This window comes from Lactuca serriola, chromosome 1 (genome assembly GCF_051521515.1).
Source record: "Lactuca serriola cultivar US96UC23 chromosome 1, Lser_US96UC23_V15, whole genome shotgun sequence".
NCBI lineage: Eukaryota > Viridiplantae > Streptophyta > Magnoliopsida > Asterales > Asteraceae > Lactuca > Lactuca serriola.
The window spans coordinates 105,648,387-105,720,475 of NC_136408.1; the positions used below are offsets into that span (position 1 = coordinate 105,648,387).

Below are 72,089 nucleotides of genomic sequence, written 5' to 3' on the forward strand. Positions count from 1 at the left end.
AAAACAATTAATTTGGGCATGTTTAAGGGTGTTTACGGCCTTGACCATTGTCTGGGCCATAAACTCCTTTCATTAAATCATTTTAGAGTGTTTCAATGGTTTAAACTCAAGAGGATAAGTCCCTAAATTATGTATGAAGCCCTAGGATGAGTTTGGAGTGCATTTGGGACCTTAATACAAGATTTTGAGGTGTTTACGGCCTAAGCTTGTGCTTGGGCCGTAAACTCTCCTTTGTCCTCTAAATCCATGAGTTTTTGTGTTAAAACACTCCTAGGCTATTACCTCAATTTATTTCCTAGCCATTGGGGACAAGTTTGGGTCGTTTTGGCCTTGTTTTAGGTGTTTACGGCCTAAGAAAAAGCTTAGGCCGTAAACTCCTTTTCCATTGCTTCTAAGTCCGTATTTTGGTCCATAAACATGAATCAATATGTTTAGAATAGGCTAGGGTAAGCGGACTTACAATATGGAAGCGTTTGGTTGCGGATTCGGGGCGAAAACGGGTCTAGAGAGAGAGTATAAAGAGAGAGTGTAAAAAGTCTCCAAAGGACTCCACTCACCCTTATATAGGTTTCACAGTCGGGGCTCAGTGGAATTTTACCCGATACTGCCGTTAAACGGGGCTTTTGGTCGCACCCGATTTAGTGGTCGTAATAATAAAACTTGACATTTTCCCCAAATAAATGGAAATGTGTGTCCTATGTTTTTATTTCCTTTTATCACGACTTAACGGCATGCTAAAGGTAATCAAATGGAATGTTTATTAAATTGACGCCCTCTAATTAACGGAACTTTTATACAGTGGAATATTCCGTTAACGGTAACGGGGAAATGTAACGGGACAACTTGGGTTGTCACATCGGTGAACCTTAGATTATCCTTGACAGTTGTTTAACAACTTTAGTCATATCCAAATCTAGTCCTTTTTCCCTCTTAATGCCTTAGGCATTTGGAAAATTAGAACATGTGAATATTATAGCATATGCAATCGATCGTATACCCGAAGCATATGGGATACGATTCATAATGTCTTACATAAAGACATGATACTAGACCAGTCTCTTCTACGTTTGGATTTTATTTTATTATAAACTGAAATTTAATATATTTTTACTTCCGAGCTTGTGAGAAGTATTAGATATTGCTGGGAATTTTACACAGATCTTAATGCAACTTTTTTGAATTTAATTAAGAGCTTTTTTAATACGTCGGTAAAAAATTAGGGTTAATTGAAGAGCTTGTTTGATAAAATACTTAGGTAAAAAAGAATGTACTAGAGCTTATTAGTTGTTCTTACTACTAGCGTAGATAGAACACATTCTAAATAATCTGATACAGGTTGATTACATGCTTAGGAAAGTCGCAGAAGAACTAAATTATTTTTTTTTATTAATGATTTCATTTATTTTATTTCAATTCTATTTTTAGTTTAATTAATAATCAAAACCCCCATTTTATATACTTTATTTATGATTAGTATGTTCCTTACTGTGACAACCCTATATTTTCCAAAAGCATTGTAACACTCGAAAGTCAAATACAACGAAATTAACCTCGAAAATAAAATGTTCAAGTATCTAAGTTGGGATGCCTCAAATATTAGATATCATGCCAAGGTTTCCAAAAACATAAAGAACGCTCAAAACCGGGGTATATTGTAGAAAGTATAACCACTCGTATATTTACGACACGACGTTAAAACATTATTTGACGTAAAAAGTAAAATCTCAATAAAATACATTTTAGCCTTAAGTATCTAAACAAAAGTCGTAGATCTCGTTGAAAGGTGAGCGTGCATAAAAAGATCGCCCAAATTGGACCTCGTATGAAGAAGTTACGAATTTTCAAAGTTTCGTAACAGTAGTAGAGGGCTAAAAACTCGGATTGAAGATCGAGTGTTAATTAGCTATCGCCACCTAAACGGAAGTTGAAGATCTCCTCAGTAGTAATAAAACGATAAAAAGACAAACGAAAACCGACGTCGAATAAAGAACCTATGAATTTTTAACGAACTTTAGGAGGCCCGGCCTATTAAAAATATATCATTAAAAATAAAGTCAAAACTAGCCGAGGGAGTCTAAATGAAAGTTGTAGAGCATAATCTCACCTATGCGTGGATATAAAGAACACGAAAAACGGAGCTCGTACGCGAAAGTTACGGAATTTAGAAGAGGACAGGCCGGATTACGCCCCGCGTTTTCTGGGAGTACGCCCCGCGTACTAGACCCAGAGTCGAGTCCCATCGACCCGCCCCCTCTACGCTTAGCTAGCCAGGAGCCGTAAGCCATGACGCCATATTACGCCCAGCGTAACGAGGTACGCGCCGCGTACGTGAGTACGCCCCGCGTACTCACTCTTCCAGCACTTTAAATAGATGTCATGAGCTTCGAGTTTTGGCACACTTTCACAATTCCTCAGCCATTCTCCCAGCTCCAGAGACCATTCCCTCACCTTGATTTCCGCACTCGAGCCCCTGACGAAAGATCTACGCTGCAGAGATTCCCGAGAACCCGAAGACGCAACTTTCCGCGGTCGAAGCTCTGCTCAACTCTAGCCTCTCTCTTCAAACTTAACAAGTGAATTCATACCCCTACTTTTCAATTCTTTTCACGTTTTAGGGGGGGAATACAAGTACATTACAAATCAAAGTATCATTTTATAAACATAATTATAATATCGTTCTTATAGGGTTATGATACAAAAATAACTTTATGTTTAAAGGGCTATTATATCACCAAGTTGTTATTACAAAATGGGAACATACTTTTTGAGAAACTATAATGAGTATAGTATTCCAGTTATTCATACATTTACATATACATCTCGACAAATGAAATACTTTCAAAAGAAGTAAAGTCTTTATTATCGTAAATCTGTTTATACCAAGTAATGTGAGACATTTAAACTTCAACGTACTCGTATGTATGCATTTCAAGTCCTGTATTATATACCATAATCTCTTGGAGAGAGAGCGTGATACTTGTGTATAGATCTATACGGGATTGACAACCCCGCACCTAAACTATTAGGTATAGTTAGACCGGCAGGTCTGGGGTGACAAATGTCATAACACTACAACACCTGAAGAATGTTGTTACAGGCCGTCAGTGTCAATAGTATGGTTATAAAACTCACATTAAAGTATAAAAACAAGTTTGATTTACGAGATTCATATATGCATTCCAGTTTTCCATTTTATTGTTAACACAAATTTTGTCATTTTTATTCAAGTATGGAAAACACTAACGCACTCCAACACGGGAAACTTTTCAAATCATTTATAGAAAATATTGGATTTTCTGAAAACCTCGTTCATCGATTTACCATCAAAAAGGACATACTTTTCAATGCAAAACACTTATGAACTCACCAACTTAATTGTTGACACTTTTTCGAAACCACTTGTATTTCTCAGGGAATCAGTAATACAGGTAACCACCAGCTTTTGGAGAAGGGAACACTAAGGATGTTTTATTATTGAACATTTATCATCTTATTGTAATATTCTTTTGCTAATATGTATAACGCAACAACATACGTTTTCATTATATATATGATGGGTGTGTTACTTTCTTTACAATATTCAATGGTTGTGATACTACGTGAAGTCATCCACCCCCGAATGTTTCCGCCATTCTGGTTTGGGGGTGTGACAGATTGGTATCAGAGCATTGTTTATAGTGAACTAAGTATATCGAACCACATACGATATACAAACTATAAATGCAAAGGGGACCAAAAACCCTCTGACGAAACATTTTCATGAACAAAATACTTTCTTTTAAAGATATACATTTTTACAAGCATGCATTAATCTCGTATCATAACAAGTTTTACTAAAAAGTATTAAGGCAAGTTACGACATTACGATTGAGCCTCGGGGTATGTAATCAGGTCGAGAATAAATATAGCATGATCAACTATATTTATCCTGGATTTGACCAACGTACGTCGAGGAATGGTCGTAGTCGACAACAAGCCAAGAACTTACCAAATACAAATTATTTTAGTTTCGCCAACTTGAAATATTATAGGAGTATTATTAAAAAAAGTTGTACAATAAAAATTATAGTTAAAAATAGTAAGTCGTTAAATAGAATTTTTTTTTTCTTATAAAGTTCTCATACATCTATCCTAGTACAGACAAATGGCCGGATTCCATTTACCAGGAGATCCCTACTACCCAAACCAAGGCAACGGCGGTTGGATAGAAGAAGACCCGGAGGAAGACCCAGAGGAAATCGAAGAAGAGGTCGAGGAAGAACCCGAAGGGGTTATCGAGGAAGAATTCGAAGTCGAAGTCGGAGAGGAATTCGAAGTCGACGAAGAGATCGACGAGATTTCTAGCGGGACAGACTCCGAGCCGGAAGTGATCGACCCTCCCATCCCTCATCCTCCCGTAATCAGACCATATCAACCGGGACCCATCCCCATCTGGGGAAGCCACCTCTACTACTGGAGCCGCCAGCAAGGTGTACGCCCTCCTTTCGGCATGTGCCGAGATTTTTACAATGTCAGTGGGGGAGGCTCAGCTGATCGAGCACTTCCTGTCGTCGTGAATGCTATAGCTAACCAGAACTACTAGGCGGACCAACAAGCAGCCAGAGTTCGCGAGATCAATGCTGCTACCCAAGGTAACGCTGCTGACATCCGCCGTTTGGAAGGACTACATGAGAATACCCAAATCTACACGGGAACACTTCAGAACCAAATGATAACGGCTCTGGCAGAAATAAGAGAGATGAAGGAACAACAAGCAGATCTCGAGAGGCGACTGATGGGAGTCAAACGGTCGGATGCCGAATCTAGCTCCAAACGCCGCAAGTAGAACTTGTTCGAGCCCCAACAATTTTGTTATAGATTAGGATTTCGGATAAAAGTTTTTCCCTTACTTCCCTTATTTTCCCTGTTGTATCTGTAATCGGAGACCTCTAGGAGGATCAAATTTTCCAAACAAAACAAGTAATGTAACACACCTCAGGTGTGACCTATATGTATGAATATGAAGTATTTCTTATTTTATACCTCTCAAAAATTATGAGTTTTAAATTTCTATGCCTACCTTGAAACCATAAACTAAAGTCAAAACAAATTACAAGATACAACTAACACACGATTGTCAAAACATTAGAAACTTATAGTATTCATTCTTATTTTTCTCTACCAGAACATGCCTCCTCGTAGATCAACACGCAGAAACTCAACTTCAACACCACCTCCACCACCTCCTCCAATTATGGACACCATTATGTTCCAGACTGCTGTAACCGCTGCTGTAACAGCAGCAATGGCACAAATGAGCAACAACGGATCGGGGGGAGGAACAAACAGTTTTACAAATGGCCAAGGTCAAAGCCGTTCAGGGGTATGCACTTACAAAGACTTCACCAACGGAAAACCTATTCCCTTTTACGGGACTGGGGGAGTATTGGCTCTATCTCAATGGATAGAGAAAACGGAAGCTGTATTCGAAATCTGTGCATGTCCTGAAGAAAGCAAAGTAAAGTTTGCCACTTTTACTTTCTCTGAACGCGCCCTGACATGGTGGAACGGCCACGTCCAAACACTAACCCTGGTGGTGGCGAACTCCATGGGTTGGGAAAACCTGAAAAGAATGCTCCTTCGAGAATACTGCCCAAGAGGCGAGATTCAGAAGCTTGAACAGGAACTGTGGAACCTCTCGATGGTAGGTTCAGACATAGCAGGTTACACCAACAGGTTCAGTGACTTAATAACACTTTGCCCAGGAATGTTAACCCTGGAAAGCCAAAAGGTCGAGAGATACATCTGGGGACTATCACCCCAACTTCGAGGAAGTGTATTAGCTTCCAAACCCTTGACCTTCGCCAGCGCCAAGGAACTAGCGCAATCTCTTGTTGATCATGGTGTCTGTCAAGGAGTCGCGGCTATTATGGCTGAACCAACCAAAGGGAACAGCAACAATGAGATCAATGCCAACAACAACAACAACAAGAAATTTTGGAACAAAAGGAAGGGGCAAACTTCGCAAGAACCTTCAAAGAAGCAACTGGTTGCGGTTTATGCTGCTACTACCCCCACCACAACTCCTGCTACCTCTGCACCAACAAAACCATATGCGGGGAATCTGCCCAAGTGCAGCAAGTGCAACTACCATCACCACGGTATTTGTCGCGAGATGCACTGCAAGAACTGTGACAGGAAAGGGCACACAGCCCGTTTCTGTAAAGCACCGGCACGACCAATCACTCAAGTTTCTGGCACTGGAGTAAGCCGGGCGTGTTATGGGTGCGGAGAGACTGGACACTTCAGGAGGGATTGTCCCAAGGAAAGGAATATTGGCGGTGTGGGGAGAGTGCTGGCAGTAGGACAGAATGAAGCAATAGCGGACCCCACGGTGGTTACGGGTACGTTCCTACTCAACAACACTTATGCATGCATACTTTTTGACTGCGGTGCGGAGAGAAGTTTTGTGAGTCATAGATTCAAACACCTACTTAATCAAAAACCCCAACCACTCAATAAAATATTCACTGTAGAAATGGCAAACGGTAAAACAGAACACGCAAACGATTTGTACGTAGGGTGCACACTAAATTTAAACGGGCGCTTGTTTTGAGTCGATCTTATGCCCATTTCCATAAGAAGTTTCGATGTCATCATCGGTATGGACTGGTTGAGCCTTCACCATGCCGATATCCTTTGCCACGAAAGGGTTGTTCGCCTAAATCTGCCAAACGGCGAAACTCTTGTCATTTATGGCGACAAACCTAGTTCAAGTTTACAAATCATTTCCTGTATTAAAGCACAAAAGTATCTTCGTAAGGAATATCATGCCTTTCTAGCCCACGTAGTAAACAAGAAAAGAGAATCGAAAGACATTAAAGACATTCCGGAAGTCTGCAACTTCCCAGATATTTTCCCAGAAGATCTTCCAGGAATCCCACCGGAACGTCAAGTCGAGTTCAGAATCGACTTAATCCCCGGAGCTACCCCTGTAGCAAAGTCACCTTACCGTTTAGCCCCAGCCGAGATGCAGGAACTATCCAGTCAATTAAACGAGCTGCTGAGCAAGGGATTCATCAGACCGAGCTTCTCACCATGGGGAGCGCCAGTCCTATTCGTGAAAAAGAAGGACGGATCCTTTCGCATGTGCATCGATTATCGGGAACTAAACAAACTCACGATCAAGAACCGATATCCCTTACCGCGCATAGACGATCTATTCGACCAACTACAGGGAGCAAGCTACTTCTCAAAGATCGATCTAAGGTCTGGTTATCACCAACTGCGAGTACTGGAAGGAGACATCCCCAAAACGGCTTTCCAAACACGTTATGGTCACTACGAATTTGTGGTAATGCCCTTCGGATTGACGAATGCTCCAACAGTGTTCATGGACTTGATGAACCGAGTATGTCGTCCCTTCCTGGATAAGTTCGTGATCGTGTTCATAGATGATATACTCATCTATTCAAGAAGCCAGGAAGAACACAGCCAACATCTCCGCCAAGTACTGGAAACATTAAGGGCAGAGAAACATTACGCAAAATTTTCCAAATGTGAATTTTGGATTCGGGAAGTGGATTTCCTAGGACATGTTGTAAGCAAATAAGGAATACACGTGGACCCTTCCAAGATAAAGGCAATAGATTGTTGGACTACTCCAAGAACCCCTACAGAAATCCAGCAATTTTTGGGACTCGCCGGGTATTACCGAAGATTCATACCGAACTTTTCAAAGATTGCCAAGCCACTTACCACCCTAACCCAGAAAAATGTGACCTTCGACCGGGGAGAAAAACAAGACAGCGCATTTCAGACACTAAAGCGAGCCTTATGTAGTGCGCCCATCCTAACCCTGCCAGAGGGAACGGAGGACTTCGTGGTCTATTGTGATGCATCAAACCAAGGACTTAGGTGTGTCTTAATGCAAAGAGGGAAGGTCATCGCCTACGCCTCAAGGCAACTAAAGACGCACGAAGTGAACTACACAACGCACGATCTTGAGCTAGGAGCAGTCGTCTTCGCTCTGAAGATATGGAGACACTATCTCTATGGCACAAAATGTACCATCTTCACTGATCATAAAAGCCTCCAACATATCCTCAATCAGAAGGAACTCAACATGAGACAGAGACGATGGGTAGAACTACTAAGTGACTACGAGTGCGAAATTCGATATCACCCTGGAAAAGCTAATGTAGTGGCTGATGCACTCAGTCGGAAGGAGTACTCAGGTCGCCGAGTAAAATCCCTAACTATGACGATCCATTCACACCTGTTCACGCAAATCAAGGAAGCCCAAATAGAAGCCTTGAAATCCGAAAATGTGACAGGAGAAGCCCTAAGGGGAATGGATAAGAACCTTGAGACCAAGAGCAACGGAATTCATTATTTCATGGATCGAATTTGGATACCGAAGTTTGGTGGATTCAGAGAAATCGTTATGGACGAAGCCCATAAAACACGATACTCCATACATCCCGGCTCCGATAAGATGTATCTCGACCTCAAGAAGTTGTACTGGTGGCAAAACATGAAAGCCGAAATTGCTACCTACGTGAGCAAATGCCTGACATGTGCCAAAGTCAAGGTGGAATACCAGAAGCCTTCGGGTTTATTACAACAACCAGAAATACCCGAATGGAAGTGGGAGCAGATAACCATGGATTTCATAACAAAATTACCCAAAACAACAAGCGGACTCGACACCATTTGGGTAATTGTCGACAGGTTAACTAAGTCAGCGCATTTCCTACCGATCAAAGAGACGGATAAATTGGAGAAGTTAACAAGGACATACCTCAGAGAAATTGTACGACTGCATGGTGTGCCCATATCCATTATCTCGGACCGAGATAGTAGATTCACCTCAAGGTTCTGGCAGTCGCTACAAAAAGCTTTGGGGACAAGACTAGACATGAGTACCGCTTATCACCCACAAACCGACGGCCAGAGCGAGAGAACAATACAAACCCTAGAAGACATGCTGAGAGCTTGCATAATCGATTTTGGCAAAGCATGGGACACACATCTACCCTTGGTCGAGTTCTCGTACAACAATAGCTACCACACCAGTATCAAAGTTGCCCCGTTCGAAGCCCTCTATGGCCGCAAATGCAGGTCACCTTTGTGCTGGGCCGAAGTAGGGGACACTCAACTAGCAAAAGGGCAAGCAACTGACAACACGCTCACTGGGCCAGAAATCATAAGGGAGACTACGGAGAAGATTGTTCAAATCCGAGAATGTCTAAAAGCATCAAGGGATAGACAAAAGAGTTACGCAGATAAGAGACGAAAACCCTTGGAATTCCAGGTTGGAGACCGTGTCCTACTAAAGGCCTCGCCTTGGAAAGGATTAATATGCTTCGGAAAACATGGGAAACTGAACCCTAGATACATCAGACCATTCGAGATCCTTGTCAGGATCGGTCCAGTGGCTTACAAACTTAGACTACCTCAGGAGCTCCATAACGTACACCCTACCTTTCACATATCGAACCTAAAGAAGTGCTTATCCGACGAGACCCTTGTCGTCCCTCTAGACGAAATTGCAATAAATGAAAATCTCCAATTTGTGGAGGAACCAGTAGAGATCATGGATCGGGAAATCAAAAGGACTAAACAAAGCCGCATACCCATTGTAAAGGTCCGCTGGAACGCCAAGCGAGGACCTGAATACACCTGGGAACGCGAAGATCAGATGAAACAAAAGTACCCGCATCTTTTTCCTAAAACTGTAAACTCTATCTTAGATTAAATTTCGGGACGAAATTCCCTTAACAGGGGGATGATGTGACAACCCTATATTTTCCAAAAGCATTGTAACACTCGAAAGTCAAATACAACGAAATTAACCTCGAAAATAAAATGTTCAAGTATCTAAGTTGGGATGCCTCAAATATTAGATATCATGCCAAGGTTTCCAAAAACATAAAGAACGCTCAAAACCGGGGTATATTGTAGAAAGTATAACCACTCGTATATTTACGACACGACGTTAAAACATTATTTGACGTAAAAAGTAAAATCTCAATAAAATACATTTTAGCCTTAAGTATCTAAACAAAAGTCGTAGATCTCGTTGAAAGGTGAGCGTGCATAAAAAGATCGCCCAAATTGGACCTCGTATGAAGAAGTTACGAATTTTCAAAGTTTCGTAACAGTAGTAGAGGGCTAAAAACTCGGATTGAAGATCGAGTGTTAATTAGCTATCGCCACCCAAACGGAAGTTGAAGATCTCCTCAGTAGTAATAAAAAGATAAAAAGACAAACGAAAACCGACGTCGAATAAAGAACCTATGAATTTTTAACGAACTTTAGGAGGCCCGGCCTATTAAAAATATATCATTAAAAATAAAGTCAAAACTAGCCGACGGAGTCTAAATGAAAGTTGTAGAGCATAATCTCACCTACGCGTGGATATAAAGAACACGAAAAACGGAGCTCGTACGCGAAAGTTACGGAATTTAGAAGAGGACAGGCCGGATTACGCCCCGCGTTCTCTGGGAGTACGCCCCGTGTACTAGACCCAGAGTCGAGTCCCATCGGCCCGCCCCCTCTACGCTTAGCTAGCCAGGAGCCGTAAGCCATGACGCCATATTACGCCCAGCGTAACGAGGTACGCGCCGCGTACGTGAGTACGCCCTGCATACTCCAAAATTACGCCCCGCGTACTCACTCTTCCAGCACTATAAATAGATGGCATGAGCTTCGAGTTTTGGCACACTTTCACAATTCCTCAGCCATTCTCCCAGCTCCGGAGACCATTCCCTCACCTTGATTTCCGCACTCGAGCCCCCGACGAAGGATCTACGCTGCAGAGATTCCCGAGAACCCGAAGACGCAACTTTCCGCGGTCGAAGCTCTGCTCAACTCGAGCCTCTCTCTTCAAACTTAACGAGTGAATTCATACCCCTACTTTTCAATTCTTTTCACGTTTTAGGGGGGGGGGAATACAAGTACATTACAAATCAAAGTATCATTTTATAAACATAATTATAATATCGTTCTTATAGGGTTTTGATACAAAAATAACTTTATGTTTAAAGGGCTATTATATCACCAAGTTGTTATTACCAAATGGGAACATACTTTTTGAGAAACTATAATGGGTATAGTATTCCAGTTATTCATACATTTACATATACACCTCGACAAATGAAATACTTTCAAAAGAAGTAAAGTCTTTATTATCGTAAATCTGTTTATACCAAGTAATGTGAGACATTTAAACTTCAACGTACTCGTATGTCTGCATTTCAAGTCCTGTATTATATACCATAATCTCTTGGAGAGAGAGCGTGATACTTGTGTATAGATCTATACGGGATTGACAACCCCGCACCTAAACTATTAGCTATAGTTAGACCGGCAAGTCTGGGGTGACAAATGTCATAACACTACAACACCTGAAGAATGTTGTTACAGGCCGTCAGTGTCAATAGTATGGTTATAAAACTCACATTAAAGTATAAAAACAAGTTTGATTTACGAGATTCATATATGCATTTTAGTTTTCCATTTTATTGTTAACACAAATTTTGTCATTTTTATTCAAGTATGGAAAACACTAACGCACTCCAACACGGGAAACTTTTCAAATCATTTATAGAAAATATTGGATTTTCTGAAAACCTCGTTCATCGATTTACCATCAAAAAGGACATACTTTTCAATGCAAAACACTTATGAACTCACCAACTTAATTGTTGACACTTTTTCGAAACCACTTGTATTTCTCAGGGAATCAGTAATACAGGTAACCACCAGCTTTTGGAGAAGGGAACACTAAGGATGTTTTATTATTGAACATTTATCATCTTATTGTAATATTCTTTTGCTAATATGTATAACGCAACAACATACGTTTTCATTATATATATGATGGTTGTGTTACTTTCTTTATAATATTCAATGGTTGTGATACTATGTGAAGTCATCCACCCCCGAATGTTTCCACCATTCTGGTTTGGGGGTGTGACACTTACGTAAAGAGGCATTGGCCATTATGTTGTGTCACTGAGGATTCGACCATGCTTCCTTGTGTTATCCTTTAGTGCATTCGAGCAGTGAAATTTTATTTGCTTAAATTGTGCGTGACAGCGGTTTAACAATCACAACATAAAATAAACAATTATGGGTTATCAACAACCCTGGAGACTATCATCAGTCTTAATGAGCTAACAGCACACCCTATGTGTCATCAACAACCCTGGGGACTATCAGTAGTCCCGGTGGGCTAATAGCACACCCTGGAGTTATCGGCAACTCAGTAACACATACAAAAATAATCAACAAATAAGACCCAATTGGTCAACATACACACACTATGACATATGTAATATAGTGAGAAGACTCACCTCGCAAGTAACAGCTAGACACAATAGCACTCAAACAGTGAAGTACAGTACTACGAGACACCTAAACAACAGTATCGAAGTGACCTCTCAGTCTACACCCTAAAAACCTTTAAGTTGACCAAAAGTAAACAATGGTGAAAAAGTCAACGGTCAAAGTCAACAGCCAACATCAATGGTCAAAGTTAACCACAGCTGACACCCACATTGTGTCCCCCCTATTAGCTACATCATGGCAACCACACAACAAAAAAATCATAAAGACTGGTCAACACCACATCGTGGTGACCAACCTACCACATCGTGGAAACTGCTTAGGACAACTAAATGCATTAAGCTCTTAATCCATCAAGTTATTCATTCATATTTTCCAGAAGACCTTCTTACACCTAATGCATCATAAAAATCATTGCTTTATAGAAATGCATTTCCAATGCATGTCTTCAGCTCAAGCTATTGTTAAAATGGTGAAAATGAGACCAAAACCTCATGCATGGGATCAAAACTCTACCGAAGTGCGACCTCGCTTTCAGTGTATTCCTTACTTTGACTTTTGGTATTTAGAATCTCATACTGTAAATATCAGTCCAGCCAGTGGCGGACACACAGGAATTTATGGATTAGTGGCACCAATTTTTTTTCACTGAACATATACTAGTAATTTTTAGGGGTGAGCATGGTAAAATAAACAAAAATTAAGGAGGGATAATTGAACCTAAAACCTCATGAATAAATAGCCAACAACTTAACCAACAGATCATAAATCTATTTATGCTTATAAGTCACATGATACACACACACACACACACACACACACACATATATATATATATATATATATATATATATATATGTTAAATTTTTTTGGAAAAATAAATCAAGAAAAATGTATCTTCTATGTTTCAAACCTAAGAAATTGGGTTTAAATAGCCATGCTAACCAACTCAACAACTTGATGCTTTTGTTATTAATTTGCAAAACAAATTTATATTACTCGTTGCACCTTAATACATACATACACACACACACACACACACACACACACACATATATATATATATATATATATATATATATATATATATATATATATATATATATAGGGGAGAGTTCAATTGAGAAAAAAAGGTTGAAAATGGGGGAATCATTCTCAGCCACTCATTTATTTTTGCCGCAAAAACCTCCGTCATACCAGCGGAAATGGGAAATGAATAGACATGTGTTTTTCAACAAAACATATTTTCTTAAACTATGTCAATCATTACCTTAATATATACAAAAACATAGTTTTATTAGTTTTTTTTTTAATTTTTAGAAGCTATTTTTATCAAAAAAATGCTTTTAAATATACCAAAATTCATGATTTTTTATTCTCTACAAATAGACATTCATATTGATATAGTTTTAAGATAAAATAAAAAAAAATTTATATTTTCAGCTATCGTTATTCATAAGTGAATAAAAATGTATCAAGATTTATTACAGTACATTTGTTATTCACTTATGAATAAAAAGTATGAGTCTTTTTTTACAATTTAAGTATCATTCATATATGAATATAGCATATAATAAACATAGTATATTCATATTTAAATATTGGACGATGTATTCACTTGTGAATATTAACATAGTATATTCACTTGTGAATATTAGATGGTATATTCACTTATGAATATTAAATGATATTTCATATGTGAATATTACATAGTATTACATGGTATATATATCACATGTTAATATTACATAGTATATTCACTTGTAAATATTAGATGATATATTCACTTATGAATATGAATATTACAAGGTATATTCACTTGTGAATATATTCACTTATGAATATTAGTGATGGGTTTTGTACAAACAATCCTATGTGTGCATGCAACACTAGAATTGGATCTATGTTTTCACTATTAGATACACAACATTATGAATACATAAAGAAACCCTAATATGCCCTAGTATTTTCGAAATACACATAGAAGGTTAGATCACATACCTCTTGTTGTTATATTGCAATAACAACTCAAATATTCAAACCCTAAGTCTTGAAAGCAAGTACCATAAGTGTAGTACCTCTAATGGCTCACAAACACCAAGAGCAAATGGAGAGGTAATAGAGAGAGGGAAGAGGTGTGAAATTCGTCCCTAGGAACCCTAGACAAGGCATGGACAAGGCATGGACGAATTTCATTAGCCAAGGGGTCTTTATATAGGTGTAGGGTTAGGGTTTCAGTCCTTATCCTTATCTAGTTGCTTGCTCACCAAGTAACAATAAGATAAGCCTTGAAAACCCTTATCCTTTATCCTTTGGACGATTTCAAGGATCCTTATCTCCTTGAATTCGTTCAACCCACATATAGGATAACCATTACCATATTTGGTAACTATCACATAATTACAATTCAGCCCCTCTAGTTTAATTAATTACACTTGATCACAAAATTAATTCTTAATTAATTATTGACCGATATTAATTAAACAAATATGATTTCTCCTTTAATATATTATTCTTATAACATATTAATAAATCATAATAACCTCTCTCTCTCGATTATTTCTCCAGTCAAGTTGCTTTGGTGAAGGCAACCCAAAAGGACCATGCACAATCGGGTCAAGTACTTGACAAATATGGTTACTGGCTTAGACACTAATCCAACAGTCTCCCACTTGGATAAGTCTAGTAACCACAAATGCAAGTACAAATCGATTAGCAATTGTAGCTCTCAAAGACGTTGTCGAACTCTGATCTTATCAGGGGCCTGTCCTTTAGATAAGGGATCATATATTCCTCCATTCTAGATATCGTATAGACGTGAGACATGGATTGAAATCATTCTCTCAGTCTATGTGTTGTTTCCCGATTTCCGATTTACGACGACTGACTAATTGAACAAATCAAATTAGCCCTAGCCCGGTCGAGCATTTACGTTTGTCATCACTAAACCATCGAGGGGCCCACATATATCGCTTTTATCCCACTTTGGGTAAAAGGAACGGATAAACTTCGACTCAATGTTTGCTTGCACTCACTCACCAAATCACACACAACAATAAGTTTTATAACACCAAGTTACTGGTGCGTTTACATATTATCAATGTGCAACCGATTCACAAGATATAACTCACACATCTCGGTTTCAAGAATACAAGATATTATCGTCTCACCAATTGCTCGTGATAAAATCCATGAAGCGATCCAAGTGAGCGTGGGTTTAATCCAATGCTCAAAATCATATTCATAAGCACTCATGAATGTTGCAGCAAACCTTTGCTATGCCTAATACACTTTAGACAATCTACAAACCAATTCATGACAGTCTTCATTCATACCTACTTCCAACATATGAACGACTGTGGACCATTCGAATAATTCGATTATTATGAAATAATTAATTATTCAGGAAGTCAAAACATGCAAAGTGAAACACAAGAATAATACTAATCCTATATGGTCCCAAACCTTTCAGTATAAATAAAACACCTTTTATTTATCACCATATCGATTACTCATTATCCATTGTTTAATGTTTAAGATAATCAACTTTATAACTCGAATCATAACCACAATTGTCCCATGCTCAAAGCATGCACACTTTGGTTTCCCATGGTCCATACTTTGTGAAATAGATCAATTGAAACTTTTCAAATGCAACTCATTTCACAATCCCCAATCCTTATAATTAGTGTAAGAATACCAAATTCTTGCCATCTTTTAGAATATGTCAAATTCTAATATTTTATGCACTGATCCTCTTGTGAAGTCACGACACAAAAATCACAAAGACTCGGCCAACGAAATCACAAGGTACTCTTTCAAAATTGTTACAAAACAGTTTTATAGATGTGATGTCTCTCACTCAAAGTACATTCCTTTGAACATCCTTTTGCATAAAATTTTCTAATCTAGACATAAATTCTTAATTTTCAACTCCCAATATGGAAACATTTCCATATTTACCATATGAAAAATCATTCTTAATAGAATCTTATCTATTCATAATAATGTCGATATGGTCCATTCAATGCCATACTTCCAACTACTCACAAGCGACCAATTATCAGCGAACTTTAGATCGTCCTTTGATAGTTGTTTAATTATCTTAGTCAATGCCAATTCTTGTCCTTTTCCCTTCTTAATGCGCTAGACATTTGGAAAATTTTAGAATGGTCAAATATTATAGCACTTGCAATCAATCCTTTACCCGAAGCGTATGGAACACGATGCATAATGTCTTACATAAAGATATGATACTCTATCAATCTTCTGCCATAATATTTTATGTGTCATGTTCTTAAAATTCGAACTATGAAGAGGGATACCATAATCATAATCGAAATTTAAGAACACATTATGTATCCTTTGACTAAATTTATTAAAATTTCTCAATCTAAGCTTTAGATTTTGAACGAAGTATAATATTCTCTCCCTTAATTATAGTAAAACAATTTTTCAACCCTTACAACTTTGCAAAGTATAACTCTTGTTTTCTATAATTAATATTGCTAACTTGCAATACTTACCATAATAATCATGCTCCTACTTACATGATGATTATTTCGTTACCAGCATAACACTTATGCTCCCACTAGCTTCGACATGTATTCAGAAATCAGCTGAACTTCTAGAAAACAATTTCTTAAGTTCATATTTCTAATACTAGATGCTTTGATAAGACTTTATCTAAGCTTCTCAAACTCATACACTTTTCCTTGGACAACTCATATGTATATGTCTAAACGATTCTAGGACTCATCTCAATAAGTCTAAAATGTTCAGACCCATTTGCCATTTCCCACAATTCGAACTATGAATAGATATGCCGTAATCATAGTTGAATTTGAGAAACCCAAATTACATAATGCTATCTTCAAAATCTCTCTTAGTGAAAGCGTTTCCTCACAACCATTTTCAAGAATGAGAGAAACCTTATGACACTTAGATTTTATGGTTTATACATTCCCATCCATGTGAATTCGTCATAACCATAATCACGAGATAATGTCAGTGACAAATCCAAACTCTTATGGATAGAACTTGTTCTTCTTAATTTCTTGCCATCAAGGGTCCCACCATTACTTCCAAGTTATTGAGCAGCTCACCCCTTCATTTCAATGTACTTTCCATTGAACAAGGTGTCTTGCCTCTATACGATCCATTGAGAACTCGTAGAACTCACATGCATAATTAACTCAATTGGAATGACACAGAAACAAAATTAGTGTCAACACGATATGTTGTAAACCTCAAGTCGTGTGCTAGTGATGATTGATAAGGTTTATTCTTGATTTGTTCTTGAAACCTTTCAAGACCATTAAGACTCCCACTGACTCCTTGACATATAAGGTTCTCTTGTCAAGAAACATTTCTTTACAAACAAATATTCAAGAGTTAGTGTAGTTTTATCAATACAAAACATTTCACATGATTGGTCCTAGTTGGTCTTTGTCTTATCCAAGACATCACAACTTACCAATTTCAAATGTGCAAGAATAAGAAAACCTTTTCCCAAATTCCACATTTGATGAATGTTATAAACCTTCTTAAGACTTGTCACTCAATTCACAATCTTGGAGTATTACTCTAAGACTTGATACTAGAACGAAGTATGATTGACTTCTTGATTTAACCATTTCCACAATTCTCGATTCCTCTTTTTAGACATACAAATTGTATGAAGACTCACTTAGAGGATCAATTGAGATCAGGTTCTTAATCATTAAGACTTATCATAAAACATAATAAAATGTACTCTCCCTTCTTCTTAGAATAGAGAAACTTTTATCTTTCTGCCTCTTTGATTCTTCTTATTCGTTCTGCTATTGATTGAAACTCTTTTAATCAACCCAGAATTATACTCAATCTTATAAGTATAATCATATTCACTAAACTTTGGTAAATCATAACAAATGTCTTTGTCACTTTTGTGGTAGACTTGATCAACATACGACCTAGTGTACTCGATCTCTTAGTCCTTTATTTTGACACTTTGTCAAAAATTAGTCTAAATTTCCCAAATATGAAAGTTCTCATTCATCATACGATACTTGTTGCATGATTCCAAGTTCCTATCCACTTGAAACTTGGGCGATGAGAAACTTTCCCTATTTGGTAAATTCTTGACACTTCCACAAATAACCTAATCAAGAATCAAATCCATTTTGCTAATAATAGAAGTACACAAACATAAAATTTTCATATATGCCATTGTAAGGATAAACAAATAAGATAAAACCAAAATTTATTTTATTCATAAAAGCAGCGGAAAACATGTCCTTACAATGCAAAATTCAACTGAAAAACTATGTAATCAAATACTCCTAACAAATCTATCATAACTTCCTAAGCTCAAAATCTGATCTTCGAATCCATGCGATCGTAATCCATTTCTTCGTGATCAGACTCATCTTGCTCTTCCATCAAACTTCCTCTCTTTTCTTTAATCCTGCAAAACATGCAAATGTAATCTTATCACATTATGTATAAAGAATAGGAATTTAATGGAGTTAGATAGTGGATTTTATACCTGAAGTAGAGCCATACTTCTTGACTCTCCCATCTCTTAGACTCTTCAGGTCCTTTGGGCAGCTTCGTATCCATTTCCCCTTCTCTTGGCAGCAGAAACAGGTGGGTTCTTCTAGAGTGTCCATGGAAGCATGGTTGGTTGAATTACTAGACAAATATGCTCCATTACTTCGCCAAATCATTTCTGATTCAGCAGCAATAAGCATGTAAGTTAAGTCAATGAGGGTCGCGTCAAGATCCATCATATAATACTCTCTTATGAACTTATCACATGATTTAGGGAGTGACTGAAGAACCCAGTCCACAACCAACTTATTGGGGAAAGACGCACCCAACATAATCAACCTATTAATGTGTGATTTCATCCCTAGGACGTGAGCACACATGGGTTTACCATCTTCATGTTCCATTGCCAATAGGGTTTCGGTGATCGTGAACCTTTCAAATCTTCGATCTTGTGGGTCAGGGAGAACAACGGGAGGAGGAGGAGGGAGTGAAATCAAGCTAGTCCACATTGATCCTTCACTTTGGAACAAGCGTTCACTTTTAACAGGAATACCTTTTCCTTGGGATTCGGGAAGACCACGGTTAGAATCAGACATCTACAAAACGGAAGAAATTTCAAGTTAGTTGATTGAATCCTTAATGAAACACCCAAATGAGACATTAAGGCTAGGATCCAACAACATTATTTACACATTAGAAGAGGGATGCCGTAATCCAACATGTAAATAATTCGGAGGTAAGTGAATGACGATTCACTAATTCTTCACCATGAAAAACATAAAGGCTTAAGTTTAAATGTATTAAGAATTCCTAGATTTCCTTTGAGATTCATTGAACTTTTCATTGGCATGTTTAAATCTCGATATGCCCCTCTCGTTTGTGACTGGGATGTCGAGGATCACAAAGTGGGTGTGAATAACCATGCAAATCTACATGTTTCCCTCATTGTTACAGTCACCTATTCGATGTGCCGGTAAACCACACACGCTCCATCGAACTATGAAAAACATTGAGTCACCCTTTGCCACCTTTTCTTAGAACCAATTAGTGTGCCGGTTAACCACACACGCTCCACTAACTTCTAAGGGTGCAAAGTGTAATTTCATGGGATTGCATCAATTTCACTTTTGCCTAAAGTAACTAGGATTGAGAATTTGCAAAAGCGTTTAGTTACTTTACATAGATTCATTATACTTATTAATGAAGAGAAGATTGCCCTATCCTACCCGTTCGGCTAACGGCCCTCCACCAATCAAGGAAGCGGTGGGTAAGAGTGGATACCCATTAAACGGCCATTTTATAGGCCATAACCTTATACCCCCCCTTATAGATCGGCTTCGTGAATGAGGCCTACTAACGGTAAGACTAGCATTTTAGTTATACATATATAATATTAGACTTTTAATGTTATACATAGTATAAGGGTGTATTTTACACTTTTAAGATACTAGGTGGTTTAAATTTTATAAATTACACTTTTAAAATATAAACCATATCATTATGGATTATTAACTCTCTTTTAATTATACACTTAATTAATTTAATAAACAATAAGGGTGTAATTTGAACTTTTCAAAATTAGCGTTTTAGAATTTAGACTTTCAAAATTAAACTTTTAATCTAACAATTTAAATTCCAAAACTTGAGGGCAGGTTTTGAAACTTTTCAAAATATTTAGGTTTTAATCTCACTTTAAAATTTTCGAATTTAAGACTATTTAAATTAAAATTTTAAATGTTAAAACTCTTGACTTAATAATTATCTTGAATTAAACTATCAATTTAAATTATTAAATCATAAGGGATTATCTAGATCATAAAGGATAATTACCAATTAGACAATTAATTTATCCTAATGCTTTTAATCCCTTTATATTTCGAAAATCATGGGATAGGATAATTCAAAATCTTTAATTAACATATATTACCATTAAAGGATAATTACAAGATATAGGATAATCCAAATCCCTAAAATTTAGGATCTTATCTTGGGGAGGAGGCCAATTTCGAAAATCATGGGGTTTTTCAAACCCTAGATTTCGAAATCTTGAGGCTTAAGGAAAGGATTTGAAAACCCTTTCAAATTTTCGCAAATTAGAATATAGAAACCCTAATCTCGAAGTTTCTAGCCTCCTAGGCTTTATTGGCTATAAACCCTAATATGTCAAGTTCATACAATTGTATAATACTAATTGAAAACAAGTTAACCAAAGGCTCTGATACCACTGATGTGTTTCGTACAAACAATCTTATGTGTGCATGCAACCCTAGAATTGGATCTATGTTTTCACTATTAGATACACAACATTATGAACACATAAAGAAATCCTAATATGCCCTAGTATTTTCGAAATACACATAGAAGGTTAGATCACATACCTCTTGTTGTTATAGTGAAATAACAACTCAAATCTTCAAACCCTAAGTCTTGAAAGCAAGTACCACAAGTGTAGTACCTCTAATGGCTCACAAACACCAAGAGCAAATGGAGAGGTAATAGAGAGAGGGAAGAGGTGTGAAATTCGTCCCTAGGAACCCTAGACAAGGCATGGACAAGGCATGGATGAATTTCATTAGCCAAGGGGTCTTTATATAGGTGTAGGGTTAGGGTTTCAGTCCTTATCCTTATCTAGTTGCTTGCTCACCAAGTAACAATAAGATAAGCCTTGAAAACCCTTATCCTTTATCCTTTGGACGATTTCAAGGATCCTTATCTCCTTGAATTCGTTCAACCCACATATAGGATAACCATTACCATATTTGGTAACTATCACATAATTACAATTCAGCCCCTCTAGTTTAATTAATTACACTTGATCACAAAATTAATTCTTAATTAATTATTGACCGATATTAATTAAACAAATATGATTTCTCCTTTAATATATTATTCTTATAACATATTAATAAATCATAATAACCTCTCTCTCTATTATTTCTCCAGTCAAGTTGCTTTGGTGAAGGCAACCCAAAAGGACCATGCACAATCGGGTCAAGTACTTGACAAATATGGTTACTGGCTTAGACACTAATCCAACAATTAGAAGGTATTTTGACAAATATATATAATTTTTATATGTTATTCACATATGAATAACATACAGACTTGCATATTTGTTTTGTGTTTTTAATAATCATATACTGATTCAGGTGAGAAAAACATATTTATATGTGAATATAACATGGTAATTTAGTTTATGCATTTCATCAAACAGTTGGAGTGTATACAAGTTAACTATTTTATAAATGTTAAAAACATCAAGTTATCAATTCCAAATTATCATATACTTCCGATTTCGACTTCAGATGCGACATCTTATTTTTGATCGATTTCTCATTTTGATTTTGATTTCCGAAAATCCGATTGGAAACCTGTGAGTACCGATTCTGAGTCCTTCAATGTCGACTGTGACTGCGAGTCCAGAACTCTGATTCCAATTTCATGAATAGCGAAGAAATTCCGATTCCAACTGATTTCGTTTGCGAATCTGGGAAATTCCAGTTCCAAATCCGTTATGAACTTTAACAAATGCTTGCAAGCTACGAACATCCAGAGTATTCAACAAAAAATCGATGAAATTGATAAATTTGGGTTGAGAATCTGTCTTGAACGGCGAACCTCCCAGCCACGAATATCGATGATTGATTAACACTGGATGACATTGATGATGGTTTAGTTGAAGAAATCTGGATGATTGTTGAAGGTTGGAGGAGAAATTTTGATGATGAACGAACTGTTATCGAATTCTCTATAGTTACGTATTTGAGATTGAAGGTTATTAACATATTTACAAGTTTTCCACCGTGCCTTTTATGCTTAGATTAAATGAGTGGCCGAGAATGATTCCCCCATTCTCAACTTTTTTTATTTTCTCAGTTGAACTCACCCCTCTCTCTCTCTCTCTCTCTCTCTCTCTATATATATATATATATATATATATATATATATATATATATATATATATATATATAAGCCGAAATCGAGTAGTGGCTTGGGACCTTGAGGAGCTCCCTAAACCCCCCTGAGTCCGACCCGATACTAACTGGGCCTAAGTATGCTATAATGGGCCAACTTATGTTGGTAATGTCATATAACTATGAGCCTCAGTCGATAAAAAAAATTAGGTTAGACCGTTGGTGTAATAAATAGATCACTCAGGTCATTCTCTAGTTTGCCTTTGAGCATAACCTAATTACTTTGATGAATTGAACCATGTTTAATCCTTGTGTTCTTATGTTTCTTTAGCCTGTGCATTATTTTGTTTTGTGTTTATCGAAATCCTTCATCCTAACAATGTATGTATGTATATATGTGTTTATGTGTATGTATGTGTGTGTATGCATGTGTGATGTGTCTATGTGTGTGTGTGTGTTTATGTGTATGTTTGTATGTGTATGCATGTGTGATGTGTCTACGTGTGTGTGTGTGTTTATGATGTATGTATATATCTATGTAGTATGTTTGTATATGCATGCATGCAATGATGTATGTGTGTATTAATCATGCATGTATGTGTGTTTGTTCTTTTGTTTGTGTATGTATATATGTATGTATGTATGCATGTACGTACACACCCACGCATGTGTAGCACATTATAATGTAATAAATACGTTGGTGACGACGAGGTGACATATATATATATAGTCCGCAACTTTGTTAAAAGTGACTACTGAGTGTTGTTGATTCACAGCTCCCACATCTTCAGTCTCCTCCTGCTGCTAATATGGTTGGTGGTATTATAATTCCACTGGTTATTGAAGAGTTTTTTGCAAAAATGGGGTTGTTCCCATTTTGCTTTGTAAAAATAGTGCCCTTTAGAATCCATTTGCAAATATAGGCTATGGCCAGGCAATCATAAATATTTACGTTTATCATTTCAAATATTTAGGTTTACAGCCCTTAAACTATCATAATATATTATATGCATATTTTTTTTATTTTTACAAATATTTACGTTTAAAGCCCTTAAACTATCATAATATATTATATGCATATGTTTAATTTTTAATACTTTTATTGGTATTTTTTCATCTATTAAATTTATACGTGAGACCCTTAAAGTGTATTAAATATTAATACATTATATTTATATTCTTTGTTATATTTTATTCATATTATATCTCTATTTTTCTTTAATATTTTATCTATAAATTTTTTTTTTTAAAATGTTTACTTAGTTATTTTATTATAATTTTTTCATTAGTATCTTCAATTCAATATGATACTTCATATTATTACTATATATTACTATAAGTGTATAAATTATAAACAAGTAGATGATGTTAGGGATTCCCACTTAATTAAAGCGAAAAATAAAACTATTTTGTAAGTGCTAAATAAATCATTTTTTTTGTTTACTTATGAAAGCATATAAAATCATAAATAGCTAAAGCTGTTTAAAATAGGTTATTATGATTTTATATAGTATCTAGAATTTAACCACTTTTAAATATTTTGAAAAACAATTCATTAAAAAAATTAAATATAAATTCACTACTTCAGAAATCACATTATTTAGTTTTATTTTTTAATTTTTTTAAGACTTTAATTATTTTTAAAGAAAAGTTATTTAACTCAATATTTTAGCATGTTTTTATAACTTTTTTACATTTTTATATGATTTTTTTTAAATATAAAATTCAAACTTGAAAAAACCTCACAGAAAACAATTTTGTGAAAATAAATTTCTTAAAAGATATATAAAAACAAAGTTGTAAAAATATTTAAAACAAACAACTTTATTTTATAAAACAAAAAAGGAGTTCGTAAAAAAAATAAAACACAAAGTTATGAAAAAAGAAATTAAAAAGTAAACACTAAATTCATAATAAAGATAAAGTTTGAATATAAATTTGGAAAAAAAAAATTGGTTAAAGAACGGATACTATATAATATATATCTACTTGTTTATAATTTATACTTTTATAATAATACGAAGAATCAATATTGAATTGAAGATACTAATAAAATTTTATAATAAAATAAATAATAAAGTATACATTTTAAAGAAATAAGTTTATAAATAAATTAGTAAATAATAATAAATATAAAATATAAATAAAAGATACTAACAAAGAGTATAAATCCGTTATGATAGTTTAAGGGCCTCAAATGTAAATTTTTGAAATGATAAAAGTAAATATCGGTGATTGAGTGGGGCCACGGCCCTATATTTGCAAATGGATCCTAAAAGACCCTATTTTTACAAAGCCAAACCAGTAACAATCCTATTTTTGCAAAAAAAACTCGGTTATTGAAGATCTTCCTGCTCCACCAGAGCATAACAGTGTTTCAGATGATGCGGTAGCACTTGCACCTGTTGGATACCAGGTCAGACATGCTCATAATATCTTGTTGCATATTGCAGTTTTTTTGGTATTCTTCATCTTCAAGGTTTTGTTTTATGTGGTATTCGATTTTTTTTTTAATCCCTTGCACAGGTTAATAATGAACTTCGCTTTCCTGCACTCTTTCTAATTTCTTAATCCCATTAAAGCATCCGCTGAGGAATTTTTCTCTGTGTGGAGATTACTAGTCAGACCTCCTCTGAAACTCTTTCAGACATGTTCATGACTTGTTCTCTGCTTCAAGATTTTCAACTAGTGAAAGAAGTCAAATGTGAACAGCTAATTTGTTTTATTAACAAATTTTGTAGTCACTGCACCACATTCGCTCACTTTAAATTCTTCTGTAGGACCTTCCCAGCTCATCATTACTGACCCATACACACAATGTGAACATTCCATTTTTTTTTTCTTCTTACTAGATTGTGGTAAGCAATAAAATTCAAAGTGTAATACATTTCGTTGTGGAAAAATATGACACTGACTTAACAATTAACATAAAAGACACAATACAATCCAAAGTGTAATACATTTCTTTGTGGAAAAATATGACACTGACATAACATAAAAGACACAATACAATTCAAAGTGTAATACATTTCTTTGTGGAAAAATATGACACTGACTTAACATAAAAGACACCCCTTATGAAAGTCAAATTTTCTTTGTAGAAAATAGAGAAAACAAAAAAAAAAAAAAAAAAAAAAAAAAAAAAAAAAAAAAGAAGAGTACCTCTATTATAATTACGGGCACAGATCACCATTTTTCAAGAAACAAAATGACAAAGAAAATAATGGCATCTTCAAATTTCTTACTTTTCTCTCCAACTCTAGTAATCATTACGCTCTTCCTCTTACAAAATTTTGTGTATGCTTCTTTGGAGGAAGCTCATGCTCTTCTAAAATGGAAAGCAAGCCTTCAAATCCCAAACAACTCCTCCGTGTCTTCATGGCTTCCACTCCCTATGAATCCCAGTGCTTCGGTTCCATGCACTTCTTGGGTTGGAGTGGTTTGCAATGCTGATGGGAACATTCAAAAGTTGAACCTCAGTTCATCTGGATTAAATGGTACTCTTCACCAATTTTCATTCTCTTTGCTACACAATCTTACACATTTTGATCTCAGTGTAAACAATTTTGTTGGCCCCATCCCAACTGAAATCCGAATTCTGTCCAAACTTGTCTATCTTGATTTAAAAAAGAACAAGTTTTCTGGAGTAATCCCACCTGAGATAGGAAACATGGTCTCACTTGAACTCCTAAGCCTCTCCTCAAACAATCTATCTGGCTCAATTCCTTCGTCATTGGGTAGTTTGACATCTTTGAATGTTCTTACGTTGCACCAGAATCAACTCTTTGGTTCCATTCCTATTGAACTTGGGAATTTGAAATCTCTCACTAAACTTGCAATGAGTGAAAATCAACTCAGTGGTTCTATTCCATCATCGCTAGCAAACCTAAGCAACCTACGGTTTTTATACCTCTATGACAATAAATTATCTGGTCTCATTCCTACTGAATTTGGGAATTTGAAGTCTCTCATTATTCTTTCGGCAAACACCAATTTCCTTAATGGTTCTATTCCTCCATCACTAGCAAACCTGAGCAACTTACAATATTTGTATCTCGATGAGAATAAATTATCTGGTCTCATTCCTATTGAACTTGGGAATTTGAAGTCTCTCATTGAACTTGAGGTGAGCAACAATCAACTTAGTGGTTCTATTCCTTCATCACTAGCAAACCTGAGCAACCTACAGTATATGCGCCTCTATAAGAATAAATTAAGTGGTCTCATTCCTATTGAACTTGGAAATTTGAAGTCTCTCACTATTCTTGAGTTGAGCCACAATCAACTTAGTGGTTCTATTCCTTCATCACTAGCAAACCTGAGCAACTTACAATATTTGTATCTCTATGAGAATAAATTAGCTGGGCTCATTCCTATTGAACTTGGAAATTTGAAGAACCTCATGCATCTTGTGGTTAACTACAACCAACTTAGTGGTTCTATTCCTTCATCACTAGGAAATCTAAGCAACCTACAACTTTTGTACCTCTATGAGAATAGACTATCTGGTCCTATTCCTATTGAACTTGGGAATTTGAAGTCTCTCTCTGATCTTGAGGTGAGTGAGAATCAACTTAGTGGTTTTATTCCTTCATCCTTAGGAAACCTCAGCAACCTACAGTGGTTGTACCTCAAAGATAATAATTTTTCTGGTCCTATTCCTATGGAACTTGAGAATTTGAAGTCTCTCATTGATCTTGTAGTGAGCCGCAATCAACTTAGTGGTTCTATTCCATCTTCGTTGGGTGATATGACATCGATAAATCACCTTTATTTGCAGCAAAATCAGCTCTCTGGTGCTATTCCTGTTGAACTTGTGAATTTGAAGTGTCTTATTGATCTTAAGGTGAGCCACAATCAACTTAGTGGTTCCATTCCTCAGGAGTTTGGAAATTTAACCCAACTACAAAGGCTTGATCTGTCTTCGAATCATTTGGTTGGTGAGATTCCAAAGGAGTTTGGGAAGATGAAAAGTATGTTGTATTTATACTTGTCTGATAACCAACTTTCAGGTACCATACCTCTGGAGCTTGGGTTCTATGAACTCCTTGAAGTACTCGATCTCTCAAGGAATAGATTGAATGGGTCCATACCAAAAAGTATTGGTCAATGGGCTCAAATCCACTACTTGAATCTTAGTAATAACAAGCTCAGTGAGAAAATTCCATCTGAGATAGGTAAATTAAAGCAACTTACAGAACTTGATTTATCTCACAATTTGCTCATGGAACAGATACCATCTGAAGTTCAAAGTCTACAAAATTTGGAGAAACTAGATCTTTCTCACAATAGACTATCTGGTTCAATTCCTAATGCATTCGCAAATTTGCCACGTGGGATTGATATCAACCTGGCGTATAATGAGCTGTCAGGTCTAGTTCCCCGCTATGCTGTCTTTGTAAATGCGTCCATACAACTATTACAAGGCAATCCAGGTTTGTGTGGAAATGTTACAAGGCTGAAACTTTGTGCAAGTCAAATTATAATGAAGAAAAATCATCCATTTCATCATAGGGTCATTCTTGTAGTTATGCTCCCTCTTCTTGGAGCAGCTTTACTTGGTTTCTTCATGTGTCGCCTCATTGCTTATCAACAACAAAAGAAAAAAGTTCCACAGAAAGGATTGGATGAAGAAAGTGGTGATTACTTCTTCATAAAAAGTTTGGGTGGAAGAGTAGTGTATGATGATATCTTGATGGGAACAAATAATTTTAATGAAGCATATTGTATTGGGACCGGAGGATACGGTATTGTGTACAAAGTCGAGCTAAAACCTAACAATGTGGTAGCTGTCAAGAAACTTCACTCCTCACCTGAGAATGTTGATCGCAATGGTTTCCTTAATGAGGTACGAGCATTGACGAACATAAGGCATCGAAACATCGTGAAACTCTATGGATATTGCTTCCATGCCCACCACTCATTTTTGATTTATGAATACCTTGAAAAGGGGAGCCTTGGATCAATCTTAAGAAGCGATGTTTTAGTAAAAGAATTGGATTGGTCGAAAAGGGTCAATATTGTAAAGGCTGTAGCTAATGGTTTGGCTTATATGCATCATAATTGCTCACCTCCTATAATTCATAGAGACATTTCCATAGCCAACATCCTTCTTGATTCTGATTATGAGGCACATATTTCTGATTTTGGCACGTCCAAGCTTTTAAAGCTAGACTCATCAAATTGGACCGCAATTGCAGGCACCTATGGTTATATTGCGCCAGGTAACTTAACTTTGTGATTTTTTTTACATCTTATAAATTATATACAGAAATATGTATGTGTGTAATCTTGTGTGCGTGTTATCTTGTGGGGTTAATACATTTTTTTAATCTTATGTTGCTTTTGATGTAGAGCTTGCTTATACGATGATCGCAACTGAGAAATGTGATGTGTATAGCTTTGGAGTTGTTGCACTAGAAGTGATCATGGGAAAGCATCCAGGAGAACTCATAACATCTTTACCAACATTGTCTGCTGATTATCTAGTGCCAGAAATTATGGGAGATAGTCGGATACCACCTCCCTCATCACAAGTTAAGAAACAACTTAAGTCGGTACTAAGTCTCTCAAGAGTATGTTTGAAATCCAATCCACATGAAAGACCAACAATGCATAGAGTTTCAAATATGTTAATGAAGGATCAACTTTGAATTTATATCTCTTGTTTGAAATATATATATATATATATATATATATATATATATATATATATATATATATATATATATATATATATATATATATAACCAGAAAAAAATACATAGTTTTAACAAAATACAATCAAATCTTTCTACTATCTTTCTTACATCCTTTATTAGAGCTTATCCTATGCTTTGTATATATTTTTATAGAGTTTTCTAAGTTTAATTTTGCACCAAAAACTGTGCAAAAGAATATTTTTACCAACTACCCGAAGGTTTCCATATTGAATCTTATTATAGAAAACTATAGTGAAAAATTGAAAGTGTTCCTTTAAAAACAAAATAAACCTCTTCCATAACCCATAAAAACCATGTAATTATATATAAGGAAGGTGTCCAAGGAAGATATGAAGCTTACTAATGGTCTAATAAAAAAAACACATTCAAATTCATAAATGTTAGAGATGAATCAGGAAATCAAAAATAATATGAGTTCAAAAGTAGTAGGACAGAGCTAACAATGAAAGATATTTGTGTTTTTTTAATCAAAATGAAATCAGTTTTTATGGTTTTATACCTAATATTACATATGACAACCATATATTCAATTTTCCTATATATATATATATATATATATATATATATATATATATATATATATATATATATATATATATATATATAGAGAGAGAGAGAGAGAGAGAGAGTTAGATTCAAATGTGGATTAACATCTGTTGTGCGGACGTGTGGACAATGATATTCTGTGAGAATGATAAAGAAAATATGTTGTTTGATTATTTGAATACGTTCAATCTTACATAACTATTGTCATTATCACTCATTCTCCCTAATTAAATCGTCTATAAGGTTATTATATATTTTTCTTTTACTATTGTCATTCTCTCATAATGTTTTTTGAGTCGTATTCTGTAACAATAAAAATAAGTGAAAAACGACGTGTGAGAACAAAAATGAATAAGAATTAGTGAGAATCCATGAAAATGACAATAGTTATGTAAGGTTAAACGTTTTCACATTACTAAATAACCTATTCTCTTAATAGTTCTTATAGAATAGCACTGTGCACACGTTCGCATACTAATTGTTCATCCACATTATAACCTAGCCATATATATATATATATATATATATATATATATATATATATATAATCAATATTTTTTACTTTTCTAAGGTTCCTATATGCATTATCTCGATATGCATTCATTAAATGCCTTCTTGTTAAGAAACTTTATGTATGTTTGTAGTAGATAAACAATTAAGTCAATGAAGATTGTTATACTTGTAAAAACTAACTAATAGGAACCAGACAATGCCATACACACATCTCCCAAACAAGAATTTTGCCTATAGACATATAACCTATGAGGCAGTTTTCAAACTATTTTTGGGAGTTTGATTTTGGAATTGGATGACTTCAACCACCTCTATCCTTTAAAAGTTCACCCGAGTAGTGTTGAACAAAAACCAAACCGGTTAAAAATGGCAAAAAAACCACAATAAGCTAAAACTGAGACAAAAGTTGACGGTCCAGTTTTTGATTTTGCAAAAAACAAAAATTCGACAGTTCTATGTGGTTTTCAACAACAAACAAAGCCAAAAAAAACCCAAACTGGATCAAGTGTTAATAAAATAAATATTATTAAAATACTAATAATATATATTATATTTTGTCTTTGACCTATGCTTCAACCCAATCTATATTCAAAAAATTTCAAACACTATGTTTGTCCCTTAGTCGAAGACTCAAAGGGCTCAAAACTTCGACCCTTGCACTCGAAGGACTCTACGATGATGCTACCCTTTCCACTCTTTTGGTATGTTTATGTTGATTGTTTTCAAACATGTTTCTATTTGCAGACAAAATCAATGATATACATGTTTGTGATTTTAGAATTTCATGATCTATCTGATTTAGTGATATATGGATGGAATCATAAGAATGTTTGATAGACATATTTGTGTTCTCAAAATTTTATTAGCTCTATTTGTTAGGAATTAACGAGAAAATCAGACAAACAAAGACATAATATTTAATATGGTTCGGTTGACCTATGTCCACAAGACAAGAGAGAGTATTCTTACTCACAAAATTGAAAACAATAGAATAGTACAATTGAAACCTTGACTCTCCGTCGTTATATATATGCAAAAGTATAAACATAAACCATAACTAGAATCGGGTTTCTTTACGTAAATCCAAACTATTCCAAACACTTATATCTTTGATATTCAATGTCGAGTTTCTTTACTTTGCTCGAATTGATTGATATCCATTCTTGTCATTAATTCTCAAATCAAATTTAACATAATCCACCTTGAGTTGAGTATGCTCCAAACTCTAGAAACGAAGAACTTCTCGCTCCCTCTTACCATTTTGCCTAATACATACTTAACTCCTATGAACATATACTAAGTCCAAGAAAATCTTGAATTTTTTCATGGGCAATCACTTTGGTTTTGCTAACATATCAGGTTCTCCTTGGTATCTATATCTTGGATAGAAAACCTTTCTTTTTCAAATCCATGTTGAAATTTAGCTTTACATCAATAAGTTTTCTTCTCATGATAGACCATATTCTTTGCAAGACACAAAGCACTCCGACTATCACAAAATAAGACATGCTTCTCCACCTTCAACCAAATACTTTGAATTAGACCATGTAACCATATGTATTAATGTATGCCTTTGGTAATTGACATGTACTCTGCTTCAGTTGTAAACAATGAAAGAATTGTAACCTTGACTGCCAACTTATAACATATCTAAAAAAGGGTAAAAATATAACATCTAAGTGGTCTTCTTTCAAATGATCACCACCATATCATAGTTTAAATCCTCACTAGTACTCTATTTATTCTAATTACACGAAATGGCAGGTGACACTAAAATCACAAAAAATATTCCAAAATGTTCACTCTTTTAGAGATCCACTTGATTTCGTTCCTACTAACTCCCTCAATGTTAATGTTAAAAAAAAAAAAAAAAAAAAAAAAAAAAAAAAAAAAAAAAAAACTCACTCATTTTTGTTTATGTAATAACAACAAAAATGTTTCATTCTTCATCAATGTTTATGTATTTGAATGACAAAGTTATTAATCTCTACCCAATAGTACAATTGTATAAAGCACAATGTCAATTTTATTTTACGAAATGTACTTCCTGAAATTTTCAATTTTCATGGACTTGTGCTAGAGCATTTCTAGCATTCATTTCTATTAAGATCAAACTTATAAAAAATAATAATAATCACAATTTTTTCTCATTGACATTCAATCTATATCTAATGCATGCTAAACATGATGTTATACGTATGTCTATTGCAATATATTGCATGATATAAATTCAATTTCAAAACTACTATTCATAAAAAAAGTGCAACAAAAGTCTTCTTATTTTCTCATGAACTAGAAAGCACAAATGAAACAGACGTATAACATAACTTAATGGATGTATAAAATAAGTTTATATAAATATATTTACAGAAAATATCAAGAGTTTTAAGAACCCGAAAGGACTTTGGTGATATTACTTTGCACAGTTGCAATGGAGTCAACAGCAGATTTTGCCAACCAACTGATTCCAACTTTAACGCGATGTTCATCAGTAGGTAACCTGATCAAGTAGGCTAGTTTCCTAGCTGCAAATTTTATCATGAATCAACATGTGAGGTTCAAGGGCAAAACGGTAATATCACAAAAAGTGAAGACTGATTAATTAATTAATTAATTACCAGTATGACCAATAGGACCCTCCAATGTTATACCCTCGATGAAACTCGGTGTAATTGCTGCATCGTTTCTCCCTAAGACCATCATCTCACCCAAATTCTGAAATCTGTATACAATACAAGTGTAAGAGTAAGTTATTTTAACTTTATATTTTAGATATTTCATAAATAATATAAAACTTTTTTTTATTTTTTTCAAATTATGATAAATTGGGAAAAGGAAGTAGTATTTAAATTTTGGTATTGAACCTAAATGGCAAAAGAGGACGGTTGTTGATAGCAGCCCAAATGTTCCAACCAGCAAAATCAGCCTGCTGAAATGCAACCTGAAAACAAATTACATGGCGTATTAAATAATCAGTAAAACAACATATGTCGTAGTTTTTTAAGGCTATTTTTTTATGATGAGACGAAGAGGGCATTCATGTCTTTTCACATACTCAGTCACCTTTTTTGATGGGACAAAAAATTACAAGTTTTATCCTGTTGACATCTGTCCATGTCCCACCTTTTGGGAAGAGAGAGAAAATGCAGTTTTTATCTCGTCCCACGAGACAAAAATTTGCAATTTTTATGGACAGGTGTCAACATGATAAAAAATGTAGTTTTTATCATGTTGACACCTGTCCATATCACACCTTTTTAGATGGGACAAAAAATGCAGACTGTCTCTGTCCCTGTCCCACCTTCTTGGATGGGACAAAAAATGCAGTTTTTATCATGTTGACACCTGTCTCTGTCCCCGTCCCACCTTCTTGGATGGGACAAAAAAAAGTACTTTTTATCATGTTGACACCTGTCCCTGTCCCTGTCCCACCTTTTTAGATGGGACAAAAAATGCAGACTGTCCCTGTTCCACCTTTTTAGATGGGACAAAAAATGCAGACTGTCCCTGTCCCTGTCCCACCTTTTTGGATAGGACAAAAAAAATGCAATTTTTGTCTTATTGACATTATTCCGACAACCCCACCTTTCTAGATTAGAAAAAATATTGCAATTTTTTTGTGCCATTGGCATGAGTGATCAGTCTCAGTCCCAGTCCAAATGCAGTACAATCTTTTCTGTCATATCTACTCTTACGCAACAATTACAAGCAGGACTTTATAACTATGCAAAACTCCAACACAAATACCAATTTGTTATCTATAAGTACCTGTGCAGTAGCTGGAAGCACTTTTCCCTTTGAGTCTCTCAAAGCAGAAGAATCACCAACAGCAAAAATACGCGGATGCCCTTTCACTTGAAGGGTTTCGTCTGTTTCTGCTTGTCCTCTACCAGTAACAGGAAGCTCAAAAGGCCATCCATTTGGTTCCAATTCAGGAAGTAAAGGTTTATTCCCAACAGTCCATAGAACCAAATCAGCTTCTAAAAGTTGACTTTTTGCACCCTTTTCATTAGCCTGCACCTCAACGATTAATTTTTCAGAATCATTGACTTTTTCTTCGACTTCTGACTTTTCAATAGAGCTTCCGAAATCACCGGATTTTCCTATACGCCGGACAAAATAACCAAGTAGAAGTTCTACTTTCCTCGTGTTGAGAACCTGTGAAGGGTAAAATGGTCATTTAATCTCTCGTTTAATGTTCATACAGAAATTACTCAAGATAGACATAACTTTTTGTTTTTGTTTTTCCTCATTAAGTGATAAATGATGTTTAAAAGATATTTGAAAAATAAAGGCACAAATGTGAAAATAGAAGGTAAAACAAATAAACTAGAGTAAATTTGTAAAAGGACTTAATAGGGAAAATCTCATTGCCCTAACAAATAGGAATAAAAGAAAGCAGGATATCATAATAAACAAATCAATGAACGTATATTGCTATTTCTTGCATTAAACCGTATAACTTTACCAACTTGATCAAAAAATTTAGCTCTATACTCCAATTGATAAGCATTTGGAATAACAAATAGGCAAAGTTTGTAGTCAATTTCAAAATTTCCACATAGTTTTTTGTCAAACTGTCGAATTTCTTATAGAACATTTGTCTATTAGTGCTTAAAGTTCATGAAAAAAGTCACAAGGGTAATGTATTTAGTAGCCAATTTGAGTTGATTATGAAGATAGAGTCTCTTACTTTCAAAGCAGCTTCCTTATTTCCAGAAGGAGCATTTGGTAAAATTGATGAGTCAACACCGATTGCTTGCACAACTCCTTTACCCTCTAGTCTTTCTGATATTGTTGCCGCCAGTTCAACACCAGAGTAACCAAGTCCAACCACCACCACACGTATCGGATTTTTCTTACCAAAATTCTCACGCTCTAGTTTTGTTAATTTCTCATTTACTTTCTGCATCAAGATATGAAAGTAGGATATTATAAATATAATAGACATATCAATGAAAGTACATTGCTATTTCTTCCATTTAACTCATTTGTTAGAAGTTACGACTTAGGCTATGTTTGGCCTACCAGCTAAAAAGCTAGATGTTATATAAAAAGTTAGCTGAGAGATGAAAACTGAAAAGCTACCTCTTATATAAAAAGTAGCTGATAGCTAAAAAGCTAGTTGTAATATGAAAAGCTAGCTGCTATATAAAAACCTAGCTGAGAGATGAAAAGTTAGTTGTTATATAAAAAGTAGTCGATAGCTGAAAAGCTAGCTGTTATATGAAAAACTAGCTGATAGCTGAAAAGCTAGCTATTATATAAAAAGCAAGTTGAGAGCTGAAAAGCTAGTTGTTATATGAAAAGCTAGTTGATAGCTGAAAAGCTAGCTGATATATAAAAAGCTAGCTGTGATAAAAAAGATAGTTGAGAGATGAAAAACTAGTTGTTATATAAAAAGTAGTTGATATATAAAAAGCTAGATGTTATATAAAAAGCTAGCTGCTATATAAAAACCTAGCTGAGAGATTAAAAGTTAGTTGTTATATAAAAAGTAGTTGATAGCTGAAAAGCTAGATGTTATATGAAAAACTAGCTGATAGCTGAAAAGCTAGCTAAGAGCTGAAAAGCTAGCTAAGAGCTGAAAAGCTAGCTAAGAGCTGAAAAGCTAGTTATTATATGAAAAGCCAGCCGAGAGCTGAAAAGCTAGCTGATAGTTGAAAAGCTAAGTGATAAAAAAATAACGTTTGGTAAAACTAGTTGATAAGGTAGCTGGGAAGATATAAAATGTCATAAAAGGGCATTTAAAAGAATATGTTTTCTATGATTAACTAAGGGGTATATTTGGAAATTTTTAAAAAAAGCTAATGAAAAGCTAGTCTACGTAGCTTTTTAAAAAGCTAGCTTATAAGCTACTTTTTGGCTTGCAAAACACAACCTTAATGGGGAAAGCCTCGTTTCCCTTACTTTATCCACTAAGTTGTTTGATCTATATTAAGTCAAAAAAAAAACACTCATATCATATATAGCTTATACAACTGATATGTTGAGTCCATTAAGTAAAAAAGAAACAGAATCTAATGTGATAAGTTGAGAAACTTACACAAGCATCATTCAGGGTCGAAAATGGAAATGCAAACTCAACAGCACCTGGTATGACATCAAATTTAGGTTCAGCTCCTAAAGAAAGTACCAACCTGGCTGCCCAAATACAAAATCATAGAGTTAGAATGAGAGAATGAGGAGGGTATTTTCGTAATTTACATAAACAATAGATCGAGAGCTAATCAATGTCCCATTGACATCAGTTTCAGTCTCAATATGAGTCCGAGTCTAATGCAGATCAAACACAGTACAACCTGTTCTTTCATACTCACACTTTAATTACTGAATGTGGGTCCCAAAATTAACTTATTAGGAACTAAAGTAAATATCTCAATTAAAAAAATACAAAATTCATACCAATCATATTCAATAACAAGACCACTTTCAAGTTGAACACTTCCTCCACTACCAGATACAGTAGTAGGCCCATTCATTCCCAAATGATCACATGGACTCAGTATTTTCACCCTATCTTTTAAAAATTGAACAGCAGTATTCACAAGCAAATCTGAAAACCTTGGAGCAATTTCCCATGCATCTACTTCTACACTTCAAAAAAATTTATAAACCAATTAGTATACAATAATCAAGGACAAGAATTAAAATTTAAAACCATAAAAATGAAGTGTGTAGTTGTGTAATATGTACCTCCTGTTAGAAGCTCATATAACATGGGCTTAAAGACAAAACGCTCAGATTGATCAACAAGTATCACCTGTTTGCATTTTCATGAAGGGTAAAGGTGTCATTACATTGATTCATAAAACCATTCCCATGATAATATAAGAGATTAAAACTTTTTTAAGCTCCTTATGAGTAGCAATTATTTAATTTATATATGATGTGATTCATTATGATTACCTGAGGTTTCTTGTCATCTGGCCATGTTAGTGAATCCAATCTTAAAGCAGTATATAGACCTCCAAATCCTCCACCTAGTATGCACACCCTTGGCCTCTGTAACAAAAAAGAATCAAATGTCAGTTTTGGTAATGATAATAAGCCCTATTTCCTTGACTTTAGTCAAAATGATTAATTGATGTATGGATAATGATGCATCTAAGATATAAGAAGAAGAAGAAAGACAATTAGATAAACCTTTTTATCAGGCCATGAATAAGGCGTCATAGCTTCCTCTTGAGAAACTTCATTGCTCCCTAAATTTCTCCCCTCAATTGCAGAGCTAACAAGGCGTAATTGTCTACTCCTTGGTGTACTCGAGAAAAATAACGAATTAGAATGGAATTTAAGCAAAGATGAACCATGGAACAGTTTCCCCAATTGAACAATTGTACCTGAAATACACGTAATACAGAATTTGTCAGTTTCAGTAAAAGAATTTATCTTTTGGTGATTCGCATTTCAATTTGTAAGTTGCTCTTGACGATTACGTATTTGATTTATGTTAAACCTAATTTGAATTTTCAAAATTGATGGTGAATTCCGTAAGAACTCGTTAACTACAAGTGAAATCTGGAACATACTTCGAAAATCGGAGATTCGTAAAGAAGTTTATAGGATTTTTGTAAAGTGCAAGATGGAAAACTTACGGTTAAAAGGAGGGATGGCTGCTGAAGCAGATAGGGAGGCGGCAGCCGCACTAAGATGTGCCATTAACGTTGGAGAGATGAGACCGAGAAGAAGAAGAAGAAGAAGAAGAAGAAGGTGGATTTGGGCGTAGATGTGGTGGTTTCACTTCCACGTTGAGTTCTGGTGCTTGTTACGCTCACAATTGGAAGTTAGAAACTTGAAAGCCACAACACGAATGGTATATGGTACGTGGTTAAATAACTTTAAAAAAAAAAAATTAATATATAACTTTTCATGTGACAAACTCACTTATTGATATTCCAAGGGTAGTTATGTGATCTTTGAAGCTTTCCAATCCCTAAAAAGATCAAAATTTTCTAGAAATAAAATCAAAATAAATCTAAGGACATGATTGGAGTGGAAATTTAAAAAATTCTTCTCAAAAGTTCACAATTTACACCTAAAAGAAATATAGGGGTGCCAAAGATCACTATTCTTTATTTCATTGTGTGAAGTACAAGATGTTAAACATCCTCCCACAACATGTTTCTTGATTTTCATCTCCGGGCAAAAATATTGGGCAAAAATATTTAACCTGAAATATTCAATGTTGAAGATTCTTTATAAAATGGCAAAGCAACGATGTTGTACCGATTATGTAAGGCCTTCCCATGTAGTGGTAGAGAAGGATAATGATAAACTCCCTAAGGGAGGTTATGAGTTCAAAATCTCGACAAGTGTTAACTTAGATGTGGCTTGAGACTGACTATGCATTATGCATATTAACAACTTCACAGCTTATCCCCGAGAACCTCAAAATTAAGGGACATTGCAGTGAGTGATATGAGTAGGGGCACATATAAGAGTTGTTTGATAGTTGTTTGTTGAGTCTTATTAAGGTTGTTTGATAATTGTTAATCTAATCTGATCGAATCAAGACCTAATTTAATTGTCCATATCATATAGACTATATTATATGACTGAATCATAGATTACTAAGTGTGGCGACAAACTGTTTGTATCCGAATTGGTCAGACACAACCTCTTAGTGTATCATAAGTAGGGTGTATGGACCCACTTAAATTAACTCGCATCTAACATTTTAGTAAAAACTATAATTTTTTATTAAATTATATAATTGGCCCCCATTTACGCTTTTTTGGCACCCATTCTCGTTGAAGTCCACCAACAAGAACCTACAAATTCATATCCTTTTTATTAATTTCATTATATTTATCTTTTATATATGTTGGCCCTAGATTAAGTTTTAGTTATAAATGTCCCACTAGATACTAGCAACCCAATTTTATATTCCTATCTAAGGCTTTCTATTTTCCTTTAAATTATTGTTTCATGTATAAAAATCTTTAACATTTCATTAATATAAAAAAAAACTAATTGTTTCATAAATTAAGTTAGTTGTGAAACATAAATACATCATTGAAACGACATATCCAGAAGAGAAATTCCATTAACTGTAATTGTCATCGTTATATACCTATTATTGGTTGGGGTGGCATTGAAAATTACTTTATCTCGAGAGTCAGCAATGAAGTCTTTACTATTACTGGTTTGTTTAACGGTGCATGGTGTCGAAACTTACATATAATAAAACAACAAAAAAATTATTTTGAGAAATGAAATATTGGACTTCAAATTGATCATATAATAAAAATAAATGTAACCAAACAAACTATACACAAAACAAAAAAAAATGTAAATGGTAACCTATTGCATACTTTTATGTGGCCGATCGGGTAACAAACCATGCACACATTCAATAAATCAAATATAAAACTAATATTTTGTTGATTTACGATGGAAGTTGTTGTATCTTGAATCTTGATCATCTCTAACAACATTAGCTAGGTGCTAGTATATCATAAAAAACATGTGGCTTCTTGTATTCAGCCTTACACAACGCCTAAAAACAAACCATGTCAAGTAGGAATTAGTTCAAGAAACACAACCAACCTCAAGAGTAATATAATATATAAAACTAAATTTTTTTTCCCAATTTACCTCCATAGCATAAGCAATTTGAATCAATTTAGCTTCAGACCATGGCTTCCCGATAAACTGAATCCCAATAGGCAACCCAAGTCTATCGTACCCAACCTACCAGAAACAATTAAATTGTTAACCCACTTGGCCCACTAAGGCCCAGTTTATCACTACTGGACAAAAACAAGTTGTACTGTATTTGGTAAAAATAGTTGTAGAAAGTTTGTCCCGTCCAGGGCTATCATTTTCCAAATTTTTTATATAACTTACAGGAACAGTCACAGCTGGCAATCCAAGAAAATTTCCAGCTATTGAATATCGAACGAGTGCAGCTGAGAAAAAAAAAAACAAAAAAGATAGAAATTAAAAACCAAGTGAAAAATTAAGAAAAACAAAAAACAAGCCTTAAAGGCAAAGTATCATATATCATATATATTATATATACTATTACTACCTCCATTAACATAGTCCAATTCTCCGGTGTCTCTTACATCATCCTTTATTTCATATGCAGTTACACTACCATAAACCATAAATAAAATTAGATTTTTTTTTTTTTACTTTATCCAAAAAAAAAAAAAAAGGATGCTTTACATCTTAAATATATTTTAACAAAATTTATCCAGATTTTTAAGGTACACAAGATCATACCCAACCATAGGTGAAACAATGACATCAGCCATGCTGAAAATCTTTTCATGGAACCTCATTTGACGATTTCTACAATAAACATATCCATAAAATTTTAGAAAAAAGAAAAATATAAATTTGGGAGAATTTAAGCTATTTGATACCTGATCCTTTGTGCATTCAAGTAATCCCTACTGTTAAAAGAAGCATATATAGAAAGGGCAACTCTTACATCCCATCCAGATTCTGACTTTCCCCTGATTCATTTCAAGTTAAAAATTTTAGCAATTCAGCATCATTGCAGAATGCAGACAATAGATTAATGGATAAATGGATAAAATTGTGTTTTGTGTATTATTTTTTTAATTGAATGTTGACTTTGGTGTGTATTGGAAATTTACTTACATCTTTTCTAAATGATGAGCAATAGATGCTGTACATTCTGAACCAATAGTAACATAATGTGCCAAACGCATCACTTCTATATCTGGTAAAGTCACCTCGATTGTCTGTATGAAGAAAAGTAAAAAGACATTGTGGGAGTTTTATCGTTAAATAGAAAAAAAATAGCAACATATTTTCATTAATTTGTTTATTGTAACATCTTACTTTCATTTATGTATATTACAACATTGTATTTTAGAAAAGTAAAGAAACTCTGACATTTCCTTTTTCTATTTACTTAAACAAATTAGAGTAAATTACACGAATGGTCCCTATGGTTTGGGGTAATTTACACGTTTGGTCCCTAACTTATTTTTTTAACTCGGAAGGTCCCTACAGTTTGTTTTTGTTGCATGTTTGGTCCCAATCTTATCTAAAAAGACTATTTTGCCCTTGATTTTTTTAATTTATTTAAATAAACACACCCCAACCCCAACCCCAACCTCACTTCCACCTCAACTTACCTTACCTTACCTACCCCACTTTATTTAAATAAAGTAAAAAATCAAGGGCAAAATAGTCTTTTTAGGTAAGACAGGGACCAAGCATGCAACAAAAACAAACTGTAGGGACCCTTCGAGTTAAAAAAATAAGTTAGGGACCAAACGTGCAAATTACCCCAAACCATAGGGACCATTCGTGTAATTTACTCAACAAATTAATATAGAGTAAAGAAAATAAACATTGAGTACCTCCCATCCATACAACTTATGAAGATTAGCCAACGCACGTGAACAACAAGCTCTAATATCATCCGAACAATCATTGAACCACTGATATATGAAATTAGAAAGCAGAAAGTTTATAATTATCATAAGGAAAAAAAAAAATTAAAATTAAACATAAAGGTGAAGTAAGAAGTAAGAACCTCATTAGATTTAGCCATCCTGATACTAGACATATTAGAAAGATTCAGCTTTGGTAAATTCAATCTAGGCTGTATTAAAAAAAAAAAAAAGAAAAAAAAAAGTTTATGAGTCCACTATGCCTAGAATAAATGTTCTGCTTAATGTGCTTATCGATTCTTTTTGTTGCTTAAATTCAAAGTATAGAAAAACAACTGATAAGCACATTAAGGAGACTCTGACATAATGGTGATATAGGATGAGTTAAGTACAATTGTTGGTTTGTGTGATTCAGCTGGACCACTGATGGCTGCATAACTGAAAATATATAACAAAGTGGAAAGTTGTAAAAAAAAAAAATTATAAAAGTCTAAGAGAGTGAAAAACATTTTAGAAATGAAGAACACTAACACAATAAGAGAATCTTCAACTGTTCCTGCTAATATTCCAACCATTCCAACTGTCCAATTCAAGGGTAGAACCCTGAAAAAAAAAAAAGATAGAGAAGAAAATGACTTAGTATTCTTGATGAATATCATGTATATAAGATTAAAAAAGGTTAACTGACCCTGTGTGTGGTATGCGCCCAAAAGACGGTTTTAACCCAATAACACCACAAAGAGCAGCAGGCATTCTCACAGATCCTAGACAAATAATGAAAATTAAAAACCAAATATTGGTTTGTTTTTTCTTTTTGTTTCCTATTAGGTAAAGTTGTTGAATGGGTAATGATGTATGTCTGAAAAAAGTGTTGTATACGTAAGTTATTTTCCTTTTCTAGACCGAATAAACCGTGTAAGTGACTGTTTTACCCTTACATTCGAAAAAACAAATTGCAACATATTAATCGATTTTCAATTTTAGAAGAAGAGTAGTTGGGAGGAAATAAGAAGGTTTTTTTGGATTAATTCATTAAGTCATTTTGTCTAGATTAAGTAAAAAAGAAAGGGTTATGTATAGTTGTTTGGATTAAGTGCTGAACCGATTAAGACTAGTTTGTTAGTAACTTTACCTCCCCCATCAACACCGAGGGCTACTGGGCACAACCCTGCACATACAACTGCAGCAGATCCGCTAGATGAACCACCTGAGATCCGTTTGGGATCATATGGATTTCGTGAAGTCCTACATTAAAAATTAAAAATATATGAGTCTATGAGTGTCCAAGAAGGACAAGACAAGACATGACATGACAGAACAGACTGTACTGCATTTGTTGTACATTGGACTGGACCAGGAGTGTCCAACAAGGACAAGACATGACATGACAGAACAGACTGTACTGCGTTTGGCATGCATTGGACTAGACCAGGAATGATGTCAATCAAACAAAATTTTCAATTTTTTTGTTCCACTAAAAAAGGTTGAAAAAGGTGGGACATGGACTTGCTCTCGATCTCTCATCTGTGCAAAAGACATGAATACCCTCCTCATAAAAAATAGCCCTGGCCAAGGATATAAATGGAAATGCAATTTTTTTTTGTTTACCCGTAATGAGGATTTATCCCACTGGTTCCTGCACCAAGCTCGTGCATATTTGTTTTTCCAACAAGTATGGCACCACATGCACGCAACCTCTGAACACAACAAGCATCTTCTTTACAAGGCCTTACTTTATGCAGCCACTTTGAACCTCCTACAACAAACAATTGTAAGTAATGCAACTCAAAACATAAAGAAATAAATCTACCCTTTATTAAAAGACCACTATATCCTTGATCAACTTTATATATATATATATATATATATATATATATATATATATATATATATATATATATATATATATATATATATTAACACATAAGTCTTCGTTGAACCTTTTTCAAGAGACATCCTCAACCATATAGCAACTTACATGCATTTCTTTACCGATAATAGTAAATGTAAATAATGTTATTATCACTGTATATATATATATATATATATATATATATATATATATATATATATATATATATATATTAGTATGTTGCTTTTATAGGTAAAAAGTAATGTATATTCTCCAGAATATATATATATATATATATATATATATATATATATATATATATATATATATATATATATATATATATATATATATATATATAAATATTAGCAAGAGATAAATTACCTGTAGTTGGATAAGGCATGCAATCTATTTCATCCTTGACTGCAATAGGTACTCCATCTAGAACAGAAATCGCTTCACCTACATACATAAACAGCGAATATCTAAATTCCCTGATTGAAAGTGATTTTAAGATAAGGTTAAATTACGTAATTGCCCATAGTACATACCTCTTTGATAACGTAGAGTTGATTCAGTAGCTTGCCTTAGAATATCATGAGTATCATAACTAATGAAGAATGACATATCCATTTCTGGACCAGAAGATTGCATGATTGCTGATATTAATCGCTCTGCAACCTGAAAAAAAAAAATGATGATTAATGGCATAGACTAAACAAGCTTTTCGGGGCTATTTTCAATGATGAAGATAAGAAGGGCATTCATGTCTTTTATGAAAATGAAAGATAAGAATGATGCCCTTTCCACCTAAATCCACCAATTTGGGTACAATTTTTTTTGTCCCATTGACTTTAGTCACAAATATGTTGGGTACACTTTTTGTTCTATTGACTTTAGTTACAAATATAACATGTTACACCTTTTTGGGTACAATTTTTGTCCTATTGACTTTAATCACACGAATCTGACCTTTTACATGTTTTTGAGTATAACTTTTTGTCCAATGACTTTACTCACAAATATAATATAACCTTTACTCATTTTTTGGTACAATTTGTTGTATCATGATTGACTTCACTCACAAATCTTACCTGTTATATCTTTTTGGTATAATTTTGTGTACTTTAGTCACAAATCTAACCTATAAAACCTTTTTGGATTAAAAAAAAAATTGTCTCCTTACTTTAGTAAAAAAAATGATATGTTACACCTTTTTTGGTACTTTAGGTGATTGAGAGTTGAGACTAACAAGGCCAATTTTGATATTGAAGATAAGAAAGGCATTCACGCTATATTTTTCTCCTATGATTGGGACTAAAAAGCTTTCTAGGGGTATAACTGTCTTTTTCACAAATAACAGAAGTCGCTCCTATCTTGTTCCTTATGAAAATGTTGACATACCATAAGAGGAGTTATTTGTCGTGATGTGTAAGCTCTAGAATAATCCAAAATCGTCCATCTTCGAAAACTGAAGTTTGAATCTTCAAGAATAGAAGAATCTGAAGACTGTAAACAATCAACAGCATGTTGAACTTGTTCTGATGCTGACAAACCACGATTTAGACATTCAATTTCTTCTTCTTGTTCTTCAAATTCTGAATTAAATAAATTATAAATATTGTATTATGATTTATGATATGATTCATAGCGATGTTAATTTAATGAAACTGAAACTGACCTTCATAAGGGTGCAAAGGAACGTATAGAGGTGATTCTTCCAACACCGCATATGAAACTAACTGCACGAAAAAAAAAAAAAAAAACAAGGTACTAATTTAATTTAAGAATTAAGAAATATATGGTACTTTATTTTTTTTGTTTTGTTATTATTGTAATTATTATTTTATTATCTCTTATTACATTCTAAAATGAACTGTCTTTATTAGATTTGATCATTTTTGAAGTCATTAATGTAAAACTCACCCCAGTCTTTATGACCCAATCTGAAATTTAAATTATTTGTGTTTGTATTTTGTTTTAACTTTTAACTATGAGTGATATTTTTATTTTGTTTTATAATTTTTGCAATTTAAATTGATCAACCTAAATCCAACTTTATTTAATAAGTTGTTTTGAAAAACAAAGATAAACAGGTTAATTTGCCTACCTAAGCAAAAGAGTAACTTTTAGTACATAAAGATTATTCGATTTACTTTGGATGATATTAAAGTTATGGTTGACGTACTAGCTGAAAAGCTAGTTGTTAGTTGAAAAACTAGCTGGTAAATAAAAAGCTAACTGATAACTGAAAAGCTAGCTGATAAAAAACGAAGCTTGGTAAAACTAGTTGAAAGATATAAAATGACATTTTAAATGAATGTGTTTTTATAATTAATTTGGTGGTATTTTTGAAAAATTTTAAAAAAATTCTCAAAAAGCTAGTATAAGTAGCTTTTTAAAAAAACTAGCTTATTAGTTACTTTTTGGTTTGTCAAACAATTACCTATTTTCTTATATAATATCACTTATTTACTAGCATATATTCAATGTTTAGAAAATGTTGAGTTGAACTAACTAAATTCAAAGGTCTATTAATGTCACTTATATCTTAGCAAACTTATTTTAATATGGTTTAATGACACTGTGACTCTATAACTCTGAGTATATGATATGATTGATAGTATGATAGCTGTTTATTCCACAATGTGGATGATTATTTGAAGATCCAATAATAAATAAACTGGTCCACAAAATTACCATTACTAAAGTTGGTCCCACTACTCCATACTCAATACTCCATACTCTCAAATCTCATCCCACCTAAAAGTCTTAAAGTTTCAAGGAAAAATATTCAAATTCAAAGTCTTAATTTTAACTCATTATATATATATATATATATATATATATATATATATATATATATATATATATATATATATATATATATATATATATATATATATATATATATTACATTCAATTTGAGATTGCATTTGGTGCATACGTAAAAGATCATCCAAAAATTTGAACTTGACAAACTTAAAGTTTTACCAACCAAGCGATTACGTGGTTGACTATTTTATGTATTATTATAAATTATAAATGTTTATTTTTCATGTATTATTCTAAGTGTTTCTTCGTGACATAAATTGTTGTCGACATCTAAACTTTTGAATTACAATATGTATTAATTTGATTATTTCGTTATGGTGTAAGTTGAATATTTCATACCAGTTAACATATTTTAATTTTTAGTTTAATAGAAAATTTGGATGTTTAAAAGGTATTATATACGTTTAAAGACATAAATTTTGAATATTCACTACATGAAATTGTTATATGTAAGGACTATTTCTATGCTCCTTTGAATTGCAATACTAATAAGATATCAATTCATGTCTTAAAACACATTAGTGTTTAAAAAAAAATTTAAATAGACATAGTTAAACACTACTACCTAACTTAAAGAATCACATATTTACACTGATTTGTTTTGTTTAATTATTTCCTAAGTTTAGAGGAGTGAAAAAATAGTGACGTGACATTTATGTAACTGAATGAAATGAGTTAGTTAGCCTAATTAAAAAGGTTCAATTATTAATCAAGTAAACAAATATTTAACTTTGTCAAAATAAATATAACTTTGAATTTTTGAACTTGTGAAATAAACATTAATTACCTACCTTAATTAATTACTTTTTACAATAAATTTGTAGTAAGTATTGTAAAAAAAAATTAATTTTATGAAGAAAAAATCACAAGTTAATCTTTACAAATTATGTTAATTTCTTCTTTATCAATTAAATGTACCTTCAATTATAAGAAAAAACGATATTATATGTAACATTTCAAGCATATAATTGTTTTAAGGTTAAATATAGGTCAAATTAGGTATACCTTCAAAATTTTCTAAATACTTAGAAGTTGAATTTATTCAGTATAATATATAAGAAGGTAAAATTATTAAAATTAAAACCAATTTTATATATATATATATATATATATATATATATATATATATATGTGTGTGTGTGTGTGTGTGTGTGTGTGTGTATGTCGAGTTCATATTAGACAATGAGATTTTGTAACACATGTGAACGATCTTAGATACATATTTCAGTTGTCAAAAAATTTATCATTAACCTTCGCAACTTTTTATTTCAAATAAATAAATCACCATTCTAATGCATTATTCAAATAAAATATTCTCATAATAATATAATATGCATAATATATTCTATTAGAATATTACAATGTATAAAATTCTTAAATTCTTAATAAAAAAATCTTTAATGATATTCTAATATAATATTCCGAATAATATATTTTTATGAGTAATATTTTACTAAAAATAGTCACTAGAAAGGTGTTTTTTTTTTTAAAGTTAAAAGGACACAAATAAAAACATTATTTTTTTTGACACTTAGAATGTATGCCCGGAACCATCATATGTTGTTTTACAAAAATATTTCCTGAATTTTAATTTACATATATTACTTAGTTATGTTTATTTGATTAGTCATAACAATTATTACACATCCAAATCAAGCAAAGGTGTAATGGAAGCAATTCACAACTTAACTTAAAGAAGAAAGTTGGCCTAAGCTAGTTTTCGTTGATTAATTGAGTGGGGAAATACTTCTCTTATAAAAATCCACAATGTACTTATTCCTCCACATTATTTATTCCTCTCACGTCATATAAAGAATTATATAAAAGTAAATCTAAAAATCAAAGATGATACATTTGTTTTATTTCAAAAAATAAAAAACTTTATTAAAAATAGTATTCTTTAAATTACAAACATAAATGAGTTGTCAATTTCCAATTTATAAGGCACTAGAAGTTTCAAAATTGAATACTTATTTGGTCCTACTTCTTACTCCCTTTGTCCATAAAAATCACCATACTTCAAAGTTTATTGAGATGTATATTATATACAATGTTTATCTTAAATTACTTCACATTATTGTATTATTTACACAATAAAATTAAAACTGTATATTTTTTTATAGCAAAAACGGGTTTGTATGAATTTGATTAAAAAAAAACATAATAATTAATGATTTAACTACTAAAAGGTTTAACATATATTAACAAGCAAGTGTTCATTGGAGTGTTTATGCATGTTTTGAACTCATTAAAACTTTGGAAAAAAAATAAACCTGTTGTTTGTAAAAGATATATTCATTTAAATTTGTTTAATTTATAATAAATCATTATATGAACCAAAATTTAATGCTCTTTAATGATTTTGTTAATTAAAATAATGCCAACAATATACGTTAAATCCAAATTTTCTAAATTACGAAAACTACATTAACAAAAGAACAATTACATACCTTTTGAATTCGGTTATTCTTCTTCAGAAAGTAAAGCAAAATCTTGCCGATTATCTTCATCTCCAAAAACCACACGAATACCTTCGCAAGAAATCCAGCCATTCGAGGAGCTGTTTATACATATATATACAATCATATATCTATACATTAATTCAAGCCAATTATCAAATTATGTCATACATTCATACATAATATATATATAATCACACATTTAGTCAACAATCAAATTCACACACACACACACACACACAGAAACTGTATCTACATACATAACGCAATCTTATACTGATATACACATACATCAGTTAATTAAAGCTAGTTGATGATCGCAAATTCAGTTAAAATTCATACGTAATATGTATAATTGATCATAAATTTAATCTAATGATCAAATTCACCACACACACAGAGAGAGATATAGAAACTGTGTGTATTGATGGAAATGGAGATTGGAGAAGATCGATCATGGAGAAATTAAACGAGATGAAATTGAATTGAAGGTGAATGAAGAGACCTTTGACATCAGAATGGAGGTAGAGCTGATCGCTATTAGGGCTGAGATCAACTTCGTTGATAGGTTCATAAACGACACCGTTGTCCTTCAAAATCCCCATTAATTCTCTGTGTTTTCGACTTTTCGTGAAGGAGAGTAGTCTGTGGTAGGAGAAAGAGTGAATGGAGAAGTGGGAGACTTGTTAACGTGACCCTTCAACTAACTGGCTGCTGTATTTATAGGAGCGGTGTTGGTGGTTGTGGTTGTGTGTGTGTAGAGTCCATGATATATTCTATTGTTTAGTAAATATAATAATTTTTTAACATTTAATATAAAAAATTGATGGAGACATACTAAATTTTCCTTAAAAAAAAAATTATATAAATTATGAATCACAACTACTTTTATTGGAATTTTAGATCTATTAAGAAAATAAATATATAAAATATGAAAGAGAAATTCCAAAAAGAAAAAAAATGATATCCTTATTATCTACCAATAAATTAATGATAATAAGTGGTTCATGTGGGTGTGAAAATGTCTTTTTCCTTTTACAAAGTTACAATTTCTTGTTTGCAAAATGCAACATGATTTTTTAATCCTGGATGCTTCTAACAATGTGTTTCATGTATGTTTTTTTTTTTTTTTTTTTTTTTTTGGTAAACTGATTGTATAACAGTATAAGTGCATGCTAATTAAAGATTTATATCTTTGGATGCATCTAACAATGTTTTCATATATGTTAATGTAACTTCATTTAAAAAATAAAACATTGATATGTTTGATAAGAACCCAAAATATTATTTGAAAGAAAAATTAAATATGTTTCTATATTTTTTTTATATTTATTCTCATATACATACTCCTATTTATATAATATGAAGGAAATATGTTTTTTTTATTGGATTGTATCCTTGAATTGAATATATGTACCATGTGTACAAACAAATAATATTTACCAACAAGTAAACTAGCTAATATGTTATCATAACACTAGTTAGTGATATTTAAAAATAAAAAAATAAAAGACAAATATATTTAATTTCATCAAATCATTTTCTAAGAATTGTTAAAATTGACTCAATCATCAAAATAGTCATGAATTTTGCAGATGGCAACTCTAAAATTGAAAATGTTTGCAAAACATGACGTTATATGGGTTGATTAAAACAAAATGTTAAATACAAATGACTAACGGGAAGTTTATTTGTATTTAAAGTTCGAAATAAGTGAAAATGATGAGAAAAAAAAAATTAAAAATAAATAAACATGTGAAAAATAAATAAATTAAAATTACGTGTTTAATTGTCAGACCCATGTACTACATATGTGAATTATAACAAAATGTTAAATACGAAGGTTTAAACTATAATTTATTAGAAATTGAAATTATAATTTGAAATTTGAAATTAGAAATTAATATTGTCATTATGGTATATATTTGATTTTAGATCGAGAGGCCAGCAGGGCTGGAACCACTGTGGCAAATGCGGCAAGATGCACGATGGGGCTTTTAGGGTGGTTATGGTTGCTTCAAGTGCGGTCAGACGGGTCATATTAGCAGGGATTGTACTACTACTACTACCACCACCACCCTAATATCTAATCTGATTTGCTTCCATTGCAATTAGAGGGGCCACAAAAAGGCTTATTTTACGAGTTTGACAGCAATGGGACCAGTGGTAGCACCCGCTCCAGCGATGTTGAGGATCACCAATGGCCGCCAGGGCAAGGTGGATGCGCCTTTGGTGAAGAGCAAGGCTTTTCATCTGACGGCCAAGGAAGCTCGCACAGCACCTAATGTGGTGACAGGTATATATCTTCTATTTATCAGTTTATTTATATTGAATGGTCTCCTTATATTTATGTATTTTATTTTAGGATCATTCCTCGTAAACGATATTTCTGCTTTGGTATTGTTTGATTCGGGGGCTGCCCGATCTTTTGTATCACTTGCACTTAGCAAGAGGTTTGTTGGAGCTCTAGGGGAGCTGGATTGTCCTTTAGACGTCGAGATTGCAAATGATTAATTTGCCCATGTATCGAGGGTTTATCATAGTTGTGTTCTTTAGATGTTCAGCGAGCAGTATCTGATTGATTTGGTTCCCATCCCTTTGCATGGGAACAAGGTTATCGTAGGGATGGACTAATTGAGCCCCAATGGGGCAGTGATCGATTGTAATCAGTTGGTGTGAATCCGGACCCCGAGTGGGGGAGAGTTTGTGATTTAGGGAAAGAGAGCTCAGCATGGGCTGATTTTATGTTTAGCAACTAGGTCCAGACGTTAAATTCATCAAGATTGTTTTGGATTTGTCGCCTATGTTATGGATATTCGGGATAAGGGTAAGGTGATCGTGGATGATGTGTCGATTGTATGGGAGTACCCTAATGTGTTTCTGAAGGATTTTCCTGTGGTGCCTCCGGAGTGGTAGGTGGAGTTTAGGATTAACCTGGTTCCTGGTGCGGCTCCAATAGCCAAGACACCATATCGGTTAGCTCCTCCAGAGATGCAGGAGTTGTCTACACAGCTACAGGAGCTGTTAGATAAAAGTGTTTATTCGACCTAGAAATTCGTTATGGGGAGCACCGCAACTGTTTGTGAAGAAGAATGATGGGTCTCATCGGATGTGTATTGATTACCGGGAGTTAAATAAGCTAACAGTGGAAGAACCGTTATCTACTCCTGAAGATTGATGATTTGTTTGGCCAACTTTAGGGTGCATCTTGGTTTTCCAAGATTGGTCTGCATTCGGTTACCATCAAATGAGGATCAGATAAGAGGATATGCAGAAGACGGCCTTCCAGACTTTTTATGGTCATTACAAGTTTGTGGTGATGCTCTTCAGGCTCACCAATGCTCGAGCCGCATTCATGGACCTGATGAACCGCATATGTAGGCCAATGTTGGATCAGTCTGTGATTGTATTCTTGATGATATCATGGTCTATTCCAAGACACGGGAGTTGCATGAGGAGAATTTGAGGGAGTTTTTGGAGACTTTAAGGAGGGAGGGACTTTTTGCAAGGTTCTCCAAGTGTGAGTTTTGGTTGCGTGAGGTGCAGTTTCCGGGGCACCTTGTCGCCTAGGATGGTATTATGGTCGATCCGACCAAGGTCGAAGTTGTGATGAGATGGGAGGTTCCGAGATCTCCATTTGAGATTTGGAGTTTCCTAGGGTTAGCAGGTTACTATTAGAGATTCATTCAGTATTTCTCCGAGATAGTGGTTCCTCTAACTCAGTTGACGAAGGAGATCGTTAGTTTTCACTGGGGGCCTGAGCAACATGCAACTTTTGAGACCCTGAGGCAGAGATTGTGTGAGGAGCCAATTTTGTCCATTCTGGAGGGTGTTGAGGACTTCGTGGTTTATTGTGATGCTTCGATCACGGGTTTGAGGGTAGTTCTGATGCAAAGGGATCGCGTGATCACTTACGCTTCAAGGCAGTTGAAGCCTCATGAGTCGAACTATCCAACGCATGATTTGGAGCTGGGGGATGTGGTTTTCACCCTCAAGATTTTGCAAAATTACCTTTATGGGGTCCGTTATACTATTTACACAGATCACAAGAGCCTGAGATATCTGATGGATCAGCCGAATCTAAATATGAGGCAGCGCCGGTGGTTGGATGTGGTGAAGGATTATGATTGTGATATCCTTTACCACCTAAGGAAGGCCAATGTGGTGGCCAATGCTCTTAGCCGCAAGGCATTCGCGGCTCCGATCAGAGATATTTTTTTGAGGATGATCGTGATTACTCCACTTTTAGAGCGGATTCGTGAGGCTCAGATCAAGGCTATAAAAGAAGAATACTGGAAAGAGTGAGCACATAGTGGGTCAAGTAGCTTCTTATGATTATGATAGCCGTGGGTTATTGACTCTTCCTCGGAGAGTATGGGATCTGTATTGGGGCAGTGCGCTTCAGGTTCTGATGGAGGAGGCGCACAAATCGAGGTTCTCCATTCATCCCGGGGCAACGAAGATGTATAGAGATCTTCGCTTGATAATTGGTGGCACTGCATGAAGTGGGATGTAGCTTGGTATGTGGATAGGTGCTTGACTTGTAGGAAAGTCAATGTTGAGCATCAATGTCCTCACGGCAAGATGCAGCCGTTGGATATTCTCGTGTGGAAATGGGAGGATATTAACATGGATTTCATTATGAAGTTTCCTCGGACTGTGCACGGGGTGGATTTGATTTGGGTCATCGTGGATCGATTTGTTGGGGTTTTAATTCAAAAAATCCGGTTCCACAACCGGTAAAAATGACAACGGAAGCTTTAAAAATGTTGAATAAAACTAAAACTATTTTACCCACCAAAGATCATTTTGCAAGAGTTAGAAAGATTAAAAGAACCATAGAAGGGAAAGCATAACAACCTTTGAAGACTTTGATCCTCATGGGAGGTTGGAAGTTGATGAAGTGTGGCATGAAACTCTAAAGCAAGAGTTCTCTATAAGTATCCACCAAGCAATAGTAGAACCATCAAAACATGCTACTATTCACTTGTAATTTGTTGTTCATAAGCCTTTGAAATATATACCAAATATATGTTCAAAGGTGAAGAAACAATGGGACTTTGTCTATCATCAAAATGCAAGAGAATGGAGGAGAAAAAGGGCTTGAACTTTCAAAATTTGGCAGACCCTTTGAGCCTCTCATGCTCATGGTTTTGGGACTCCAAAGAAGAAGAAGAAGAAGAAGAAGAAGAAGAAGAAGCTTGCAAGAAGTGTTTCAAAAACCCTGCCATGCTCTCTCTTATATAATGGCCAAAAAGTGAAAGGAGACCATAAAGTTAAAGGAGAGACAATTTTGTCCCAAGCATGGCAAAAGAAGACCATGCTTGGTCTCCTTACAATTTTTGAAAAAGCATGCACAAAAGAAGACAAAAGTTGTCTCATGGCTAGTTTATATACACATGCATGTTATCTTTATAAAATCAATTGTTTTTATAAAGAGCTCCCAACATATATAAATATTTATATAACTAGTCATATATAAATATCTTATTTTATATAAAACTATCTTTTATATAAATTGTAACTAGCTTATTTTATATAAAACTATCTTTTATATAAATTGACCTACTTTATTACGATATAAATATAACTTATAAATAATCATACTTTATGATATATTTCATAAGTTGTTATTTCTCCAATAAATATTATGTCTACAAATAATAAATTCTCAATTAGTAAAATATTATTTCCATGAATTTTTCCAATTAAATACAAGTGCTGATATATTTATTAATAATCAAATTATACTAATAAATAATCAATTGACGGTAACTTGCTATATAGTGTGACCCTATAGGATCATATATTATTAGAAATATCATTCTATAATGACTCTTAGGCATACAAGATCTTTCAATCTCCCACTTGCACAAGACTCATCATAGATTGATATAGATAGTGGTGAACGTCTAACAACATTTCACTGCCCCCAATAACATATGACGAAGAATTCCATTCATCAACATCCAATTCCCCAAAGCTCTAAGCTTCAATTGATGTATTAAGGTAAGTTTATCAATTATCCTTTTGTTACAGACATCCTATTGAACATGAACCTTGGATCGCAATCAATCTCATTTGTAATTCAACTTTGGGTAACGCGCGTTAGATGTCTAACTCTCAACACATAAGATGAATAAATTCCATCTTGACTACATAAGCCTCTTGTATAGTTCACACCATACTCGAAAATGACTTTTATAACTGCACGGTCAAGGAACAGTATTTAGTCATGTCAAAGCACAACACTTCCTACACGTAAGTCCCACTATGTATCTTAGGTGTTAAGGATACAAATATAGTACCTTTATTCAAGTATCACTCATAACTGCGATCTATGATATGATCTTGATGCGGTTCCGTTCAGTACTAGTTCTCTGACAAGTACCTATGAAACTTGGTTACAACCACTTGCCTACTATCATCTAGTGAGAGTCAACTAATCCATTTCATATTAGTCTTACTTCATAATTTCTCCCACAATCATGACCAATTATGAACCTTTAGAATAATAAGATTATTCATGGATTAAATATGTTAATATAGAACACAACAAGTATTAATGTGTTGATCATATCCAGTATATCAAAACATTATTTAATAGTTGTTGTTACAATGTTCCAATATCCAAATACTAAATTCAAATTAAAATCTCATTACTAGAATAATAAAAGTCTTATGGATAAAGTGTGACAACTCATACTTAGCTTAAAAGAAAAGACTTTATTAATGGGTTCGACTAAATTTAATTGTGTGAATTCTGTTAATACAATCATCTCCATATTTGACATTACTCTAAGTATAGTTACATATTTTGGAGAATATAAATGGTGCTCTTATGTGACCTAGAGTTTCTTAGTTTGATTAAGTACACTCTATTACTCACAAAAGGTTTCTAGGTTATCCCTTAATGGAAGGATTCAACCTAATTTTTCAATGATCTAGTTCATCCAATTATATTTGATTTCAACTTCTTGAAAAGTAGTGTATTCTTATTTAGTAGATTGTGCTATTTTTTTTTCTTGGATCTCATTCCAACTAAAATTACTCTTCATTCCATAATGAAATCATAATCCAATTATAGTTCATAATTATCTATATTTATTTATAAATCAAAATCCTATGTAGCTCTTTACATTAAGATTTTATTCTAAACTAATTTTCTCATATACATTCTCTTAGCTCTTCTTAAGTACTCTTAGAATGCTCTCACAGTCATCTAGTGACTTAACCATGTATTCAATTTTGTATCTCATGATATGACATAAATGATGGATTCATTTGCCAAGTAAATAGAATATAAATCATTTCATCTAGTTCAACCTATGTGCTAGATCCTTTGAGACAGACTCAAGAGGTGTCATGTAACAATGCAAAGAATCATCCAAAGGAATCATGTATATTCACCTCGTTCAATATATTGTCATTTCATACAAAAAGAATTTTATAACCTTATTCGTCTTTATCTATCTCTTATAGATTTTACCTTCCAAGAATGTATCTTGTCATTCCTAAGTATTTCATTTTAGAAATACTTTCCGATTCAAGGTGAAAGCCACCTTGCATAGTTGGAATGTCATTTCAAATGATTAAGTATGTCTCTTTCATACAAGATTAGGAATATCACTATCCTCCCACTAGTTCTTAGTAAACACACACATTCTTTTTTTTTTTTGATATAAAAGCATACCTTGTATCTTTATATTAAAATGAATATTCCAACCTTGAGATGTTTGCTTTATATCCACAAGTGGATCTTAAGTGTTACACATTTGGTTAGGATAACATGGATTAAGAAAACCTCCAGGCTAAGTTATATAGATATCTTCTAGTGGATGTCTATTAAGAAAAAACGGTCTTTCTTGAAATCTATTTGCTATGTCTCATATTAAGAATATGAATTTATAGTAAATAATATCCTTGTTGATCTAATCATAGCTACTTGTGAAAATGTTTGATCATAGTCAATGTCATGAGTATGATAAGGACCATAGTCAATCACATGAGTATGGGAAAATCCTTAGATAATAAGTATTACTAAATGTGTGTGTGTGTGTGTGTGTATATATATATATATGTATGTATATATTCTTTGTAGAAGAATTTCTTACTCCTTCTAGCCTGCTATAGAGAGGAAGATTAATCAAGCCCACACTTGATTATTAAACATGGATTACATTTCAATGTTCATGACTCTAAGTCATTTGTCAGATCCAAGATTTGATATAACATTTTGATAGTTGATGGTTTAACTAAAAACCATCATGAACTCATCAATGAGAGATTCCACATTTCTCAAGTCATAGATGATTTCTACCATTATTGTGAACAATTTGTGTTTATGAATAGCTACTCATGTTCAACAATTCCATGTTGAAACTAGTGCCAACAATTGTTACATCCGGCTTTGGTTCTTAAGTTGCTTCAAGTTTCACGTGCCTCCCACTTGCTTTGTCATTAGGAGCTTGCTTTCTGCTAACTCAGCTTTCAGATGAATAAATGAACTTATTCTTGATGGGTTTGTATATCATAATCTAAATGCCTTTTTAGAATATTCTACAATTATGTAATTAGTTGGTGTTCGTATTCTAGATACAATTAATAGTGATTGAAGTATAATCCCAAAAAGGTTAAAAGGAGGACATTTCTACCGATTAGAAAGTAAACTATATGAAGTAAAGTTTAATTCACCCTTTATCATCATGAAGGCTTTAGATGGTACTACCGGGTTGTATCTTGTGCTTAATCATAGACATTCATTAGAAAGGAAGTCATACACCAAAGTGTATAGTTCCTCAATAATCATTTTCTCTATACTTTAGTGAATATATTGTTAGGAATCTTTTATATATAAATAATATTCACATATGTCAAATAAACTACATTATTTGCCTTCAAAGATCCCTTTCTTGAAGTTGGAATATATGGATTTAATTTATACAATAAAGATAACAATGTCATGGATAAGTTTGATTTAAAACAAGTTTAAGTCAAAAGTGCTTGCATATAGAACTTAATTTTATATAATGTTGGTATTTACTTTATAATTCTACTAAAAGATCTAGTCTCAGAAATAAAAGTCAACCATTTCAGAATATGAGTATTATCGTTATGAAAAGCAATATAATAAATAATCAAACATTTAAACAAATAACTGAGACATAAATATTTAAACATGCTAAATTTAAAACATACATTGTTCCAAAACAAACATTGTTTTATATTACAAACAATTTATATTCTAAACATAAATAATAAACTAAACTTCGAAGGTGTAGTTCCAACTTGCTTGTGCTCAACTAGTTACTCTTTTGTAAATATTTGCAATCAAGTTACAAATATTAGAATAACATTTAAGTACCAAGTACTTGAGTGTTACACGAAAAGTATGAGTTATATCCAATAGATACCTGAAGTGCTAGTCTTTTTCAGACTTTCTTTCTAGATAAGAGGAGCAGTTCTTCTACAGGTGTCCAGTTTCTTCACAAAAGAAACAAGATCTATCTATGTGGGCCTTATTTGATTTATTGGGCTTAATGGTGTTCAATCCATAAAACAGTGGCCTTTTAGATCACACAAGGTGACCTCTTTACCCTTGCACTATTCCAACAAAGTATCACTATATTTATTGGAATATTGCTTAACCTCTTATATCATCAGATATATGTTTAAATTATCCAAGACTTCCTAGAAATTCATGAATAACTATTCCTAGCTTGATGTTAGAAGCATCTTGAGCATCACTGTGATGCATTTACTATGTATCATATTCAAGTCTATTGCTTAAAGCAATTTGTTTAGGAATAGGTCCTTTAAGTGTATACAATTTCATATTTCTCACGAGATTGTCTCTTAAGACATGAACTCATTCATTGAAGTTGTATCTATTGAATGTTATTGTTTCATTAAGTCATTTAAAGAGAAATGACAAGTCATGGGTATGAGAGTGAATTATATATCTACAAAATTTTAATAAAATTCATTTAGTATTTTCAATATTTAATCTTTAATAATTAATACCCTTTTAGTTTCTAAAAACATTAATTATCAAAGTCTAGGATCCAAGTTGCAAAACAAATAAATGGTTAGGTATCCTTTATCCCATTCATTCGAATTCAACCCAGTAGATATCGATTATCAATTATATACTACTATATAATTCCTAGATTTATGGGATCGCTAATAACAAATTTAATTATATATGTTTGATCCCATCTATGCCTCAGAACTCTCTTGCTTAGGTATCCTTTATCAAAAAAGATTTTCGATCAAATCATCCAATATGAAAAACTTGTGTAATCGGCTTATAACTTGGTTATAGAAATCGCAAAAACATCTCGGCCATCAAAAGATGACACTAAGCGGTTAGGTATCCTTTATCCCACTAGTGCATACAAGAGACGTGTGAGTGTTCTTTAAAAAGGATTGCATATATTTAAGGTTTGTAAGGGGTCTTTGATGTTTTTATAATTCTAGTTTAAAAAACATGTTATATCATGGTTATTGCATTCATTCAATAAACCATGGTATACTTTAAAAAACTTATTTCATGTTAAAATCATATTTTTAACAATGTTCTATATGTAAAACCCGGTTTTATATAATTGACGCGATCAAGGTTTTAAATTAATAACTAGTATTAAGTTATATTGTTTGAGCGCTTTAAACATTTGGAAACCTTTTAATAAAACTTCCTTTTTATAAAATAAGGTTCGAAGTTTGATAAGTTTATAAATTTCAAGTTTAAACTGATACAATTTTAATCCCGAAATTTTACCAGTTACTAGTTTGAATGATAAAGCTTGTTTTATTGTAAAACTATTTTTAGCATCTTGTGTTAAAAGGTAAATTTCATTAAAACCAAACTCCTTGTGATGTTTATTTATGTTAAAATATTATTTTTCATTTGAAAAACTAATTTATCAACCATAACATAATAATAATAACATAAACGTAAAACAACACAAGCATGTATAACAATTATAACATATGTGCATAAACCAAGCCATTAACTAGTAATAATTTTGTGAGTCATCACAAAATTATCAAGTCCATTCCTAAAGGAACATAAGGGACATTTATCTTGTAAAGTCTTCATGTGCTCCCACTTGCTTCAGCACCTTGTAGAAAGTTTATAAAAATAATTTTATAAAGTTTGAGAAACTTTAATAAAATGAACTTTATAAACTTTTGATCTTCAAAATGGCCACCATCTTCATTATTGTTACATGTTTATAAAAATTAACTATTTCTAACACTAATCTATTACTTACAAAAATTAATAAATGAAAAACTATCTACTTAATTATTACATACCATATGAATAAATAAATAATTACAACCATTTTAAATAAATCAACACATTCAACAACACAAAGGTCCATGACTAGTTTACGCACATCATACATATTTATATACTCAGAAATATATAAAACAACTCTTTGTTTTTCTAAGACAACTTTTATGACCAAAATGATGCATGTAAACTTTTGGTCAAAAATAACAATTATAAACATTTTAAAGTTGTCATGGAAAATATGTATGGATTTTTTTTGCAAAGAGAAAACCATCCATGTTTTCCAAAAACAAAGATTTAATCAACTAAACAAATAATCTAACTTATCTTGCAAAAATGGCTTTGATACCAATTGTTGGGATGATTATTCAAAAAATATGGTTTCACAACCGGTAAAAATGATAACAAAAACTTTAAAAATGTTGAATAAAACTAAAACTATTTTACCCACCAATAATCATTTAACAAGAGTTAGAAACATTAAAACCACCATAGAAGGGAAAGCATAACAACCTTTGAAGACTTTGATCCTCACGGGAGGTTGGAAGTTGACGAAGTGTGGCATGAAACTCTAAAGCAATAGTTCTCTACAAATATCCACCAAGAAAGAGTAGAACCATCAAAACATGCTAGTATTCACTTGTAATTTGTTGTTCATAAGCCTTTGAAATATATACCAAATATATGTTCAAAGGTAAAGCAACAAAGGGACTTTGTCTAGCATCAAAATGCAAGAGAATGGAGGAGAAGAAGGGCTTGAACTTTCAAAATTTGTCCGTCCCTTTGAGCCTCTCATGCTCATGGTTTTGGAACTTCAAAGAAGAAGAAGAAGCGTGCAAGAAGTGTTTCAAAACCCTTCCATGCTCTCTCTTATATAATGGCCAAAAAGTAAAAGGAGACCATAAAGTAAAAGGAGAGACAACTTTGTCCCAAGCATGGCAAAAGAAGACCATGCTTGGTCTCCTTACAATTTTCGAAAAAGCATGCACAAAAGAAGACAAAAATTGTCTCATAGCTAGTTTATATACATAATTACATATGCACGTTATCTTTATAAAAATCCATTATTTTTATAAAGAAGTCCCAACACACACACACACACACACACACATATATATATATATATAACTAGTCATATATAAATATCTTATTTTATATAAAACTATCTTTTATATAAAATTAACTAGTTCATTAAGATATAAATATAACTTAAAAATAATCATACTTTATGATATATTTCATAAGTTGTTATTTCTCCAATAAATATTACTTCCATGAAATAATAATTTTTCCAATTAAATACAAGTGTTGATATATTTATTAATAATCAAATTGTACTAATAAATAATCAATTGACGGTAACTTGTTATGTGGTGTGACCATATAGGATTATATATTATTAGTAATATCATTCTATAATGACTCTTGGGCATACAAGATCTTTCATGATTGACCAAGAGCGTGCATTTTATCCCGATTCATGAGAGTATCTCTGTGGAGAAGCTAGCAAAGGTATACATCAGGGAGGTTGTAGCACGACATTGGGTGCCAGTTTCGGTGGTTTCTGACAGGGACGCTCAATTCACTTCCAGATTTTGGAAGAGATTGCACAAAAAGTTGGGTACGCGTCTCCATTCCAGCACGACATTCCATCCGCAGACTGATGGTCAAAGCGAGAGCACTATTCAAACTTTGGAGGATATGCTTTGGGTGTGTGTTTTGGATTTTGGTGGGAGTTGGGATACGTATCTTCCATTAGTAGAATTTTCGTATAACAACAGCTATCACACCAACATCGATCGAACTCCTTTTGAGTTTCTCTATGGAAGGAAATACAGGATCCCAATTTTTTAAGGGGAGGTCGGTCAGCGAGTCATGGGGAGTACCGAGGTGGTACTCAAGAATATTGAGTTGATTTGGCAGGTTCGAAGTAGACTCCAGACAGCTCAAAGTAGACAGATTAGTTATGGGGACAAGCGCCGATCAGATCTAGAGTTTCAGGTTGGGGACATGGTTCTCCTGAAGGTGTCATCCGATTCAGGAAGAGGGGAAAATTGGGCCCCATATATATCATTCATTTAAGGGTTTTAGCCTAGGTGAGTCGGGTTGCTTATCGCTTGGATCTTCCTTGGGAGCTCAGTCAGATCCATAGTACATTCCACGTTTTTTAGTTACGAAAATGTTTAGTGGATGATTCCACGGTGGTACCATTAGAGGATATTAAGGTTGTTGATTTGGTGAAAGTACGGTGGCAACATCGAAAGGGTTCAGAATGGACATGGGAGTCGAAGGATAAGATGAGGGAGCACTACCTAGAGTTATTTGGAGCAGTAGACTTTAAGGACGAAATCTGATTCAAGTGGGATAAAATTGTAACACTCAAGTTTTGGTAAGTTTCCTTTTAACCATTTTATGCAAATTCCTTTTAATTTGGTCCCTTGCTTAGTATGCGAGGCGTACTCAATGGGAACGGTTAGCGTACTAGCTATCCTGATGATCGTGCGTTCCACCCATGTAAGCGAGGCATATGTGGCGTACGCAAGGCTGGTACAAACCCAAATTTTTAGGGTTTGTACCTTATTTAAATGACTTAAACTCATTTTTTGGACACTTTTGATCGATTTCCACCTTCCCTTACCCTAAAAACAAAACCCTAAAGTGATTTGGTGAGTTTTGAACTTGAAAGAGTGTTTGTTGGTGGTCTGTGAAGGAGAAGAAGAAGAGAAACACTTGGAGGAATAGCTTGGGCTTGTAGATCCAGGATCACCTTCTCATTTGCAAGCTTTTTGAGGTAAAAAAACTCACACCTTGATGATTGATTATGTTAGATCTTCTTTGTAGTGTTTCTTGGGCATTTTTTGGGTCTTTTGAAGCAAAGATGGGCTTTTGATCTACTCCAGAAGCAATGGATGCTAGATCTTAGCTCCATTCAGTCCCCATGTTCATAAAAATGTCAATTTTATGGACTATTTTGATCCATGCATGTATTAAGACCTTTAATAAGCTCCTTTTTGAGCTTTGAGTCCCATTAAGCCATGCATGAATGTAAAGTTGCCAACTTTACATGATAAATCATCCTTAGAGACCGGATCTGAGAGTTTAGAGAAAGGGCTTCCGCTCAATGTGCCGACAACTTCACAAAAGACCTTCCGATGCCGCTCTTCAACGACTTCAAGACCAGTTTGAACGTTTTGACTTCTCCTCCCGATAAAACTACGGGGGATGTTAGCAAATATGTATTTATGTATATTGTATTTGTTCTCTCATTTAGTTAGTCCATGTATTGTTAGGCCCATATATATTGTATTCGGCTATTATGGCCTTGTTTTGTGGGTATACTTATACTCCTTTTTTTTTTTTTTTTTTTTTTTTTAAATGAGAATCACTTTATGGGAAAATAGAGCTTTATCACATCTTTAGGTACGAGAGGGAGAGAGAGTGTGAAAAATGAATATTCTTCAATAGATATATGGTACAAATAGAAAGATCGGTGTTTTATTTCTTTATCCATGTTTCATGTATAATGCAAAGTAGTACTAATATAGAAAAATAAAAAATGTAACGGTCCCCATTATATGATAATTACCTCGATTTACTCACATAAAATGTAATCGATAATTATGTTTAATTCGGTTCTAAACACAAGCAATGAAATAGAAACTTGTGTTTAATTCTTTTTAAATGTAAATATTTCAACGCCATCATTTTCGACACCACTCTTTGGTGCTTTTTCTCATTTATCCGATCTCCTTTTTGGATATTCAACATAACTACATACGATTTAACATTTAACTGTGTTTAGTTATTATTTTTAACAAATTTAAAGTTTTATTTGCAGCTTCTTTTATAAACTTTTATAAGTCTATAGCTTTTTACCACCTTTTTGCCAACTGGAGTTTTTACATATGTAGATATGTTCACATTTAACGTATTTATTTAACTACTAGGTGTGAAACCTGTGTAATACACGGGTTGATTTAGAAAAAAAAGATTAAACAGTAAATTAAAGTGTAAACAGAAAATATTTTTAATGTACAACTTTAAATAAGAAAGGAAGAAATGTATCTATTGCAATTTAATATCATATATATGATATTTAATCCTTTACATATATAGTTATATAACTTTAATTTTAAAAATTGAAACAAATAAAAAATTGAAAAGTGAATAATATTTATTTCAAAAATACCACAAAATGACAAATGTCAAAACTCATTAGAGATTAACATGTGACAAAAAAAACCTTAATTTATTAAGGAGGATTTACTTTTAGGTCCAAATAGGACAAAAAATATGTAAATAAGTTTACGTTTTTCAAAAATATTTTTATAATCTTTTAACAATTTGTAAAAAAAAGTTACAAAAAAATTATAAACAAAGTTTTTTTTATAGTTTTTTACAATCTTTTTTTCTATTTCCATCTTAAAGTAAATTACCTAAATATGCAGTTTAAAGGTGAAAAAATGTATGTATATATGTAAAACAAAACATAAGTTGGAAGTTGTAAATACCTTATAAAAAGGTTATAGAAGAAGTTGTAATTTTTTTAAAAAGAGTTAAAATTTTGAACAACCGAAAAGATATTACTGGTTTTATATACAAGACATAGTTTAGTGATTAAATATATAAAATGGACATAGTATATTACAATATGAAGTCATTTACATTCAGATAAGAAGTCAAATCAATAAAAACCTAAAATAACCGGTCAAATTCGTATTTTTTGAACACTATAATCAAATTTAATGATAAATCTCGTCCAAAAAGTCTTTAATAACTAAATGTATTAACGTAGTAAAGTTTATTATCTTACAATATTGAAACTCTATCATATATTAGAAGTATAACTAAATATTGTATATAAATTGTTTCTATGTGATTTAAATTAAAAAAACAAAATCATTGGATGCAAAGGAAAAAGAGCGGAGTAAACAAGGCATAAATCGATTACTAAATTGTTTTTAATAAATTCGCGAAGGATTGAATAATCGAAAGCAAATATTCCAATGTCTTTGTTGGGAAAAAATCGAAAGCAAATACAACTTGACTAAGGTGCTGTTTGTTTTTTCGAAGCGAAAATGTCTTAAGTCTGTGGACCACCTCTGCAATCCTCTGTAGCAGAAGAGGTGGAACAAAAGGCTGCAGCATTTAATAAAAAGTTTGTTTGTTTTTTAACGTCTGCAGACTGCTGCAGTAAGTTAAAGTAAGGCGCGAAGAGGTTTGAAGCAGTTGGTTTAGTGCTGCGCCACGCAGCACACGCGCAGCAGTTTTTAAGTCAGAAGTCTTCAGGAAAACAAACAGCTGCGAAATGTCAAGTGCTGCGCGTGTGCTGCGCGGCACAGCAATAAGTGGTTTGAAGTGGTTTTTTTTAAAAAAAACAAACAGCACCTAAGACGTCATCAATTGCTTTTTGCTCATGTACTACTAGGTAGTACTCCAAGCATTTATAACATCATGTTCTGTCTTATAGACACATCATATTTATATTTGAAAATATTTTCTAATATAATTATAATGTTGTGTAAAATAAGTAAGCTAAAAGTCATGTTTGTTTATAGTAAACAGATTTAAGTTCAAATATATTTGATGTATTGTTCAATTTGGAATTATTCTCTTTGTTCGGGTTTTTATGAAAGAAAAGTAATGGAACATTTACACTAAAATATGCGTCTATAAAAAAAAAACAGACACATTCTCTTGTCTCATTGTTGTGTGTTTCACATTAATTCGTGAAGCATCATAACAAAAAGGACGATATCCAACAACAACAATAAAGGTATACATGTTTACATATAGAAACAAAGTAACGGTCCTTTCACATTAAAAAGAGAAATTCTATATGTATCTCTAAAAATATTTTGTATATCCCTTTTGTGAGATGAATAATGTCTATATACTCTCCAAGACTTTGATAATTTATGTGAGTGAAAGATATATATTAGCACCAATTATTTGTAGGGATAATGATATTAAAAGTCTTTAAGTTTGGCAGTAATATTTGAATTTACTTTTTTATGAATTTTTGATTCACTAAAACTTGGCAGTAATATTTGAATTTACCTTTTTATGAAATTTTGATTCACTAAAACTGGATATTTGCAGTTTTTTATCGGTTATATTTTTTTTTTTATTTCTGGTTCATTAATACTGAAAGACCAACTTTCGTATTTATGAAAGACCCAAACTTTCATACTTGACAATATAGTTACCCCAAAACATGCTACTTGCATATTCATAAAAACAATATTTTACATTGATAATGAGGTTACAAACTACTGGATACAAACCGACTATTTTAAAGTGTTATATATTACATTACTTCCCAGGATTCTATAGTTTTATACATATGAGAGTGCAAAATACAATAGTTTCAAACTATTCATAAGCTTCTATCGATACAATAGTTTCAAACTATTCAAAAATCTTCTACCAGTATATAAATATACTGGATGTCTATCTCCTGCAATTTGTTAAACATTGAGAGGGTAAGCGGTGACGCTTAGTGAGTTCAATAAATGATACAATATAACGTTATGCCATATATATACTTCATTATGGCAGAAGCAAAGAGGAACAAGGAACAACAAGGGCATATGTGAATCATGTGACAAAGTCAGATTTTGGCGTTCTTTTTATCGAACTTCTCGGTTTAACGAATACTACAACTTTCATTTAGATTACTAAGGCTAAAAAGTAGTTTATCAAAAACTCACTTTTTATGTCATTCGGCGCCGTGCTGGTTTTGTCGCGGATCTTCGATTGGTCATAACTTCTTCGTTATAACTTGGATTTCGATGAGGTTTTCGCCTAAATGTTTCTAATGAGATTATCTACAACTTTCAATAATAAAATTTTACTTATTTCGAATTTTATATTTTCGCTATATTTCACTATTTGGCTTTTAATTGGAATCTCATAAGACTTCCAATATTTTATGAGTGATTCTAAACATAGTTTTACTTCATTTCTAGTAAAAACTATCTGTTAGAACTCAACATTCAAATTCACATAATATTTCATAATATTATTTACTTAAAACACGATTTCAAAACGTGTATGTTACAAATACCTTTTTGTTTTGACAAAAATATTCGTTTTACCCATTTTCGGTTCATAAAAGTCTTTAAATTGGTTTTCTTGTACATTAAAGTTCTTAAGTTTAACAAAAATATTTGGTTTTATGTGGTAAATCTACCAAAATGGTAAAATTGAAAAAAAAACTGATAACATCTGATTTTAGTGAGCCTAATATCCGCAAAAAAGTTAAATGCACACATTTCTACCAAACTTAAGGGTTTTTATGTAATTATCACTTATATATATATATATATATATATATATATATATATATATATGAAGTAAACTTTACATATGGTAATCCGGGCCTTAAAAAATCGAATTCATGGACAAAATTATCATAGCCATGTTAGTTTAATGATCAACCAAAATTCTCTCAGTTATACATATATGGCACTGTTAATGAAATCTCATATCGAGTAAATTGCATGAGGTAAATAGAAGTTACATTTTTATAATTTAAGACTCATGGAATGTGTTTATATATAAAATGGTATTGTTATGTATGTAGGAAAAAACCAGCTGAGTGAAATGAAATGAGAAGATTAATACAATTTTAACTTCAAAACCAAATATATTTTGGATAACAATAATGAATTGGTAAAAATTTATATGATGGTTCGAGATAGGTTCCATGGTAATGGATTCGAAGACATCAAGCTCAGGTTGGTGGCTAAATGTGATATAGATGGTAAGGTGTACAATGCCTACAAAATATGAGATAGCTATGTTGATTGTTAGGATGTTGACACATTTGTTGATAAAAGTGATTGTTTACTTGATGGTAAGGTATACAATGCCTACAACATCCAATGTTCTTTCTTTATGGATATCATGGCTACATGTCTGATATTGGGCGTAAATATATGCCAAATTTTAGCTTAACAAAGCAAACAAGGTTAACAATGTGTAGTGGTGTTGATTATGACGGCATGTGCGGAATAGAAAAGATCTAGTAATTCATCATACAAATTCAAGAACACAAGGAGTAAATAAATCTGTGTAAGCTCATATTAGATCTAGAAAGGATATACAAATGGGTTTGTACAAGTTTCTCTCTCTAGTCTAACACTCCAAATGATTCCTTCTTAATGGGAGTCACTCACTTCCTATTTATAGGAAAGACTCAACCCATTTACACATACAAAGAGGAAAGCCTAAAACATTAAATCCAAGCATGACTTTGCACCCTAACATTCTCCCCCTAAAAGTTAGGATTGGATGTTCGACTTTAATCTCCAACGAGCTAGCGCGATCAAGACCAAACTCCCCCTCGAAGTAACACCGGTCTTCAAATCTACAAATGAATATTCGACAAACCCGAGAAGCTTCGAATACCCATCATTCTCCCCCTTTTTATAATCAAAAAATGATTATAAAACCCACTAAGGATGAGAAGCGCCCGAGGAATAGTCTTCATAATGCTCCCCCTTGATGTGTACCAAAAATGAATCACCAAAAATCTTGCACGGAAAAACAATCACGAAAAAGCCACAAAAAATTTTCAATTTATGAAAAATTTTGACTTTTTGGGTGAAAGTTGCAAGATTTTTCAAAATCCGGGTAGAAATTGTCACTTTCTGAAACTTGCAGGGACCCGTTGCGTCCAAAACAGCCAAATATGCAAAACTCTCCCCCTTTTTCAAATCTGGGTAGAAAGCGTCAATTTGCACAAACTGCAGGGACCAGAAATGCACAATCTTCAATTTTCAACAAAAAATAGTCCTTTTTCGAATTTGGGTGAAAACTGCCAAAAATTCGAAGCCTTAGGGACCATTTTTGAAAATTCTGCCCTTTTTCTCAAACATACGAAGCATGCCCACAAAATTCGAAGCTTCCAAAAAAAATTTCGAATTTGGGCGAAAAGTGTCAAACATTCGAAACATGTGTTAATTTTCGAAGTGTCAACAAATCGAAGGTTCAGGGGCTGTTTTCGAAACTTTATCATTTGCTCAATTCTTTCGAAGACCCCAATTCACGAAGACTTTATCATATGCAGAACTAACGAAACACCAGGGACCATTTTCGAAACTTCATGTTTTCCTTATAAAATCATCAGCACCCTTCGTTAAATGCAAAGCAACCCTTCGTTTTTCCCTATTAAACCCAAAACATACTCTTCGAATCTTATTCATCAACCCTTCGAAAATTAACAATCAATATCCTTCGTATCTCGTTTATTTTTTTTATTTTTTTTATTTTTTATTTTTTTATTTTTTTTTTTTTTTACAGTTCTTCGTTCCAGGAACCCTTCAAATCCTTCATCAACACACAAACACCCTTCAAAAATTCTTTCATATTCATCCTTCGTTAATTCATTTCACCAAACCCAAAATCAACAACATACAAAATTCTTTTCCAGTCCATATCCTTCGAATCAAATCCAAATCACACAGTCGGATCATTTTTGTTCGTTTTTCAGTTCAACCCAAACATACAGTTTATCACTCCTTCTAAAACACTTAACTGTTCGTAAATCTATCGTCGACTCCAGTTCTTCGTTCTTTTCATTACAGGGACCACATCGACCAAAATCGACTCCAAACATTCGAAGAATTCGCCCCAATTCCAAAATCAAATTTTCTGTAGACGCGAACGAACACACACAGGCACAAAATCGACTCCAAACATTCGAAATCAGCGTCACTTCTTAATCCAAGTCCAGATTACAAACATCGACTCTTGACTACAAATCTAAAACTTTCGAAATCATCATCAATAATCATCGATTATTGAATCCAACACAAAATACAACCTTCGTTTTCCAGTCACGAAAACTCTTTCCAGTTTGTTCCCAAGCCATCTTCTTCGAACAACGATTAGCAATACCAAATCGAAATCGATTCGATACCAAAATCAATAAACCACATGGTTACTTAACATTTGATCCAAATCAAAGAAGTTAAAGAAATTACAATTGATCCAAGCTTCACTTTTCGAAATCAATTACTTCAAAATCATCGATTTCGCAATCTGTTCTTCAATCTAACCATTAGTTATCACCAAAAATCACCAATCATTGATTTTAACCTCCAATCTTACCCAAATCGAAGAAAATCAAGCATTCACACAAAAGTTGACCAAATTATGTCGAACTTCCCTGATCTCAAATAACATGATCGAGAATTCAAAACATATTATACAAATCATATATACAGTATCGACTAAGAAAACGAGGAATGGACAACTCAAAGACAACAAAAGGAATCATTTATCAAGAATCAACAAATTTGATCAGAAGATTCGTGAGCTAATATTGACCTCAAAAGTCAAAATCAGATGGAGTTTTCCATTTTGAAAAGCGGATGAAATATTGAGAATTAACCAATAAAAAAGTCAAAGGAATATGGGCTCAATATAATGAACTGATGAATAGTATCCGTTGATCATCATTTGGGCTTACGAACCTATGTGAATGATGAATATTATCGAAGGAAAAAAAGATATATTGGGCTAGAATTTTAACTGAATGAACAGTAATAATTCGAGTATATATTGGAAGATGATTTTGCTAATTATTTGGATTTGATCTATGAAAGAAAATAAATTGGATCTACAATTGGGCATGAAACAAATTCGATCCAATTGAATCAAAACGATCAAAAATTAAAAACGTAAAGCACGAATCGAAATCATGGACGTTTTGGAATCCATTTGAGAATTTGTGATACCTTTTTGACGAATCGAGTTCCGTTTTCAACGAACGAATCAAATTTGGAAGATCTTGGTTCTTTTGTTGGAATGAGAAAATCTCCAAATAGAACATTGTACCACCCATCATGCGAGATGTACAACTCGTTCTTCGTGTTCTTCGTGTTCTTCAATGATCCAAGAACATCTTCAAAAGAATCACCAACACTTTTGGGTTTTGACTTCAAATTCAATGCAACCTTTGGAGATTGTTGCTTTGGAACCCAAATTTGCTTCACGGATTTCGGCTTTACAACATATGACGATTTTTGTGAGTAAACCCGCTTATTCTTCCGATTCATCTTCTTCTTCTTTTTCTTTCTCATCTTTTTGCATCTTGAAGACTTGACTTCATGAACAAACCCACTTTCAACAACATGAACATTTTGAGTTTGAATCAAATCTTTTGGAGTTTGATACTTGTGATTTTCTTGGATCTTCCGATAAGGAATCATTCCTTCAAACGAATCACAAGAACACAAAATATCATCGGTTTGAACTCCAATTGAGCAAAAAACTTTTTCATCATGAGAATTGATCTTTAAACTCGATTACAAATCTCTTCAATTGGTATCAGAGCAGGAATCCTTTCTGTGATCTGATTTTCATTCGATCAAAAAGGTTTTTGAATCTACTGTTTGATTCAAAAAGTTTCCGTCCTTTTTGAAATTGAAAAATTCTTCTTGATCTCAATCTAGGATTTGATTCTGCAAAAATATTTGTTAATCGAGTGTTCGTTGTGTAATTCTGAATTGAATTATACAATTTGACTTTCAAAATTCTCAAAAGTTTAGTATCATCTTGAAGTTTTTGTCCGTACAACAATGGCGTCATTCAATCTGAATTCAATGACATCATTTTCTCATTTGCTTGGATCATCCACAAAAATTTCAATGCTTATTTCAGAATATTATGATCAGTGGGCAGATCGTAT

At 33.3% G+C, this 72,089-nt stretch overlaps 3 protein-coding genes across 4 annotated transcripts; 1 reads left to right on the top strand and 2 right to left on the bottom strand.

Annotated features, from left to right (window-relative positions):
• Window positions 1-25,026: 25,026 nt before the first annotated feature.
• On the top strand, window positions 25,027-29,439 carry LOC145096957 (uncharacterized). Of its 2 annotated transcripts, XM_079034355.1 has the most exons (3): window positions 25,027-25,197; window positions 25,308-29,005; window positions 29,136-29,439. In XM_079034355.1, exons 2-3 carry the CDS (start codon window positions 25,990-25,992, stop codon window positions 29,432-29,434), a joined length of 3,315 nt encoding a protein of 1,104 aa, XP_078890481.1. In that variant the 5' UTR covers window positions 25,027-25,197; window positions 25,308-25,989; the 3' UTR covers window positions 29,435-29,439. The 2 variants fall into 2 exon arrangements, with proteins under 2 accessions (XP_078890481.1, XP_078890472.1); XM_079034346.1 differs by having other exon boundaries at window positions 25,027-29,005.
• Window positions 29,440-32,782: 3,343 nt separating this feature from the next.
• On the bottom strand, window positions 32,783-38,378 carry NDC1 (NAD(P)H dehydrogenase C1). Its single transcript, XM_079034368.1, has 11 exons — window positions 38,161-38,378; window positions 37,709-37,905; window positions 37,472-37,567; window positions 37,259-37,325; window positions 36,968-37,154; window positions 36,609-36,702; window positions 35,256-35,468; window positions 34,331-34,720; window positions 33,427-33,503; window positions 33,181-33,284; window positions 32,783-33,087 (listed from the first exon to the last, which is right to left on the bottom strand). The coding sequence occupies exons 1-11, from the start codon at window positions 38,222-38,224 to the stop codon at window positions 32,948-32,950; spliced, it is 1,629 nt and encodes a 542-aa protein (XP_078890494.1). The 5' UTR covers window positions 38,225-38,378; the 3' UTR covers window positions 32,783-32,947.
• Window positions 38,379-39,765: 1,387 nt separating this feature from the next.
• On the bottom strand, window positions 39,766-49,792 carry LOC145096971 (fatty acid amide hydrolase-like). Its single transcript, XM_079034384.1, has 20 exons — window positions 49,595-49,792; window positions 49,081-49,190; window positions 45,477-45,537; window positions 45,200-45,393; window positions 44,347-44,476; window positions 44,180-44,257; window positions 43,552-43,699; window positions 43,076-43,188; window positions 42,632-42,707; window positions 42,475-42,546; window positions 42,336-42,381; window positions 42,087-42,155; window positions 41,911-41,991; window positions 41,180-41,283; window positions 40,939-41,031; window positions 40,796-40,864; window positions 40,599-40,663; window positions 40,415-40,476; window positions 40,163-40,258; window positions 39,766-40,064 (listed from the first exon to the last, which is right to left on the bottom strand). The coding sequence occupies exons 1-20, from the start codon at window positions 49,692-49,694 to the stop codon at window positions 40,002-40,004; spliced, it is 1,830 nt and encodes a 609-aa protein (XP_078890510.1). The 5' UTR covers window positions 49,695-49,792; the 3' UTR covers window positions 39,766-40,001.
• Between the last annotated feature and the right edge of the window lie 22,297 nt (window positions 49,793-72,089).

Bases quoted from the DNA above. Each gene is read 5' to 3' on its own strand.
- LOC145096957 (XM_079034346.1), top strand. From the start codon at position 25,990: ATGACAAAGAAAATAATGGCATCTTCAAATTTCTTACTTTTCTCTCCA. The intron at 29,006-29,135 runs GTAACTTAACTT...CTTTTGATGTAG, and splicing joins CTATGGTTATATTGCGCCAG to AGCTTGCTTATACGATGATC.
- NDC1 (XM_079034368.1), bottom strand. From the start codon at position 38,224: ATGGCACATCTTAGTGCGGCTGCCGCCTCCCTATCTGCTTCAGCAGCC. The intron at 37,906-38,160 runs GTAAGTTTTCCA...CGTGTATTTCAG, and splicing joins AGCCATCCCTCCTTTTAACC to GTACAATTGTTCAATTGGGG. The intron at 35,469-36,608 runs GTAAGTTTCTCA...ATCTTGATGCAG, and splicing joins CGACCCTGAATGATGCTTGT to AAAGTAAATGAGAAATTAAC.
- LOC145096971 (XM_079034384.1), bottom strand. From the start codon at position 49,694: ATGGGGATTTTGAAGGACAACGGTGTCGTTTATGAACCTATCAACGAA. The intron at 49,191-49,594 runs GTCTCTTCATTC...ATGTATAAACAG, and splicing joins CCTCCATTCTGATGTCAAAG to CTCCTCGAATGGCTGGATTT. The intron at 40,865-40,938 runs GTATCAAATAGC...TGTTTATTGTAG, and splicing joins TTGAATGCACAAAGGATCAG to AAATCGTCAAATGAGGTTCC.